A 72,089-nucleotide genomic window follows, 5' to 3' on the forward strand; every position below is an offset into this window, starting at 1 on the left:
CCATGGTGACAAGGGCATTGAACTCAGATCCAAGTCCTCCTAAGATGTACAGAATCAGATCCTCATCAGAAATCAGTGATCCTATGAACACAAGTTCGTTGGCTGTGGATTTCATCTTCTTGAAGAAATATGTGCAGAAAGAACTCCCTTTTGTTGTGGTTTACAATGATCGACGAAGTTCAAAAAGACGAGCACGCAAAGAAGACGAGAAAAGTCTGAACTAGATCGGACCAAAGCTCGACCGTTGTAGAGTAGGAAACAACTTATCCAAGAATCATCTCTGATAAGGATGAGCGAATCCACGCTAAGATCAACTGGTCTTGCTGGCACCAGTGATCATAGGCTGGATTGGTTTGTGACAGGCCATCAATTATCACGGTAGAGGTCGGAGGAGGTGAAGCAATATATTTTTGAAGGCGATGGCCATGGAGGAGAGGCAAGATCTATGATTTCCACGTCAAGAAATTGGATCGATTCAGTTTAGTGGAGAGGTAGATTGAGTAGCACAATCGATTCATTGTGAGAAGAAGAAGATACGAGAATTTGAGAATTAGGGGAGAGAACATTTGTAATTGGAGGATCGGAGGTGGTAGACATGGTGCTCTGATACTATGAAACTGTTTAAGTTTAGAGAAGAAGAAATAAGATTGAATCTTGAAATGAACTCATTCTATTGATCAACCTGTTTTACAATTACATTCAGCTATATATAGAGAGGATAGCTACTGGAATATAGAGATTTATTTAAGAATATGGCTAAATTGCTACCAGTAACACTTCGACCTAAGTACTTATAGGGTTAAATTTTTAGTATTTGATGTTCAAATAGTAAATCTAAACCGTTAAAAATTCAATCTATATTAAAATTTGCTTGGAGACCAAATTTTATATTTTTTTTATTTTTTTTTTACTATTTATTAAGCTGGTTTGAAAACCGCTGTTTTTCAATACTGCAAAAAATTAATAAAAATAACGGTTTTCAAACCAGCTTAATAAATAGTAAAATTTAGTCTCCAAGCACATTTTAATATAGATTAAACATCTAACGATTTGGATTTGTTGTTTGAACATCAAATACTAAAATTTGACCCCGTAAGCAGTTAGGTCGAAGTGATACCGGTAGCAATTTAGCCATACTCTCTATTTAATTACAATCATATCTTGCTAAATGTATTTGCTGTAACAGAAAGTCCGTAACTAACTAACTAACAATCTCACTAATCAGCCTTGACTGGACACCTCCAGTGGTAGTCTATCACGAGGACTTATTTAGCGAAATAGCAAGTATATGAATCTGAATATGTTCATTTTTTCTAATTCGAGAAATCGCCTGATGGGAATTCCAATTTCTTTCGTCAACTAAATTTTGAATATATTTATGTAGAGTTGTTATATATTATGATAAAACTCAGTTATAGGAAAGCATCTCGTTAAATAATTAATTATTGAGCTTTGTAGATAATCATGTTTTATATTTTATTTGTTTTTGTTCACGATGTAAATTGACTGGGCCATCCGTTGAATGCATGCGCGGGTGTCATTTTATCATTTTATGTTGTGGAATGGTATTATCTTTTCAAGTTTACAGAGCCGGATGCAGAATTTATGTAAGGAAGGAACAAGAATCGGATTAAAATAGTTTATTGTGTTCAAATTTATTAACTAATCAGCACTTCATAAAAAAACAATCAACATAATAAGAAACAATAAAAAAAAATATCATTTTACATGCTAAAAAAAATAAAGTTGGTTCGGATTCGTTAATTTCTACAAAAATTCTATAAAACAACAAAGTTTCTCATTAACAGTACTTTTGGTCTGATATGGTGGATTTTTCAATTCTAGAGGGCAAAACAATTTCTAGAAAAGGGCAAAGTGATACCGGATCTATATTTTTTCACTAAATTTAAAAATCCCGAGAGGCGGCTGCTCTCCGGACTGTGTGTGGGTCTGCCCCAGCAAATTTGTATTGATTTCAAACATAATAGAAAAAAAGTTATAATATGATTCACACTTAACAAATGCCAACCAAATAAAAATTCGAACTTATACAAAATCTATACTTATTATAAAAAATTATAGGGGAATATGATTCACGATTAATCTGTTATGACAAATGTGAATCTTATCATAGATTTGGATCAATATAGGATTCGGTTTTCTTATCATTTTGGATATCAAAATTCGCACATGCACTTCCACATTCCATCATGTTAAATAATAGGCAGCACGAGGCGGACAATACAGATATTTTTTTAGAAAAAATAAAATAAAAAAGAAGAAGCCGACTGATCGTTTTGTAACCTCCGTGAAACAGAGATCTCTTACACGGTTACACCCACATTCACAACCTAGCATAGTGACAAGATTTGCAAATTACATCCAAACTATATCTTAATAATTCGTTTTTGGAGTAATACCGAACCGAAGAGCGAATTATTCGGTTGACCGAATTTTAACCGAATTAAATCCGAATAATTAGCGAATTTTACGAATTATTCGCGAACTTTTCCCATAATAATTTTTTTTTTTTGGTTTTTTTTTCTCTTGCATGACTAAGATTTATGATCCTGATAATTTCAAATCATTCCCGAATTATATCCGAATTATATCCAAATTATTCAAAATGACGAATTTTTGACCTCGCCAAACCGAACCGAATAATTCATTTGTCACTGTGTACTGAGATATACAACTATATATAGATTTCTTCATTTTCTGCATCGTGGTTGTACTTTTAAAAAGAATATTAATAGCTTAAATACAAGCTCCAATCAAAATATAATATGTAGTTTCTCAAAAAATTTCCAGAATAATTTTTTTTTAGTTTTTTTTTCTTCCTTGCATGACTGAGATTTATGATCCTAATAATTTCAAATCATTTCTGAATTATATTCAAATTATTTCCGAACCACAAATTTTTGACCTCGTCTAACCAAACCCGAATAATTCATTTGTCACTGTGTACCGAGATATACAAGTATAGATAGATTTCTTCATTTTCTGCATCGTGGTTGTACTTTCCAAAAGAATATCAATAGCTAGCTCAAAATACAAGCTCCAATCAAAATATAATATGTAGTTTATATCAGTTTTATATGCTGGCATAGTAAATTGTAATATGTAGTTTATTTGTTTCTGTTCAATACACCTTTTACTTGGTTTTAATACAAGTTCCTATCAAAATACAATATATAGTTTATTTTTTATTTTATTTTTAGAACCAAAAGAAGGTACCTACGCAGAAAAAAAACCAACATCGAAATAAGGAATCCAAACTCTATGACCTACGTACAAATAAAAATGTCCTTTACAAATATTTCACCGGTACTCTTTAATCTGTCCCCGTAATTTTTTTTAGTGCACTTTGTTTCCAATTATTTAAGGCCCTAGTGCACTAATTAATATTTAGGAAACCAAACATTAATTATGGCTAAAATATAACAGAATTACCAAAGCTTTTGCTAATTCAATCCACTTCAATTAATTATAGTCCAATATTTAAAAAAAAAAAAAAAAAATAAGATGTTTAACCAACAAAGTCATGCAACAGATGTCCACCAAATTGTCTCAGTTGTTGATGTTGTTGTTGATGTTGTTGTTGCTGTTGCTGGATGCCATCGTGCCTTAGACCAAGCGTTAAGGACACCGAACTCCCGAATCCACCAATATCCATTTCACTGCCTGAATACCCTCCAAAACTAATTAAGTTCCCTCCCATGGCCTCATCTTGCACCCTTGATCTCTTGTCAACATGCCACATCGTATCATGCAAAGTGCAATCTGATGATGGGTTGACATGCTGACGCTCTTCCAATCCTTGGTTGCTGAATTGTCGGGTCCTGCTTGGTACGCTTGTTCTTGAGTCTGGCAAGTTGGTGGAGGCTGAAATATCAGATCCCGGCCCATTCTTTCCTTTTGTTTCGAGCATATGTATTTCTTCAACCATGGGTTTCCAAAGCCTAACACGGGCATTGATGAACCAATTTGAGACCTATGGGAAAAGCAAATCGAAAAAACAGTTATCTTCACGGGATCTAAATTCATGATGACTTGCATGCTCACTGCAATTAACTAGAATAAAGCTCAAATCAGCTTGTCCATCTACTAATCTAAATCAAGTATTTCAAATTACTCTGCAGAGAGATACTTGTATATCCCTATTCAACCATGTCATGGCTTAATTACATGTTCTACAGTCATCTGGCCAGAAATTACCTTATCCTCCAAACAATTTGATCCTATATAAAAAACCTTGTTATGCAACCACAGAAATAAAACTAATCTCAAAAAGAATGTTGGAGTGGCAATTTCGATTTGATTCATGTTCTTTTAATGAACCAATACACTTCGAAAACATTATGTAATTTCCTGAAGCAAGTTAACCTCCAATATTTGGCCTTTAAGGAATGGTGACATTTCATCAGACAAATATAACTCACTTCTCTAACAAAAAGGTAATACAAACAGCCCCATATATGTCTGTGTCTGTGTGTGCATGTAAAAAAGAAAGAAACAGATGTATAACCTGGTTGCGGGTGAGACCAGTCTGATTAGCAAGCATGTGCTTATCAGTGTCAGTCGGATACCTTCAATAAATTAGAGTACACAAAATTACTATTCATTTACCCACATATATATTTACATGCATATATTCATTCATCAGCAGATTGGCCCATGTAAAATGACCACCTATTGTACTAGTTTGTACTTATCTGACACCAAATATTGCTGGCATACTTAAATCGTACTGATTGATTTGAAATGAAATTTATGCTCCATAAATTTGTTGTATACGGAAATTGAGATGATTGCAGCATTACTGCCTTTAATTTTAAAAATTAATAGTCAGATAATAATACTAGCTTCCCAATGAAAATAATAAATATACAAACTATTAGTTTTGTCGTGAATAGGGCCCTCAAAATATGGTAATTACCAAAGGAAGATAGTTAATAAGTTGGTAAATATCATCTTCATGCCGTGGCAAATAATAGAGCTACAAATTTCATTTTTACTAACAATAAAATGAGAAAATGACCCAGTATGCAAATGAAAATTACAAAACTCCTTTTAGCTTTAATTTAGAGCAGAAGACTTACGGATGAAGAAAATGGTCAAAAAGCCACGCTCTAAGCACCGACACAGCTCGCTCAGGTAGTCCCCTCTGTGGCCTCCACACTGGGTGGTTATGATCCATGTAAGGCAACCTCGAATGACCCAGCAATGCACCTCTGCTAGAACTTGGCGATGATGTCGACTCCTCTCCAAGAAGTTGACTAATCTCCTGGAGCTGGCATGAAATGACGTTTTTCAGCCGACGAAAATTCTTTGAGATGGATTTGAGGGCTAGTGTGGTGAAAGGTGTGGCAGCGCTTAGACCAGGGACTGATTCAAAGGAGGATACCACCATTTGCATCTGTTGGTGATATTGCTTGTACCTTCTGCAAACCTGTGTTGATTTGAAGCTATGTCATTTTTGCATTCAGTAAAATTAAAAATAATAAACAATGATTTTGTAGAAGATGAAGTTTGCCACTGTTCATGAAATTAATTTATAAAAGGAAATAGAGCTCAGTTAAAATGGATACAGAAGGATCTCAAATGAGTATAAACTTCATCGAATAGATGTGTGTGATTCGTGATAATAATGATCAACCAAACGAACATTGAAAATCTTTATACATCTTTAAATGCCCCTCAACTCCACTTCCCAAAAAGAATTGATCTCATACTATATTTCATTTCGACTACCACTACAATTTGCATAAATTTATATTCTCAGGCCAATTCATCAAGTATTTACCTCTTGCAAGTCTGTTTGAATTCGCATTCTCATTTATGTTGCTATTAATATTTGCTGCACAGCTATCTGACTGGATAAAAAATTACATCAATTAACTATTTTTTTTCAAATTTTTTTCTCAGCTAGGTTTAAGTCACCAGTCATTACCTGCAGTGTACAATTCTAAAGAACCTAATAAATGTTACCTTCTCAATATATCCCATTCAATATTGGAAGACATTAAGACAGGACATATATATTGGAGACGCAATTGATCAAATCAAGTTTGTTTGATGATAACGCAAGTAAAAACTTGAATTGGAGAGGTACGCAAATTAACAACAGAGTATTTAGGCAATATAGTATGTATATAAAAGTAGATATTCCTCACAAAAAAAATGATAGCACCATATATAAGATATTAGATTTTATACACAGGTACATTTGTGAGCACATAAGTTTTATGTGTGCTTGTTTCACAGCCCCACTGATCTCAATTTGGGTCACGCCCAGATCAGTGTCGCAATATTGAAAAAAAATTTAAGTGATGAAGAAAGTTATTGCCATATTATGGTGATGAGACCTGGAAACATGAGCTCTTAGAATGCTGCAACCTGAGCTACAACGTAACATTTGAAAAATAAACCACTGTTTTCTAATATCTTCTCAATCGGAAACATTAAAATTCATTTTGTGGACAATAAATTTAGTAACAACTATAAAGGACTTAGGTAATAAGTTAGGACTACTGACAGTTATTTATTATTTAGAATCATTCATGAGTTTTTTAAGTTTCATATACAACACTACAGGCAGTGATTTATAAGATTGATCTTCTTATTCTTACTCGTTGCTGTCTAAACATACATCAATAAGTTGAGGCTAAATTTTGGTAGCTTTTAAAGAGGTATGCAGAGAGCATTATCTCTAGGTTTTGCTGCATGTACAAAATAATACATTCTTATCTTTTGTACAGCACACGTGAGATTCCTAAATAGTCAATCGTTGGTAAAAAAATATGTGCACGGTACTCAAATGATACTATATGACTGTTGAACTTCTGATATTGTTTGCTTATAAATGATGCAAAATGTTGATTAGCTTCTTATTGAGAGATGAGACATCATAGCAACCCCCCCCCTATAAATATTACGAAGATACAAATAAAGTTACTATTTTTTGGATGGAATATGGTTATAGTGACAACAAACTTCTTTGATAACCATGGCAACCATTCAAGTCATTAAATTTTCTAATCATAACTGTTCCACAAGTCAGTATCGTTCAGACAGATGTTGGAGTCATCATACACTGCCCAGGTTATTAAAGAAGGAATTGACCATGTAGGTATTGAAGAAGGAATCCCAGGCAAGGAAGTGGAATTTTTTTTTTTTTTCTGGTTTATATTTTTTGTAGAGGAGAAGGCTATGAAAATCATTTTCCAGTTGAGGGTCCAGAATACAGTCAGCTACTCAGCTGCACAAAGTCTGGAAGTGTCGGAGAATATATTTGTTTAAAGTGATTATATTTGAAGTATGGCTCTCTCGTGACTTTAAATGATCCAAAATTATGAACACCATTCAGCTCACAACTCACTCATGTATCTTATGCAGCACTCCTCACTATTGAAGAATTTAACTTGTTCTCATTATTTTTATGATATCAATTATTTTCAAAGGCAAGCAACTTAACCACTACATAACTTTGACAAATAATGTTGAAATTAATTAATTAATTTAATACAATTAAGCGGTCTTTTTTTCAATTACTTGAATAAATTAAAATTAGCCACTACATACTTCATGATATGATTTTGTCTGTACAGACTGCTTATTACTTAATTGCTTGAAAAATAAAGCTGGTATTTTTCTATGAATTTATTTGATAATTTAATAAAATTAAGCAGGCTTACTAAATCAGATAGATTTTAATTTCATGACTCCTACATATTCATGTTATAAATTAATTGAATCAGTACATCCATGTTAGAATTTAAAAAATATAATAATAAATCACACCTTTGGCCACCTTTGGCATTGTTGAGAGAAAATGGAACCATAATATTAAACTTACCATGCAGCTTTCTCGTTTATGTGGAGAAACAAAGAAGATTTATTTATCCCACCTCAATTGTTTTGTTCAAGATTTAAGCCGAGTTGAGCTCATTAATTGGATATATTGCGCTCCTATATATAGTAATCTAAGGTCCTACAGTTTTCGTATTAATTATACATTAAGCCAAAGGGAGGCCCCTCCCAAGTCCCAACTATCAAGTTGTTGATACTGAGAGTGAATTAAAAAATCATTGCTAGATACCTAGTAAATACTGGACAATCTGTCTGATATTTTTCAAATGAAATGGCTCAATCTGAGAAAGATATATTAGAATCGATTGAGCAATTTCGAAACATAAAAGAGAAAAAAAGAATTGTCTTTTTGGCTCCTGAATTTCCATTATCGTTATAATCGAAATTATGAATATTACATGACAATGTGAGGAGACATACAAGAACCTAACAGAATCAAGGAACTGATGCAATGGTGAGTTCCACTATACTAATTAAGGATAAATATGGATGCATTTATTTTACAAAAGTAGAGGATTTTATTTTCTATTGACACACAAAAATTACAAAGCCAAGAGAACTAATTAAGCAAACAAATTTCTATTGACCACAGTGCTAATTATGTATTGAAATGGAGATGAATTATTTAATTTACTTCACAACAAACAAAACAAAACAAAAAAAGATGACGACTTGCAATGCGAATGTATTAAAACGAAGATGACTTATTTACTTCACGAAAAGAAAAAACAAAAAAACAAAAAAGATAATGACTTATTCAACATTTTAACAAAATAACTCTTTAGCCACATGAAAATGAATACTGCCATGAAACCGGAAAACAATTGCAACCACTTGTGCAAAAGTTTGCAAGCTTAATGTGGTCTGTATGAGCTTATGTAGTGACATTAAGTACACCATAGAATTTAATTTCACACTTAATAAAAACATTAGAGCCTTTCTTGCATTAAAAATATTAAAGTCTCTGTAAGATATATGTGATTACCACCAAACAACATAAGACATAAATACATAAAATTAAAAGCCATAGCATATCCAAGCAAGTTGCCAACAAAAAATACTAACCTCATCTTGCATGTATAACAGCTTCGCTTTCTTCTGCTGGAACTCAGGCCTGTGCGCGTTGACCCCACTTTGGTCGAAACCACGACTCAGTTCAGTTGAACTACTGAGAGAAGAAGACGACACCCCTTCTCCTTTGTTACCCTCATTTGACCCACCAAACACACAGTCACCCAATTCGTCACACACTCCTCTTCCTCCTTTCACAGCCCCACAGAGTTCTTCAAGCAGCAGCTGTGCAGGTTTAAGAAACCGAGAACCCTTCAAAATAGCCGCATAGCCGGTAAACGGGCCAAGCGGTCCTGGCCCGGGACCTACAGTACAGTAGCTACTATTAGGTGCCAGGGTTAGAGATGGAACCTGGCTTTGGTTTGGTAAAAGAAGCATCTGTGCCAGCTCATGGCCATGGTAGAGCTGGGAAGAGGAATTGTAAGGTAACAATTCTGGATTTGATTGGAAATTGGATGTTGGATCGGTTTTACATAGAGCGGTATGGAGATCGCCCGACCCAGAAGGGAAGCCAAACATAGGCGGAGGCGGCTGATGCGGGTCTAAGTCAAAACGGAGCTTATCGCGACGAGTCTGTTGTGCCACGTGGCAGTCTGTGCCGAAGGTAGAATTCATCAGGTATGATATGGAGAGTGAAGAAGGAGAAGGAGAAGGAGCATGTATGTCAGCTGGTGTGTTTTCTTTTGTGTTCAGTTTTCAGATATATGTACGAGATTATTAGTGGAGAGGAAGGAGGAGGGAAGAGAGGAAACAAAGAGAGAGAGGTTGGAGACTGGAGAGACAGAGAATCGATCGATATAAAATCACCAAAAAGAAAAGCTGGAAACCTTTTACTTTTACTGTCAAGCCTAGTTACTTCATGCCAGTTGCCACACACAACACACAACCGTGACAACCCCACCACTTGAAAAAATAATGCGCAGCAAATTAACGCTTACTCCAGGTTTACCACTTTTGAGTTACTCCTGATAAAGCTGACTTGTCGGACCCATGACTGAAACAAAAGAAATGGCTTCATATGCTTTACGATTTATTTAATTTTTTTTAAGTGGAATGGTGGTCGACTGGTCGTTTTGTGCAACCGCTTGGGACATAATTTAAAGCAGTGGGGTTGGGAAGACTCAGCACCACACGCCCAATGTCTCTTTCAGGTCTTAAGCTCTCCTCCATAATTCCTTCAATAGAATTCTCATTTGTAGTGTTAATTTGATCCACTGCACTACTAAACAAAATTTATGAAGTATCAGTTATCAATATATGCATCTGATCTCTTTATTCTAATTTTTAATTTAAGATTTGATTAATAAAATTTAGGTACTATTAGTTTTTTTTTTTTTTGAAAACTTAGTAGTAGCTATCAAGATTCGTGAGGAAGAATCAAACTCTCCACCTTTAAGTATAACAACTCTAAAATATTTTTCTAGCCAATTGTGTTACCTCCCCTTTTCTCCAGTACTATTAGTACAATTAATCAGATAGCAGCCAATGAGCCAATGGTGAAAAATGCGGAAGAATTCGGTGAATGCAATGATATGTTATGGGCTTTCATGCTAGCGCTTTTCACAATAATTCTTGTCGTGATTTCTAAATGGTCCTTTTTATAATCATTAGTATTGCATGCTTATCTTATCTTAGTTACATTTAAGGGCATGTTCAGATTTTACTGTTTACGTGGGAAAAAAAAAATTTCACTCAGGACCTGTTCGGCCGACAAATGGAAATGAGCACGGGCACGGAAATTGAACTGAAAAACACTGTTCCTGTGGAAAAAAAAAAATTCAATTGAACTGAATTTTTTTTTTCCCACGTGAACAGTGATTCGGCCGAACAAGCCCTCAGATTGGATTTTTTTTCCCACGTGAACAGTAAAATTTAGTTCAAAAATTTTGCAATTCCATTCTTATTCCTATTCTCGTCCGTCTGCCGAACACGCCCTAAAAGAGTGTCTGCATGGACAAATATTAATCTTGATATTCTGATATACTTTTAGGCTTTTCATGTTTTTTTTACTAAATATACATCCTACGCATCATTATATATATATATATATATTGAATATTAAAATATCATACATTATATGAGAGTAGCAATATTATCTGTTATCAATTAAGGAAAACTATCAAGGACAATGTTATCGGAATCATTAGTTCTCGAGTTTATAACTGCATACTTAGTATTGACAAAAACTTTTATTAATGACGGAATTAATGAGAATTGCAATACTTACATTCAATATACATTTAACACGCAAGATTTAAATTATGACATTTCTTATGGTCTAATTTGTTGTGTTTACATTAATTGTGAGTTTGGTACAGTGACATGAGTTCTCATCCCTCTTCTGAATAAATGCACGATTCTCGACGATAGCATCATGCCAACTATTGGAATATTGACTTTAATATAAAAAATGTTGTGTGTATATATATATATCTAATTTTAATTTGGGATCGACTAACAGTCCCCCTACTTCAGTCCCCTGTCTGTCCCCCGCACTAAAAGACAAAAAAAATAGTTAAAACGTGTTAACTACCACCAAAGAGCAAGATTAATGCTATCTTATTAATAGTCAAAACGTATAGTATTCATACCTACGAATTTATAGTATTCATACTTATTATCATAACTATTTGTCATATGTAAACACAAGCTGGAGGGGACCAGTAACAACCAGGGGGACCGCTGACGTCTTGTGACAGCCTGGATTGGGGACCGCAATCGTCTGAAAGCGACATTTGCCAAGATTGGGGACCACTACAGCGAAACTATATATCATTCATATCTAAATATAGAAGTATTCATATCTAAACAAATGAAGTATTCATACATGTTTGAAATAATTTATACAATTCAAAATTCAAAGTCAGATTCATCTCTCACCCCCACCTCTTCCAAGAAGTATTCATACTGACGATTACGAAGTATTCATACATGTTCAAAATAATTTATACAATTCAAAATTCATTATCAAATTCATCCCTCACCCACATCTTCCAAGAAGTATTTATATCTAACATGAAGTATGCATATATAACAAATGAAATATTCATATTTAACTAATGAAGTACTCAATATATAACAAATGAAATATTCATATATATAACTATTCATATCTAACTAATAAAGTATTTACACATGACACTAACAATATTCACATCTGACACTAATAATATTCACACTTGCCCAGATTGGGACCAAGAAATATTCTCAACATACTAGTATGCATATCTAAAATAATGAAGTATTCATATCTAACTAAAGAATTATTCATACTGACGATTACGAAGTATTCATACATGTTCGAAATAATTTATACAATTCAAAATTCAAAGTCAGATTCATCTCTCTCATCCCACCTCTTCCAAGAAGTATTCATATGTAACATGAAGTACGCATATCTAACAACTGAAGTATTCATATCTAACTAATGAAGTATTCATATGTTGCATTGTGACAACCTTCGCTGGGCTAGCATGGACCCTCTCCAATGGTGCACCACGCTCTCCCCGCCGAATCTTGACGGTGCACCATGCTCTCCTCGTCAGATCTCGACGGTGCACCACGCTCTCCTCGCCGGATCTCGACGGTGCACCACGCTCTCCTCGCCACGTGAGAAGATTGAAGATTGAAGAGGGTAGATTTTGACCACGTGAGGGAACAAAAAAGGAAAGTTGTTAGGGGGACAGATAGGGGACAGATTCAAGGGGGACAACATCTTTACTCTTTTAATTTATATACATGTTAGAGTATTGATTCCATTCATTTTGCCGATTGCGGTACAAGTCAAGCGACGTTCCTAAGATTTCTACATCAAAACTAAGAAGTTCAGATTTTTAGGCAACGTTAGAAATGTGTCATCCACTTTAGAATATTTTAGATCATAATTAACAGTTAATTAATAAAATTATAATATGAATTAAGTCTTATTATGATGCATTAAAATATGAGTCTGAAATATATGTTCCCTCTATGATCTGATCATATAAGATCTATACAAATGAATAGGTGCAAACGAACTTGTGTATTAGTCTATATATAATTATATATACATATGTTAGTATTTAATTTTTTGGCTGTTTAGTTCATTATCCGAAATTTAATAGAAAAAGAAAAAGAGATAGAAATATAGAAGAACAGTGTTTTCAATTTTATTGGACTAGACTGAAAATCTGATCTGTCTGAATTCGCACCACTTTGGAAACCTAGAATGAAAAGTATAAAAACAAGAGGGGACTGTCAGTTGGCACCAGCACTCCGACTTGCAGTCGTTTGTCAACCTATTTGTGTGGCTACCGATAGAGACGTGATTGCGGTTACTGTTGCATGGATCCAACATATCAAGTGAAAAAGGTTACTGCTAGAGCTTAAAGTTTCTGCAGCGCGTCTAGTAGTAGACTTTATATTTATCTTGGAATTAATTTTATACATATATTCTGATTTTCGGATAGTGAACAAATAATGAATTGAATCGAATTGTTGCACATAGAATATATCTGAAATCTATGTAATAAACTTAAGGTGTCAATCAAAATTGTTTTAGAAATTAATTCCAAGAATATAATGAAGTCTTAGTATTTTCTATAAACTTTTATGTGCGAAAAATTAAGGCGTCAATAAAAAATATATAAACTCAAGGTGTCAATATTTTCTATAAACTTCAGGTACTAATAGATTGCTACCCATTAGCACTAATAGTACCTGATTAATTTTTCAACAACTAATAGTACTACTGTACTAGTAGTACTAAACTTCAGGCACTAATAAATTGCTATCTATTAGTACTAATAGTACCTGATTAATTTTTGAACAACTAATAGTACTAATAGCACTTGAAATTTTTCTAGTAGTAGACTTTATTTATTTTGGAATTAATTTTATACATAGATTTTGATTTTCGGATAGTGAACAAATCATGAATTGAATCGAATTGTTGCAAATATAATCTATCCGAAATCTACATAATAAACTTAAGGTGTCAATCAAAATTGTTTTAGAAATTAATTCCAAGAATATAATGAAGTCTTAGTATTTTCTATAAACTTTTATTTGCGAAAAATTAAGGCGTCAATCAAAAATATATAAACTTGAGGTGTCAATATTTTCTATAAACTTCAGGTACCAATAGATTGCTATCTATTAGTACTAATAGTACCTGATTAATTTTTCAACAACTAATAGTACTAATAGTGCCTGAAATTTTTCATAGATTTTCTATAAACTTTTATGTGTGAAAAATTTCGCACATAAAAGTTTTAGAGCAACAAACTACACCTTTGCATTATATTTTTATTCCATCCAAGTTTCATAATTTTATACTGACGACCAATCAAGTGCACGGCCCAAAAGAAATGAGTGAGTTTCTCTTATTTTCATAATTTCATGTAGAAAACCATCAATATATAAACAGTAGCACAATCATTTTAGAGGAATTGCACCACTGCCTGTCTACCAGAATTAATTGCAAAATTTGAACATTGCACCAGCACAGCATGCAGGACAAATATACGGCCACGAACTGCATAAAAAATTACTGTGGGAGAGAAATGAGAATGCAACAAAGGGGGTAAAAAACAGGGGCCAGCGAACAAAACGCAGAGAATAAAGCTTTATCCGGAAAAGAGAAAGTTGTTTAAAAGCAGGGAAAAAAAAAAGGCAGAAAAGATTGCGATTATCTTTCTTCGCAGTAAAAAGATCTTTATAAAATTAAAGATATTATTCTCTTATTGTGTTTCTTTCTCCCCAACTCTTATTGGGAGGCGAATTTTCACTGTGGATCAAGTGATATTTTACTGTTCCAAACTTTCTATGATTAACTTATTTTTTAGGAAAATATAAAATCAATTTGAGGAAACAGATTGATTGGTTATTTATTTTCAAAAATAACAACGGTTAAACTATAAGTTTCCTGGTTATGTAAACCAGTTCTCATGGTTCCATAAATAACTTTCTTATTTATATAACTTGTTGGCCAGCTTTTAGTAGGGGTGTAAATGGATATGGATAATCCGCTCCGTATTGAGATATTATTCGAATCAGGATTCGAAATTGCTTCTAACAGGCTCGAACTTTATTGCTCCGGATAGAAGTTGTTATATAATTATCCCATATTTATTTTAGTTTTGGTTGTGGGATAAATGATAATACGATCCGGTTTCCAATTCAATCACTTTTTCACTAGTGACGGTGATTTTCTTTCATTTTTACCTTCATTTATCTACTATCCATTATTTTTCATTCAAGACTTTAGCCCGTGAATATAATATATTTTTAGTTTTTGTTAAATTAATTTTAGTCATTATTTTTCAAATCAACAAGAAGTTACTCTTTTGTATTTTAAAGTGTATAACTCAATTATCCGATAATTATTTGTTTCGTATCCATATTCGAATATGTATTCATAGATTATTTGCTCCGTATGCGTATCCGTGTAAGACGGATTTGGTTTTAAATTTTGATATCCATTTACTATCTGTATTTGTATCCGCTTATTGAAAGGCGGATACGGATATGATATTAGCATTATCCGCTCCGTTTACACCCCTAGCTATTAGCCACCAACTTTTTTTTAAAAAAAAAAAAGCTAAAGTTTCGATTCAATGTAGAGTGGATCAAATGGATGTTTCGGTCATCCTTAATCAAAGCAGCACATGGTTTGAAACACAAAAAATAGAGGCATGAGGGACTGAAAATTTGATTTGATCCCTCCTGTTTCCTTGGTCGAATTTTTGGTTCGGATGAAACCTGAATAAGGGGCTAGACCGAGTATTTGGTTCGGTCAAGGAAGGGTGCACAAATCATGTGTAATCAGTGGTTTGGCAATGTAGATGGAGCGAGACTCAACCAAACTTTCAGTCACCACAGACCTGGACAAAAACTTTGAATTTTTTTTATAAACCATAATTAAAAAAAAGAAAAAATTTTATGAAACCAACATGATAATTTTTTTTTTATTTTGGGGATTGAAATGACAATTCGGTCCGAGGTATTTTCACAATTTTTTAACGTATTTTTTTTTCGAAATCTGTGAAAATAGCTGGGACTGAAATGACAATTCGGTTTAAAAAAAAAATGACCAAAATAACATCTCGATTCTTATATTTTTTTAATCAAATTGGTTTGATAAAATCTATTTTTTATTCATGGTTTCTAAAAAAATCCCAAAACTTTAGTTCGATTCTTATTATTTCTTGAAAAAAAAAATAAGAAGCAATTAGTTTCATTAAAATCGAATTTTTATTTTCTAAAAATAAAAAAATGTCCAATAAGCGCCGTGAAAGCTCATTCGTTTGATCACCCCCACGTTGCACGAGGAATCGTACGACCTACTATGTAGGGATAATTATAAATCCGAGGCTAATCGAAATCCGTTAATGTAGCTGTTGGTAAGATTATAATAACCAGGTTGTTAGACAATATATATTAGATTTCCTTTGCTTTTTTTATTGGAGTAGCTGTACGGACAATAACACCAAAAGCACATCTGAATATTTTTCACCTTCTCTCCATTTAAGTACAGTTCGGCGTTAAAAAAGTTGTTAAGACAAAGACAATGGGGTTCAAGTGTTCAACACAAACATAACCGTTTTATTTTTTTATAATTTTTTCCTTCGTCCAAGGTAGGGCCGCAAACGAATCGAACAAAATCAAACTTACCCCAGTTTGAGTTTGATTTGAATTAATTTCGAACTAAGTTTGCTTTGAATTAATTTCAAATCGAATTTTTTACGAACTCAATTTCGAATTTTTTACAAACTTTTTTACGACAAAAATGAGTGATCGTAGTCGCCGAAAGCGAGAGATGAAAGTCGTCTAGGGCTTTAGAACTGAGAGTGGGGGTTACGACTTACGAGTTATGACTTATGACTACGGCTTTATGTTTTAACCTTTAAGTCATCGACGAACACAAGTCATAAGCGGAAATTAATGGTTCACGTTACTTTGAGATTCGAACGAATCAGATCCAGTTTGAATTTGGTTTGAATTGATTTCAGACTATTTTGAATTGTATCAAACTCGAATTGAATCCAATCACGAACTACAAATTTTTTGTGCAATCCTACTCCAAGGCCTTTTTTTTTAGTTTATGTTGACCATTTCGTTTTTCTTCTATTTTTTAGGAAATAAGTCTTACTGTCCTTGTGTCCTTCGTATTTTAAGAAATCTATCTGTGTTTATTATTTTTTCTTTTCTGCAGAATTCTAAAATTTCATCATTTATTCCTTAATTTTTAACAGTCATTGTGTATCCCTATTTAATATTAAAAAAAAAAGAAATATTCTGGTACCCCGAGCCACCAAATCCGAGCCTGTCCCCAAACTGGTTTAACTGGGTTTAACCGTCCGCTAATAACAGTAATTTATTAATTTACCATTAATTAACGCATCGCTATTTTAACGCATCGATATTTTAATTTGATTGTTTTAAACGTTAGCTTTGCATGCTTTTGTACTGTGTTTTAATTTCGTGGATAGTTTGTTAGGAGCAGTTGTAATCACCAATCCCCGAGCTAGTCTCCCAGCTTGTTAACGGTCATCTAATCATTTGCTAACTACTTAAGTACTTTAACTAGATAAACTAGTTTAAGTACTTTAAAGTACTTTAAAGTACTTTAAAGTACAAGTTATAATGATTAGCTCGGATATTGGTTTTAATTTTAATGATAAGCACAAATTTTAATGATGGAAATTCATTGCTTTTGATATTTAATAACTAAAAAAAGAGTCTCCATTTTGAAGCTCCATTTTGTTTCTGTTTTGCTTCGTTTCTTCTCTCTCTATTTTTTTCCTCTTCGCGCTTTCCATCGTTGATCGATGTTTCGAACCTTACACCATAGTAAGTTTGAGCATTTTTTACTGAATACTTTTATTCCTCACTTTTGTTTGTTAATTGATGTTTAAATTATGAAGTGAATAGATTTATATGGTTTGTACGTTAGCTTTGAATGCTTCTAATTTGTTATAGTTAATGGCTTAAAAAGGGGGAGCATTAGTTAGCTTTTAATGGTATTTATCTTAGCTTTCAATGCTTCTAATTTGTTATAGTGAATGGTCTAAATACAGGGATTATGAGTTAGTTTTCAATGTTTCTAAATTGTTATAGTTAATTGTTTACACAAGGTGGATAATGAGTTAGATTTACATTGTTTATGTGATAAATTTTTTTTAATATGTGCTCAAAGCATTCAAAGTAATAGTTTCATTGTTATTTAATAGAGGTTTGCTTGATTACAAATTGTCATTGTTGTGAAAAGTTGTAATTTTGACAACTTAAAATAATTATTGAGTCCGGTAAGAATGATTGTTTTAAAGTAGTAGTTTTATTGTTATTTAATAGAGATTTGTATGCTTAGAAGTTGTCATTGTTGGAAAAAGTTGTAATTTTGAAAACTTAAAATAATTGATGAGTCTAGTGAAAATGATTGTTCCGAAGTACTAGTTTTATTGTTATTTAATAAAGGTTTGCATGCTTAGAAATTCAAAGCTGCAATCATTCTAGAATGCATGGAAAAAATTTATGCTGTGGATGCGCTCGGGAATTGGAACAAATTTAGAACTATTAATTTGTGCTCGGGGACGCGTTCGGGTATTGGTTGAAATTTAGAACTGTCAACATTCTAGAATTTTTAAAAAAAAATTGCGCCCGGGGACGAATTCGGGGATTCGTCTTTTTTAAAAAAAATTAAAATTTAACTCATTTACAATGAAAGTTAAACACTATAACATTGTTGATTAAACGCTTTCGTTTACATGTTTAAATTATACAATTGTTTCGCTGCAATTGGTGCTACTTTTGTTAACTTTTTGAAAATAGTATTTTTCGTTTCATGCTGCGAAAGGCTATACAATAAAGAAATATTCATACTGTTATTGCGCTGTATGAAGTAAAACATGCTCGGTTTGTCACCGACATTCTAGAAGGCTGGGGAAGGCACACGGATATTTTATTTGGGGTACAATTATCAGCTTCCTAAAAAAATTAGTTATTATATGAATTTCGTATAAATATGCGTATAAATCAGTACAAAAATCTACTTTTGCAAGCCTTAACACAAAAAATTAAATTATAACACACGTGCCTGTTAGTATATAATAATCTATAAGTCAATAATACGATAATTGTATCACATATATTTTGTTTATGAATTAGATGATTAATAAAATGTCATTTTCTTCCTTGAGTATTATTGCATTTATGAATCATTTTGAGTTAATGACTAAAGTTGTTAAACTTCATAATATAGATAATAAATACTCTTAAAAGTCTCTAACGGAGTTAATTAGCAGGAACACTAATTAACCGCTAAAATATTAGTTTGTGGATTAAAAGATGGTTAAGTTTTACAAACCATAGACAAGATATGTCATTTTAATCACATAGATACATGTTACAAGAACATGGTATTTGACAAATCCTAAATGAAACGTTAAATGGAATTGTGTTCGTGTCATTAACGTTTTCATTTCAGTGTTAATTTCTAAAGTATGAGATATTCATTTTTCCTACATAAGAAGTGTATATTTGTGAGTGTTGTCTAACGTTGTGCGTAAAAGGTTGTTATAATGGTGGCATTTCAGTTTGCATGACTTATGCGGAGGAAGAGATATTCACCATGAATACTATTGTCTCTTGTATTACTATACGAGTAATAGTATCACTAGGAGCAGTTTAGAAAAGAAAATTATATATAATCCACGTATAATCTTGCGAGTTGTTGAATAGTGTTTTTGCAAAAGTCGTGGTATTTCTGTTTTTGCACATTGTTGTGAATCAGTTTCTTCTGCAGGTCATCAACATTGTTTTTACGCCTCTCGTGAATAGCATTTTTGCGAATACCGCGGGTTCAGTATTTCTAGCAAAAGAAATATATGCTCTCTAATTGTTTCTGGTGGATAATCTATAGATGCATCAGACGTCTGGTGCTTCGAGATGAGTCAAACTTCAATCCAATTGGAATTTGGAAACAAAGTATAAATGTTATATTAATTTATTTAATTATTAAATAGATTTAGTTTTAGAAATCAATTAAGAAGTAGATCTTTAAAAGATTAAAAAGGTTTTGTCAAGGAAAGACTGAAAAAGAAACTTTCAGTGGTCTTTTTCGACAAATCTCTTTTAATTCTCGGTTTGAGTCAGAAGTAAAATTTTTGTTTTACGGTATTTCAGCAGCTTAAGCCTAATCAAAGAATCTGAGCACGAAAACCCAACAGTGCCGACACTTATTTTAATATTATCTAACCATTTATTATGCAATACTTCTATATGATGATATTGATACGTACAAGCACGTAGAATTGAAGGTATAAACATCTAATGATATAGCTATAAACTTCACGTAATTTGAACACCTTACTTTGAAAATTTGAAGCTTAAGTACCAAATAGTTTATTTATAAGAGAGATGTTTTGATCCTCCGAGCAATTATACTTGAGCTCCCCCTGAATAGTTTAACAGAAAAAAATCTTCCAATATTATCTAACTTTTATTTTTAGCGCTAATATCTAAATATTTAAAGTTATATTTATAGAGTAGAACTAGGGTGCTCTTAAGCTTACCAAAGTTTTGGTGAGCTTAACTCTAAAACTCATCAAATCAATTTCAAATGACGAATCCGAACCGTTGAAACCCGTCTACCTTACGTGTGATGCATCTACATGTGAAATTTTTAAACATTCAAATTAATTTAGTATAAAGTAAAGCGGTCAAAAACGTTCAAAAAATGAATGCACTAAAATTAATTTATTAACCTTCTAATTTTGACCGGTTGACTTTATACTAAATTAATTCGAATGTTTAAAAATTTCACATGTAGATGCATCACACGTAAGGTAGGAGGGTTTCAACGGTTCGGATTTGTCATTTGAAATCGATTTGATGAGTTTTAGAGTTAAGTTCACCAAAACTTTGGTAAGCAGAGCACCGTAGTTCTACTCATATTTATAATCTTTTTAAATATTACTTGCAAGTATGTAAACATCTATCTGAAAGCATTTCTAAATAATTTTAACTCTTAACTACTTTTATTTTCGAGTCAAAAAAGGAGTACCATAACTACTTTTGTCTTGAGCTCAAGTGTTATTATTTTGGTATGCATTTTTAAGAGCTCGAGTACCATAACATATATATAAAAGCACCTAATAAGGAATGTATAAAAAAAGTAGAGTAAAGCTAGGGTGTGATGTTCTCATCAAGAGAGTTTGGTGAGTACAACTTCAAAAATATATCGGATCGATGTCAAATGCCGAATCCAAACCGTTGAAATCCATGTACTTCATGAGTGATGCATATACATGCAAAATTTTAAAAGTTTCGAGTTTATTTGCTACAAGGTCAAGCGGTCAAAGAAATAATAAAAATTGAATATAGAAAATAACTTATAAATTAACTTATAAAATGTTCATTTCGTTGACCGCTTGACCGTGTAGCAAATATACTCAAAACTTTCAAAATTTTGCATGTATATGCATCACTCATGAAGTACATGGATTTCAACGGTTTGAATTCGGCATATGGAGTCGATCCGATGAACTTTTGGAGTTGTGCTCACCAAATCCTCTTAGTGAGCACATCACAGCCTTGCCTTACTCAAAAAAGTAACACTGTTTTCAACCCACTATAATTTGTAAGTTTGACACCACTGGTATCTGCTAAATGGAATTTGAATATTAGACTTTCACATTTTTCATTCAAAATACAGTTAACACTAGGGTATGTTTGATTGTAAAATAAGAATAACTCTTTTGACATTTGTTTTATTAAAATAGTTAAATTTAACTTTTTGTAAGAATAGGCTATTATAATAAGACAAAATAATTAAATTTACTGTTCTAGCTATTCAACTCCATTCAAACATGCTATTCCGAATAACTTTGTTTTAGAAATAGCCTATTCTTACTCCAACTAAATATACCCTGTAGATTTTAACAATTGACGGAGCTAAATACTCATTTATAACTTGGAGAAAAAAATTATTATACCTATCAAAACTTTTAAAATAACAAATTTTCTCGTAAAAACAGCTTAATATTCAATATATCCATAGAAATTTAATTTTTTTTCATTTATCCCATAAATGTGTTACGCAATTATTTTCAAAATTAAATCAACAAATATACTCCCTTTTCAAATGGAGAACTCCAATCTAATTGATGGTTCAAAAACTGAAGCAAGCTAAATACAATACAATTCTAAAATGTAACTAATAATTTGAAAAGTGACCTAATTATTTCATTGTTTTAAAAACAAATAAATAAATGAAATAGAAGTTCTCTCCAATTGCGCTGGCTTAATACCAATTAGATACAGAGAGTTGAAAAAGAAAACTGATTGCCAAAAAAAAAAATGTAGCATCCGAAAGACAAACTGTATGGTTAACTGAAATCACCCGAAAATTACTAAAACGCTAATCTCTAGTTGGGTTAGTAGTTAGTATCAGAAAGACAAACTTCATGGTTTCCATGAATATTGTATGAGTACGTTTAGATGAAATAAAGAATAGAACTAATCTCAAGTTTGAAAATAGTAGCTAACACAACTTTTAGTCGGCTTAGTAGAATAATGAGCTAACTCATATAAAATAAATAAAGAATAGTGAGTTAACCGGCGTGATGTTGTCAAGTACACTACTTATATCTGATTATAGGAAAAAAAATGTACAAATATATCATCCAAACAAGAGATGCATATTTGGAGTGGCTAAGTTTTGAGCTCAAAATTAATAAAAAAAATGATATGACATATGAGTGATAAATTTAATTTAATTCTTCCTTTTGATGTGAAGGATCTCAAATGGACCACCCTTAATCCCAATGCATGGCATAGAGATTCATATGGAGGATGGAACTAGTGAAGATGACTTGCAACCACAATATGTGTGATTTCATGTTTTTTAGGAGTCTTTTTTAGATTACCTCCTAATTTTGCTTGTCAGTTGGTGGTTTTATATGTTGGAGTGCAGTTTGGTTTTCTTTATATGCTTTTGTTTTTAGTTAGTTACAGAGTAGAGCTTATTCCTGTAAGAGTGTAATTTATGTTTTTTTTTTGTACCATAGATGGTATCAGTCTGGACGCTTTTGTATGGTTTTCTATAATGGAAAATCGGTGAGTTTCCACTTCTTTCAAAAATAAAAAATAAAAAATCGTTAAATTATTACTTAGAACTAATTTTTATCGGGGTAAATGAATTTTAGTTAGAAATTCGACGTTGAGTAAGCAATTTATAATCAACTAGAACATCAAGTTTCAATATTGTTTCTCTCACTTGAAGAACATCTCCAGTTAAAATAGAAAAGGAGGGTAATGACTAATGACCTCCATTTTTCTATTTTTGTTTTCCTCCGAAATTGTACGGAGCCTGTGGATTTGGAGATGAGCATGGGAATTATCCAGAAATAAACAGTGCAGCATGGTGAAATTTTCGAGTAGACAGGTGGAGTGGGGGGGAATTATCTACAAATAAACAGTGCAGCAAGGTGAAATTTACTAGTAGACAGGGTAATGATACACGTGTAGACTCCCCAGTGGCCAGAGGGTGATGTATTTCTGGTAATTCCCATTGGATAAATAATCTCCGTGCTCGTGGGGTAATGTGTCCGTACGCAGGAGGAGCAGGAGCAGAGGTCAGAAAGCGCATCGGGTTTGGGTGTCGTCAGAAGGGTCCCCGGGATTACCGGGGAGAGGGTAAAGAGATGGTCAATCTTCTCTTCTATTATTTCGGAGCATTTCAATATTCTACAATTTTTATAGTTGGAACTTGCTTGGAAACAATAATCCAATAAAAAATAAGTTTATAATCCAGAATAACGTAAACAATAATCTATACTTTTAAAATTCAACAAGGAAAATATATACTATATATTTTTTACGTTGCATTTCCTAACTTTGTTTTCAAAATCCAAATAGTTGATATGAATATAACAACATAATTTTCGTATTAAAATATGCTTGTAGAACAAATTATTTATATATGTAGTTTTTTTCGGAAATTTGTTAGTATTTCTATGGATAGGTATCAAATCACAGTTTTTGATCATACCCATCAAAACAAATAGTAAACAATTTCGTGAAAATATAAAATTTGACTGCCAAGCACACTATGGCACCAATATCATGTTAATAAGTTGGAATGACTGTTTGGACTTTTAAAATAAAGATAAATGAGGTGAGACATGACGAAATATTTTAACCCTTGTATTTTAATATATATATCATGTAATTTAATACAAATTTCACCGTTTACCAATAGCATATAATATTCAATTATGCTATTTAAAGATATTTTATGGACAATAAATAATATTTTATTTACGTAAAGATCAGTAAAAAAAACTAATCTATATCCAATACAAATTGTTTGTATTTTTTCTCTATTTCTAAAAATAATCCATTAAATGTCTTTATTAGCTCAAGTAGGTGAGTTAAAAACAAATGGTTCAGAGTGTTAATGAAATATATTCATTCATTTGTCCTTCTTTTTTTCGTATTTGGTAAAATGATGGCATGGGTAGGAACTTTTTCTACGAGCCCATGGATAAGTAAGTAATTTTTTTATTAGCTCATCGAATACGGGTAAAAATAAAAGCTATTCCGTAGTCATTGAACTTTCCAGTAATCAATAAATACAAAATCTTATGCGAAAATATTTCATATTTTAATGGCGCTACGTAAATGATGCATTTGAGTATATACATTATTTTATTTGATGTATTTTTAATTATGGGTATTTTTTGGAAAAAAATTCAGTTTGTTCGACAATTATTTATTATTCGTGTGTTACGTATTAACAGTAATGAACAGAGTAGAGTAGATAAGGCTACTGCGGAGCGAATAAATTTGAGTGCAGGGAAGACCAACTTTAAATAACAACGCGTAAAAAACACCACAAATAAGAGCTTACGGATATTTCGTACTTTAAATCCAAGACACAAAAATTTATTTCTTGCATATAAAGATAATCCAAGACCTACCTTAGTAATAATCAGTGTAATAAAATACGATCCATGCGGCCACATATGCGTATTTAGTTGTATTATGTATAGAAATCTGTATGCGGTTAATATATACAGTTTTTGCATATGCGGTCACATATTCAACCATATATTATTACCACATATTCGACTGCATTTTATTACTGCATATTTGGTCCCATATTACCGCATACTTGTTTATATGATACCGCATATTACCGCTTATTATCACATATTGTCATATATTATCGCATATTTATTTAGAGGAGGGATCCACTTACATCATTTTTCAGTGACATCGGATTACACTCTGTATTTTCAAAGTCTAAACAGTCAATCCAATATGTAGTAATGTAAAATTTCAAAGTTCAAAAATTCAAAAAAATGTAAACTTTGATCTGCAAGCACATTTTAATATATCTATTATGTTAAACGGTTTGGATCGACTATTTTAACTTTGAAAACTTTGAAAATGGAGTGTAATGCGGTGTCATCAAAAAATGTATAATTGAATCCCTCATCATTTGTTTATATGTATACTAATTCTCAATTTAAAATTTCCAGATATAAGACTGCATAAATTTCTGCATATGCAGTCTGCGGTGGTTTTCCACATACCGCATAGAAACCGTATTTAATAACATTAATAATAATAGGGTCTCTTTATCGATATAGTTTTTTTAAAAGTTACACCAACTATGTGAATATTTTTTTCTCAAAACAATATCATATATATTTATACATTTCAATCATAATACCATATTTTATTTTTATATTACTGCAGTCAGAAATTACAACAAATTTCAAGATGCTAACGTGACACTTGTCAGATATTGATACCAAATCAAACAAAGTACCAATTCTGACAAACAAAACAAATGCTTAAAAATTTCGACCAAACATGTAGATAACGCTCAACTAATTCTCTAAAGTTTAAACTGTCAATGCTTCAAAATTTCATTTCATTTAATATATGTATCACCTGTCACGCACTTTTTAATTTGAGAATAAAGTCTTGCTGCCGTGCATTAATTTCATTTTTCTCTTAACGATTCAAAAACTTTTACGCAAAGAAAATGAGAGGTTAAGAGACAAACTTGACAACGTATTGTATGTTTGGTTGAACCGTTGCAGTAAGAATATGCTATTCTTATAACAGGGATATTCGGAATAACTTGTTCTTTGCTTAGATGTGGTTGAATAGCTAAAATAGTAAATTCAACTCTTTTGTCTTATTAGAGTAGGTGCGTTTGGATCGTGCAAAGATTAGTACAAGAATAGCGATTTTTGGGTTAGTGATTGAAGAATAGCACTAACTTTGGCTATTCCGGATTGGTAGAAATGTTGTTTGGATTGTATGTTAGGAATAGCAAAGGCCAGCGGGTGCTGAATCGCTAACCCAACGTTTTCACGGAATAGCGGAATAGCTATTCCTACGCTGTTCTTAATTTTAGTTTCATATTTGGATGACTCTGCTCTGAGAGTAGCTCTATTCTCTGAGCATCCAAACGCACCTTATAATAAATTTGCATATTCTAATAAGACAAATGACAAAAGAACTATTTTTGTTTTGCAACAAAACATACCTCTAGATAGCAGGGGTACTTAGGGGTTAACTGTCTTTTATTAGATTTTGAAAATTTATGGAGATATGTAGGTTCGGACCAACTTGCTTATGGTGTTATTCGTTCCCCTCTAAAATTTTAATTCATAATTCATATTAAAATTAGAATAAATTTGTTGAATCTTGATAGGTAATTATAATTAGAAGTCAGAGAAAATTATAAGTTACATAGTTGTTCTTTTTTCTAGTATCCGATTACTTGATGTGCTTGAATCTAACTAGCTATTTAAATCCAATTCACATAAAATTATATGTATTCTGTCGAAAATTCTAAATTTATTCCTAACAGAGGACACATACTGTATGTCAGTATATTTTGCACTATACTATATTTATTATCGTACGAGAAAACAATATGCGTCCTATTATAACACGACACATCACGTACAGTAACCCGTTCTAGCAGGGCATGGTGCCTTTGCGAATTGTGACCAATACACATATATATAACATGACGAGTAGAACTGGGGTGTTCTTATTTTCATCAAGTTTCTTGATGAACTCAAGTCTAAAACTTATCAAATCGGCTTTAAATGATGAATTCGAACAGTTGAAACTCGCCTCCCTTACGAGTGATGCGTCTACATGTGAAAATTTTAAACATTTGAATTAATATAGTATAAAGTCAATCGGTCAAAATTAGAAGGTTAATAAATTAATTTTAATATATACATTTTTTTAAGGTCTTTTGACCGCTTGATTTTATACTAAATTAATTTCAATGTTTCAAATTTTCACAAAAAGACGCATAGACGAGTTTCAACTGTTCGAATTCATCATTTGAAGCTGATTTAATGGATTTTAGACTTGAGTTGACCAAAATACTTGGTAAACTTAAGAACATCCTAGTTCTACTCATAACATGACACATACTACAAATCCCACTTCATTCTAACTGTATAAAATTGACATTTCAAAAGAGGTGAAATTATGGAAAAATTTCCAAAATAAGAAAACAAACTCGGGTTTATTAATGAAGTATAAGACAGAATTGTTACCTGTTCTGATTTAACGAACAAGGATTAAAATAACATAAAATTGTTGATTTTCGATACAAACAATTTTGCACCCCTACCGACCAGCTCCTAGAAGAGATTGAATTTCAAGTTTCAACCATCTTTATTTAATGGTCTGTTCAGCTGTGTTACTGTTTCCGTGGAAAAAAAAAATTCAGTTTAACTAAATTTTTTTTTTTCACGGGATCAACAGTACTTTTCAATTCAATTTCTGTGCCCATACTCATTCTCAATTGGAGGCCGAACAGGCCCTAACTGCATTATGTTTTTTTCATTTTCTTTTTCTTTCTTATGCAGAGGGATTAAATTTTCTCTATAGAAATTATTAAATTTAGATGTACGAAAATAGAAATAATACCTCGTTTCTAATATATATAGAAGGATTGGGTTTCAGACCGATCTAAATATTATAGATCAGACTCAATGGTTCAGATTGAAATATTATGTTTTTCTAAGATCATCTAAGAACCAGAGCTTGTTTGTCCTCAAATCAGACAGTTCAGATCCAAACTCAAAAAAGAAAAAGAATTTGGATCAAAATCATTAAGTTCGATCCAAAATATATGAATCGAACTCAATGAACCCAATCTCTTTATATTTATTAGAAACGAGATTCTTTCTACTGTCGTATGTTTAAATTTAATAATTACTACATGTAAGAAAATCCCCGAAGAAGCAGAGATAGGGCTGCAAAGGAATCAGACCGAATCAAACTTACTTCGGTTTGAGTTTGAATTTGAATAAGATTCGAACCAAACTGGTTTGATTTGTTTCAGAACGAACTAATTTCGAATCAAATTAACTGCGAACTATAAATTTTTGAAATCGAAGTCAATCGAATTATGAACTACAATTTTTTTTGACAACCCTAGTTATATTAGTAGTCTATGCATTAGTTTTTGTTCTCGCAGAACAAAATTTATATGGTTACCTTTTACCTTTCACGAATTCACACTGTTGGATTATGGGCTTAGTTCAAGATTTCCTTACCTTTTACGCTGCTGGATTGATTAAAATCATGGCGTGAAACTAGTCAAATTAAAACTTATTTCATTGTTAATTTGTTACGCTACTGAAACATTTTTCCTATTATAAGTTACTATTATAGAGTTTGGCTAATATAACATTAATATCATTTTAGCCTATATAACACAAACTCTAAAACCTATCAAATCGATTTCGAATGACTAATACAAACCGTTCAAACCGATTTACATTATGAGTGATGCGTTTACATACAATTTTTCTATATTTTCGAGTTATTTTAGTATCAAATCAAGCGGTAAAAATATTGAAAAATGAATGTATTAAAATTAACTTAAAAACTCACACATTTGACCGCTTGACTTAATATTAAATAAATTCGAAAAGTTATAAATTTTACATGTAAAGGCACAACTAATGAAGTAAATCGGGTTGAATGGTTTGAATTGACCGTTTGAAGTCGGTTTGATAGGTTTTAGAGTTGGTGTTAAATAGGTTGAAACGACACTGATGTTATACTAGCCAAATTTTGAGATCTGATATAAGTTTGGTTCATGCATTATTAAAAATCAATGGTTGAATTCACTAGTTGTATTATTTGATATTCGAACCTAAATAATTCGCAAATTAATTATGAACAAATTATATTCAATTTGAATTCGATTTGAATAATAATCGAACCAATTATTTGTTTCAAATCGAACTCAAATCAAATCAAACTTTTTGTGCAGCAATAGGCTGATAGGACAGCCTTCTTTTATAATTATTATATCTAATATATTACTGAAAAACTGTAAGTTTATGCAATTATAGAAAAATATAAACTTGTTATTTATAAAAGTTGAGTGAGCAGTGTTAGTGTGCTGCCTCCGGATCTTTTGCTTCTCCAAGTGCTCTTTCCGACTACCAATGAGCCCTACCACCAGACCACAACCACTTTACTCTGACTCCTCTGTACGGTCTGCAATATCTCTCCTCATTTTCCCCCAATTTCTTTTTACTACAGTGTTCTACAGTATTTGAGCAGATTATTTCTCTCTCTGCCATCCCTTGTACAAATTTGGTTAACTAGAATCTTGTTCGTCTGGCCAATAATGCAGCTCTACTAGTAATCAATTATACTTGATATTATTATAGTGAATAGATAATGAGTTCGTCTATTATTACATTTTACCATGGCATAAAGGAATGAATATATATAAAGCCCACAATTCACATACGACATATTGTTGTACACAAACATTGGCCGTAGACAATCGTAAAAGACCTGGAGGATGATTAAGGCACACAAACTTCGGGTCGTAAGCCTCGTAATCTGGTCCGTCTGATTTAAATTCAAAAGATATCCCGCTATACGATCTGACGTCTCCCTTCCTGCAAACAAACTGTACTAGTAATCATATCCATTCATTACCAAAAAAATGGTAATCCTACATCTCACACGATTCTCTTCTCGTTTGTTTCTTTCTTCTCTCTCTTCTCTTCTCTTTTTTTTCACAGCTGGAATAATGAGCTTTTAATATCTGGCTGTATGAAGGAATAGTGGAGCTGGCACTGGAATTAGTGCGCCTGGCCTGAGTAGGCAAGGTGTGGGACCCGCAAAAGTTGTGAATGGACAACCAGGTTAGCGAATGGGGAAATTGTACTTGCTCGTGTGGAGCATTTTGCGATGCGACGAGAGGAAGGCGGAGAAAAGATTTTTTGTAGCCGTCAAATCAAGGATTGGACGGACAAGATCTTATGCGTAATCTAATTTGTTCGCCGTGACGGGGTTCCAATCATAAAATGTTAATTTCTCAGATATCTGTCGTTGTCATATTTAATAAATACAACTGCTTACCAAGTCTAGTGTGATAAACTTTTTCCTGTAGTATGTTTGGAATGTAGCCATTAGTTTAGTCTGCCTTCTGATCAGTTCTTTTGGTCTCTAGTTAAACTTTTAACTGGAACGACTGACCAACTTCTTTTTAATAATAGAACTGTCAGTTGAATAATCCTAAACTAAGCTGCACGGTCTGTATATCGATTGGGATGATTTATGCAGAATGCAGATATTGCCATATTGGTTTCGTTCAGTAATCAAGTGTGATGACAAGATAGTGATATACTACTGATTACCTTTATTGAATTAATTTAAGAATAAATCTTATAGGATATGAGAGATATACCTTGATAGTTATTTGAGGAGGGTTGAAATATCATTTTTCTCTGTTTTCAAAGTTCGAGCAGTCAATTCGAACCGTTAGATGCGATATGTATATTAAGATGTGCTTGGAGACCAAATTTTATATTTTTTGGAATTTTTTTACTATTTATTAAGCCACTTTAAAAATCACTGATTCAATGGTCCAGAAAATGCAAAATCAGCGATTTTCAAAGAGGCTTAATAAATAGTAAAAAAATTTCAAAATATATAAAATTTGGTCTCCAAGCACATCTTAATATATAGATCGTATCTAATGGTTCGGATTGACTATTCGGACTTTGAAAACAGAGAAAAAGGATAGGATGCATTTGGGTGCACAAAAATTTGGATGCATTTCAACCCTCCTCTAGTTATTTTATATGGGTGGCAACGAGCTGGCTCGGTCCTAGCTCAGCTTGTTAATTTTTGACCGAGCTACAATCGAGTAAGTTGGACCTAGAACATTTGAACTAAAACCTCAGCTTGAACTCATGACAAGCCAGTCTGAGCTAGCTCGCTTGCTAGAGGCTAGAGCTGATTGAATCTTGGTTTAAGAAGAAAATGAATTCTTCAAACTTTTTAGATCGAGCTAAACTGAGCTGGACTGAGCTAGACAGTATAAAATATACACAAGCAAGCTGAACCGAGCTAGTGACGAGCTGGCTTGTTAACAGCTTGGTCCAATAACAAGCAAGCTGTTAGCGAACGAGTCACGATCAAAACATGAGCTACGAGCTTTTTTTGCCACCCTAGTTATGAAAAGTATCTTTTGCATGGTTTGATTAGATCAATTTTAGTTTGCATGAGAAATGTCCTTCTCTTAACTCTAGCATTAGTTCTAGATCAGTAGGTGTCAAGAAGTTCAGATTTTATCAAATTTTGCAATATGATTCTCATTTTATTTCATAGAGAAATCAATAAAGAGAACTTATTTGATATATAAAGTAAGTTAGCAAGATTTCATATAATGTGAATCTAATAAAATGTGATTTTAAGGAGAATCTTATTTCTATATTTTTTTTTTATGAGCATATTTTTCTAATCAACACCTTTTTCTTTATTAACTTTTTTCTATTAATGAAGACACAAGAGAGAAAATGAGGGTAACAAGTAAAAACAGGTACTCAGAAATAAAAGTCTCTCTCAGCGTTCAGTATTACAATAGTTGAGCTAAAAATAACACCACCAAAAAATTAATGGCAACTGTTTTGGATGTATGGGGTAAAATTATATACCATGATCCATTACTGAAAAATATTCAAAAGTTTGTTCAAAATAAATTCTGAAATACAATAATTTACCAACATTTTTAAAAGTTTTGTCTTGTTTGCTAATTAAACCAGAAATAATAGGCTTAGGTTGGTTTTATTTGGTGCAAACAAAGCCAAAGGGCTTGCACTACTGCACCAGAATGATTTCAAGTCGTCTCGGTCTCTGGGGTCAACTTGACTCAAATTAGCATGTAATATTCGGACCGTTTATTTTAAATTTTGAACTTAAAGGACGGATCTTTCAAAAAAGTATTTGTGCAATGATCAAATAAACAAAAAATACTGCTTATAGGACTCCAATTTCCAAGGAAATATAGATTCCTTCACAGTCATAGTGGAATTTTTTTATAAATAATAATTAAAAAAAATATTTTTATGAAATCAACAAGATTATTATTTTTTTTTACAAAAATCATAAGAACTGAAATGTTATTTCAGTCTGCTATTTTTTTTCGGAACTGAAATGACATTTTAGTCTCTAATAATTTCACAGCTTTCTAGACCAGCGGTCATAGAAAATCCGCAAATGTTTCCAGATTGAAATGCCATTTCATTATCGGGCAGGACTGAAATGCCAATTTGGTGCCGTGTTATTTTTTTTTTTTGGTCGAGACAGAGAGGTGTATGTTTTGTTTGAAGACTAGTGTATTTTGTATGTGTTTTGTTATTTAGCTTATTTAGTATAGTTGTTTTACCATTTAGTGTACTTAAAAAACCCTCTGTCTCCGCACTCAAGAAAACGACTCAACGGCAGAAACAAAAATAATTATGCAGAAAATAGTTATGCAAAATGCAGTTTTTGGCCAAAACTGGAATAGTTCTTGGCTGAAACAGAGGCGCAGAAACAAAAATAGTTATGCAAAAAGCAATTATTGGCCGAAACAGAAGCATAGAAACTAAAATAGGAATAGTTCCGGGACAAAAGAGGCATAGAGACAAAAATAAAAATTACATGGGACTAAAATGCCAATTCTTTCCTGGGTAAAAAGAACAATGGACTGAAATGCCATCTCAGTCCAAGCTATTACACCGACGACTACACTATTTTTTTTTAAAAAACTATGAAATCATTAGAGACTGAAATGCCATTTTAATTCCGAAAAAAAATAGCGGACTTAAATTACATTTAAGTTCTTATAGTTCTTGTAAAAAAAAGAAGTAATCATGTTAGTTTGATAAAAATACTTTTTTAATTATGGTTTATAAAAAAAATTCGTCACAGTGGGTATACTAGAAAAAATAAATGGAGGAAATGTTGTTTGATTTGTTAATTTAAAAAATTAAGGAAATGAACTTATTTCACTTCATATTATTTTCTCTGAATTTCTGACAAAAAAAAAAAAGAAACAAAAATACCAAAAAAATTGTTCTCATTTATTTTGGGATTTCTTCCTTTTTGCAGACATCAAACAACAAGTCCAATATATTGCTGCTAGCAAGTCATATTTTTAACGAGTACTGTAAGTGGCAGCTGTTGGAGGTTGAGTCTACAATCTACATTGCGTTCGTGTTTATAGTGCAAGTGGGGTTTGAAGCATTATAAAAGAAAGATTAGCAGGCGCTGTTGGCTTTTTATTTAGCAATAAAATCCCCACAGACTGCACAAGCGCATCCAATTATTGAGATATGACTTAGGTGTTCCACTTTCACCCACTCAAACACACAAATGGACAAAAGGTGTACCATTTCAGAATTGCAGATACCAATGCTAATTTTTATTATTTTTATTTGCTATTTTATTTTATTAATTAGTTAGTTAGAGATGTAGAATTGAAATCCGCTAAAATTTCTCATTTGCGAACACTATTTTTGAAATCTCCGAAATCCCGAATCTAGCTGTTCAATTTTTTCTATGCACGCATCTCGAAATGACTGATTTTTCTATGCGCACATCTCGAAATAGTTTGACAGTTGAATTCAGAAAAACAGAGATTTCAGAAATACTGTTGACGAATGAGAATTTCAACGGATTCGTTTCCTAGACATATATAATTTACCTGGCCCAAGGTAGTCAATTGTGAAAATTGTTACTCATTAAAGATGTACCATTTCAGAATTGCAGATACCAATGCTAATTTTTATTATTTTTATTTGCTATTTTATTTTATTAATTAGTTAGTTAGAGATGTAGAATTGAAATCCGCTAAAATTTCTCATTTGTGAACACTATTTTTGAAATCTCTGAAATCCCAAATCTAGCTGTTCAATTTTTTCTATGCATGCATCTCGAAACAACTGGTTTTTCTGTGCACACATTTCGAAACAGTTCAACAGTTGAATTCAGAAAAACAGAGATTTCAGAAACACTGTTCACGAATGAGAATTTCAACGGATTCGTTTCCTAGACATATATAATTTACCTGGCCCAAGGTAGTCAATTGTGAAAATTGCTACTCATTAAAGGTGTGCCATTTCAGAATTGCAGATACCAATGCTATTTTTTCTTATTATTTGCTATTTTATCTTTTTTTATTTTATTTCAAAAAACTAAAAAATTTTAACTACAGCAAGCAGAAAGTTATATAATTGCAACAACGATTGCAAACTATTAATGTTTGATTATTACAACAAATTCAGAAAAAGTGTTTCAATTTGGCTATTTATTAATGTACCTGGCCCAAGGTAGTCAATTGTGAAAATTGCTACTCATTAAATGTACCCTTGAATAGGTAACCTCATTTTTAGCCTTTAAACTGCTAGCCATGTCACCCCATTGGAAGCATGCCTCCTCTAAAACCTATCCCTTCTGTACATTGACACGCTACATATGTAAAAATTTAAAATTGTAAATAGAAATAATAAATACTTTTTATACCACTATAGTCCCAAGTCAAGGGATTCAACTCCTCTCTCCAATACTGTACACCATGGGCCTCACTTTACGGTTTGAGATTACATCTTATCGCTTTGAGATTCGTGCCAAGTTAAAAGTAACGGTCCAAATTCATTAATTGTAAAAGATTCTCTTATGTAATATTGAAGAGGATGTGAATTTCAGATGAAGCGCAAGAGGGTACTAGATTTAGATGGACTCAGTCTCAAGATTCGATGCAAAATCTTCCCTTGAAAGAATAAACTATACTAGTAGTCTATTAGATTACCAGCTAGCTAGATCGTTAGAGAACTTATTTAAAGGTAAAATCACTGATCCGAATCCCGCTTAACATGGGTGACTACTTTGTGGTCTTCTCCTTCAATAAAATTACATGAAGTAGAACCAGGGTGTTCTTAAGTTTACCAAGTTTCTTGGTGAACTCAAGTCTAAAATCCGTCAAATCGGTTTCAAATGATAAATTCGAACCGTTGAAACCCGCCTACATTACGAGTGATGCGTTTACATGTGAGAATTTTAAACATTTAATATTAATTTAGTATAAAGTCAATCTGTTAAAATTAGAAGGTTAATAAATTAATTTTAATGCATTCATTTTTTGAATGTTTTCTGACCTGCTTGAATTTATACTAAATTAATTCAAATGTTTAAAATTTTCACATGTAGATGCATCACTCGTAAGGTAGACAGGTTTCAACAGTTCGGATTCATCATTTAAAGTCAATTTGACGGATTTTAGACTTGAGTTCACCAAAGATCTTGGTGAACTTAAGAACACCCTAGTTCTACTGAGATTATAGGAAGATGGGAGCCCCAAATCCTCTCGATTCAATTTAAATCTGCCTTAAATTGGACATATTTCACCAGAAGGAAGCCAATGGGCCGTTTCTGACAGCCCACCACCGAATCCGAATAAGCCCAAACGAAAATAGACCCGACACATTTGACTTTGGGCCAGAATGTTTTTGATATAACCTTCATGACTTCATATATAAGAACTTTCTAAAATTGAGATAAAAGCTTATATAAATCTGTAGAAATTATAAAATAGGAAGTTGATCGCAAGAGTCCTATTGAAATAATACTTTGAACAAATTAATATATTATGATGCTAATTTTCTTTTTTCATATTAATTGTTAGGTTTTTAGATCTGCAAATCATGTAATATACCAGTTGATATATATATATATATATATATTTTTTTTTTTTTTTGAGGAGGGATCCAATTACACCCTATTTTGGTAACACCGGATTACACTCTATATTTTCAAAGTCCAAACAGCCGATTCAAACCGTTCAACATGATGGGTATGTTAAAATGTGCTTGCAGATCAAATTTTATATTTTTTTGAATTTTTTTAACTATTTATTAAGATGGGTACAAAAATTCAATGGCCTGAATATAGCGATCTTGTTAAATACTTAATAAATTGTAAAAAAAATTCTAAAAAATGTAAAATTTGATCTGCAAGCACATTTTAATATACCCATTATGTTGAACGGTCTAGATCGACTATTTAAACTTTGAAAACTTTAAAAATTGAGAGTGTAATTCGGTGTCACAAAAAAAAAGTGTAATTGGATCCCTCCTCTTTTTTTTTTTAGCACTTTAAAGATATTTTTATATATTCACACTTTAATATACAATGGAATATGTTCACAACAACAAAAAAATCAGAATAACTATTCAGATATTATCATTTTCTAAAATACAAAAGTTTAGATAAGGTTTTATATTAGATTATTCGTGTATCGCATTTACTTTGATTAAAACAGAAAATAATTATCCATCAAGAATTTTGAAAACCGTAACATGGATTGTTCGCCAAATAATTTTTTTTATCTTACCTAAATCTTACATAACTTTTTTTCTTCTAAATAATACTAAAATTTAATTTTCGAATTTCAAAACTTTTACCCTTCGTTATAACAATTATTAAAAATTTTTTTTGAAAGAAAGATAAAGGTGAAGCCATCAAATTTTAGGAAATAAATCTGCTGCGGTCTGAATTGGAGGAACAATACCGGGAAATCTCTGCCTTTTCAAATCCAGCCGTTCAACTTTTTCTGTGCACGCATCTCCAAACAGTTAGCAGGAATTTTAAGGTATTGTTCACATATGAAGAATTATAGCAGATTCAGATCCCAAATTATATACCTTTGTTGATATAACAAAGAATTTCTCTTATTCAGATTTTGAACCCATGACCTCTCCTTTACTAGTAGATCAAAAATTAGTTCTTAACAATTATTTAAAAACTTGATTGTTAACATATCCTTCCTTTACAAATACACATTATTTTACGACTAGTCGCATCTCAAGCCTTATTGTAGGAGATATACATTATTTGAATAGTGCTAAATTTACTGTTCTAATTAACAAATTAATCTGTCAAAAAGATAAAAAAAGAACGACGTATTACATAAAAAAAAAAAATCATATCAGTTACATGAATTCAACTAAAATATAAGTAATATATTTAGCGGCTTTCAAAACCGTAACATTGACCCTCAAAGTTAGCGGTTCAATGTTCAAACAAACTACACTCGAATAATTAAATGGGACTAACCGACAAAGACTTTTTCAAGTCAAACAAATTACATATTAAATATGTGGAACAATACTTGGGAAATTTCATATTTGAGAAGTAGCTTTACAATTACACGTGCCATTTTATCTTTCTTCTCTATTTTAAAATGAGGAGGGTTCAAATGCACTTAAATTTTTGTGCACCTAAATGTATCCAATTTTTTTTCTCTGTTTTCAAAGTTGGAATAGTTAATCTGAACCGTTAGATGTGATCTATATATTAAGATGTGCTTGGAGACCAAGTTTTACATTTTTTGGATTTTTTTTACTATTTATTAAGCCACTTTGAAAATTGCTGATCCAATGGTCCAGAAAATGTAAAATCACCGATTTTCAAAGTGGCTTAATAAATAGTAAAAAAATTCCACAAAATATAAAATTTGGTCTCCAAGCACATCTTAATATATAGATCGCATCTAACGGTTCGGATTGACTATTCGGTCTTTGAAAATGGAGAAAAAAGATTTGAAAGATAGGGTGCATTTTGGTGCACAAAAATTTGGGTGCATTTGAACCGTCCTCTTTTAAAATAAAATCAGTATCTTTAGTTGCTAAAATTGCATGATATAATTATATTATTTAATTTAGATAAATTGCAATATAATTTAGTTTTGTTATTTTAATATTGTTATATCATGTAGCGTTATATCATTATGACAACAAAATAATTTTGATTTAGAACATTTTTTTTCATTTTAAATGAAGTGGACTCCTTTCAAACAAACTAAATTATATTGCTAAAATAAATGTTCAAACAAATTACACTTAAATAAATGGGACTAAGACTTTTTCAAATTCAAACAAATTACCTATTAAATATGTGGAACATTACTTGGGATATTTGAGAAGTAGCTTTACAATTACACGTGTCATTTTATCTTTCTTCTCTATTTTAAAATAAAATTATTATCTTTAGTTGCTAAAATTGCATGATATAATTATATTATTTAATTTAGATACATTGCAATATAATTTAGAGTTGCTATTTTAATATTGTTATATCATGTAGGATTATGACAACAAAATAATTTTGATTTAGAACATTTTTTTTCATTTTAAATGAAGTGGACTCCTTTATAAATGTTCAAACAAACTACACTTGAATAAATGGGACTAAGACGTTTTCAAATTCAAACAAATTACATATTAAATATGTGGAACAATACTTGGGAAATTTCATATTTGAGAAGTAGCTTTACAATTGCACGTGTCATTTCATCTTTCTTCTCTATTTTAAAATAAAATTAGTATCTTTAGTTGCTAAAATTGCATGATATAATTATATTATTTAATTTAGATAAATTGCAATATAATTTAGTGTTGTTATTTTAATATTGTTATATCATGTAGCGTTATATCATTATGACAACAAAATAATTTTGATTTACAACATTTTTTTCATTTTAAATGAAGTGGACTCCTTTATAAAAGCATAGGTTCTATTGTATTTTACATATATTTATTTTTAAAGTTCAAATAGTCGATCCGTATTTCTTAATATGATTTCTATATTAAAATGAGTTTGGAGATTAAATTTTACAATTTTTGTAAATTTTTTACTATTTTATGAAATAGGTACAAAATTAATATTTTTTCTGAACATTCTAGACCATGAAAAATCAACATTTTTGTATTTATCTAAAGAAATAATAGGGTTAAAATGCACTATTGGTTTATGTTCCAATCATACTCCACATTTTTAGATTTTCAAAGTCTGAACAATTAATTCGAACATCAAATTTTATATTTTTGGAATTTTTTTAAATAGGTACAAAATCATTGTTTTCATATACTTACGGATAATAAAAAACACTGATTTCTAAAAATGTTCCCAAAATGTCTCCAATCACATTTTAATATGAAAAATCATATTGAGCGGTTCAGATCTACTATTCAGATTTTGAAAACAAATATAAGGATGTGGAGCATAAAACCAATAATGCATTTTAACCATACTCATTAAAAAAAATTATAAAATATTTTAAAAAAATATAAAATTTAATCTTCAAGTACATAACATTTTAAGTACATTTTAATACAAATATCACGTTGAATAATTTATATCGATTATTTGAATTTTAAAAAAGTCACGGAAAAGTGTGAAGTACAAAAGTGCCCATTCTTTATAAAGCAAATTAGCTCAATTCTATATGTACTAGTTAAGTACCCGTGCTTTGCAATGGAGAATGAAATGAATAAAATAATTTTCGAAGAGTGACATAGAATGAATAACATGAATTTTTAAGAACTAAGAATGAATAAAATATTTTTTTGTAGAACGGCATAGCTACTGGTACAAAACCACCGGTACCAGCACCATTCATACAAAAATGCTCCTAATTCAACTTAATACAATCAGCATATAGCAACCAAAATAACAACACAAAATAAATCCCCCAAGTAACAATACTACTAACTGCAACATAGTAACTTAAGTATCAACATACAAACGTAAAATTCACAGAAGACCCTATAGTTATCAGCATATAGCACCACATGGTCTACTGTTGCTGCTCATCCTCTGGGCCTATGCTAGTTGTAAGGGAAGGACCACCTCTACGGCTCTACCCCCTGTTTTAAGAAAGGCATCAAGAGGAACTGGAAGGCATGAGACATCATATGGTAAGCTTAAAAACCCCAGTTCAAAATTCTGACTTCCTTCTATTCCTCCCATCTAAAACCATATTTAGAAATAATAATCAACTAAAATTAAAAAATAATAATCAACTAAGTCAAATTAAAAAATACAACAAAAGATTGGGTCAAATTAGTTCTTATATGAGAAAAATTGAGTCAAATTAAAAAATACAACAAAAGATTGGGTCAATTTAAAAAATGCAGCAAAACAGTACCTTAGATTCAAGTTAGGCAACCTCATTGCGCAATCGATCACTGACCCCCGTAGATTACATTGATCAACCCTCTCCTTCGCATTTTTCATTTCTCTTTGTTTTTCCCATCTGAGAGAGTCGCGGAGAGAGAGGAAGAGAGTCTCAGAGCTGTCATCGTTCCCCTTGGCCGCGAAATGAAAACCCTAGAGGAGCCGCCGTTGTCCTTCTCTCTGCTCTCTCTCTCGCGGCGTATTGAAAAAGGAGATGCCTGGATCGGTGCTTCAAAAAAAAGGAAAAGAGACGCGTATTCGCGTTGGGAAGAAGCGAATACAGAGAAAACGTGTTTTTCTATTTGTTTAAGTGAAATAATTTCTATGCGGTTTTTCATGTAGCGAGTATGTTTCGAACTACATCTAGACTTCTACACGTTTGACAACATAAAACAGATGCATAAAATCAGAATTTATGATCAATGGCTGAGATTGAAAAATGATTTTGATCAATGGCTGAGATCTTTTGAATGGATGACTCAGATCCTCTCTGGACAAATAGATGTTTGGATGCCAAAAAATCCAACGTGATACTAGTAGTGAGGATATAGAGAGATCATATGATTTAAGTTTTAACAAAAGAGTACCATGAAAATTTTGATCCAGATACGTTACTATATGAAATAGTTCCGATCCAATTTAAAATATAAAAATTTGAATCGAGTCTGAATTAAATCAAAAGAGCATCCTTTGAATTAACGCATCTCAACTGTCTAATTTTTTAATTTTTAATTGAGCCAATTCAGCCACATATTATAATTTATGGGTGCTTTAATATTAGTGTGGATTTAGTCTGCACAGATCTTAAAGCGGATCGAATGGTCGTGATTCATTAACTCCAAAGATTTTTTTTTGAGTTAATGCAGAGGATATGAATTCATTTGAATCGGTGTACTATCCCAATCAAATATGGTCGCCTGTGCTAGTCAATGGATAAAAGGACTTGGTTTCTATCAGTCTAGAAAAATGATAAGAGTATATTCGTTTACATAACCCGCCATAATTAAATTATCTAGTAATGAACTTCTGTAGTTCTGTGCTTCTTGACAATAAAAAGAAAAGAAAAGAAAAGAAAAGCCTGATCTCTGCTTCTAGATCAATAATTCTATCTCAATTCATTTTCAAATTCGCTACAACTCCGGTATGCAGAGAACTACAACTCTACAAGTCTACAACTACTGCTAGTCAAACTCAGAACTCATTTACAAACACCATAATTCCACTTCAATCAATGATATTAGAAAAGGTTATATGGTTAGTTTTTTTTTGCTTTGCACTAAATTAAATTACCCCAATTAATCCAATCAGTCAGCCAAACTGTATAGCCAAACTGTATGTTCACCGGACACCAATCGAAAAGGAAATCTGATCAGTCGGCACCCGCAATCTATCGTGCCACATTTTTGACTCGAGAAAAACCTTCGACACCTTCCCGGAAACCCACTCCATGTTAGGCCTTGCTTCCGGATCCTGATCGACACATTTTAATGCAATTTGAATTAACTTCTCGGCAGCCTCCACCGGGAAAGAATCATTCAATCTTCTATCAACCCACCTCCTTATCTTCCCTTTCTTCTCCTCCTCTTCCCCTCTTACCACCTTCTTTGCTTTGTCAATTACTGACACCTGCTTCATTTCTTTAGTACCTATCAAGAATGATATCCGATGCATTGTAACTAATTGGTTTCCTGCTATGTTTTTGGAGTGCAAAGAATATATATTTATATAAAGAAATATACCTTTGTCCAATCGGTACTTGACTGGTTCTTCACCAGAGATCAGCTCAAGCAACAACACTCCCAAAGCATACACGTCAGACTGGTGAGATACACCGGTTATGCAGCTCACCACTTCTGGGGCAGTATAACCTCTTCTGAATTCTTCAATAGAGGTGGGCCCCACATCACCTGACAGGTCAGCAGCACCGTACAGAGAGATTAAAGCACGGATAGAAGGTTGCTCTGTTACCAGAATGGCTGAGCTGGAGAGGCGGCTGTGAAAGGAGGCCGGGGAATGGAGGTGGATGTACTCTAACCCGGTTGCCATGTCAGAGGCAACTTGTGCGCGGGAAAGCCAGGTGCTTAGGGGTGTGTAAGAAGGATTGTGCGGATTACGCAAACATGAAGAGAGCGAGGATGAAGATGGTGTGAACGAGTATACGAGGTAGATGTAATGGTGGGAAGGGGATGGGAGAGAGGCGCCTAGGAGAGGTACAAGATTCGCACTGTGGCTCTGGATCAAAAGCGAGAGCAAATGGGAGAGAGATTTCGGGTCGGAGAGGTGGAAAGGGAGCTGGTACACAGTGGTTTCGCGCTTGCGAAGGGAGCACTTCCAGCACGGCGTAGGGGAGGAGAGAGGCTTAGAGAGGAAGTGGTTGGTGGCGACAGAGAGTTCCTGGAATGGATAGAGTATGGCGGGAATGGGGAGGGAGGAGCGCACAGCCGAGAGCTGGGAGGAGGATTTGGTGGTGCTAGAGGAGGAGGAGGCCAGCGGGACAGAGGAGGAGGAGGAGGAGGTGGAAGAAGAAACCTGCGGCCGCGTCGTCGGAGATGGTCGAAGCTGGGATGGAGGGGTGGCGGCGATGGCTTTCTTGCTCTTGCACATGTGAGAAAAGAGGAGGCTTTTGGGAAACCATGGAGAGGGGTAGGACCGTAGGGGGGCCTTGAAAAGGAGAAACCGTGTGAATTCGGAGAAATCGAGTCGGGATCTCGACAAGACAGAGAAAGTAGGGGATAAGTTGGCTAACGCTCGAAAGCGAGATGAGAGGAAAAGTACAGCCAACTGGAAAAGTATAGATATTTCTGGAGTCGTTCTTGTGAAAAAAATACTCTTTGGCTGCTATCTGATACGCGGGCCCCATAATTCTCTGTTTGGGAATTGGGAAGGAAGTTCAAGTTTCACATATTAGCAATTTAGGAATTTTTTTGATAAATCATAATTAAGAAAATCATTTTTACTAAACCAGCATGATTGCTTTTTTTTTGTTGAAAAACCACAAAGACCGAATAGAGCTCTCGGTCTAGCCCCTTTTTTTCAGTTTTTCTGACTTTTGACGTGTGGCCGATGGTGTAACATATTTTCCCTCCAGACCGAAATGGCTATTCGGCCTGGGTATTTTTTTTCCTCCAGACTGAAATGGCCATTCGGTCTGGAGTTTTTTTTTTAATGAAATAAAATGACTTTCTTCATTATGGTAAAAATGATTTTCTTAATTATGGTTTATCAAAAAAATTCCATCATAACCGTATAACATATCAAAATTATTGTTTTAAACTTTTTTACGGATTTAAAAAAAGTTCTAAAATAATAACAAATATATAAATATTTGCACATCAAATATGATTGTTTTTCAGATTTTAATATTTATGACCACTTTTAAATTTTTTAATAGCAATAATTATAAAATTCAAATGTCAAAATAAAATTGTTAGATTCAATCTATGTTATTTTTTTATTTGCAAATAAAATTTTATCACTTTTTAGTTTTTATAGGAATTCATAAATTTAAAGATCAACGTTCGTTCAGAAAGTCTAAATATAATAGTTTTCATGTATTCATAAGGAAATGTTATAGATCATAATTATCAGTTTTGTTCTGACATTTGAATTTTACACATAAGTTATTAATCTTTTAAAAATAGAAATTTAATAACTGCTTAAAAATTAAATAAATGCTAATGTAATAAATATACAAATAATAAAATTGATATTATTTATGTATAGACCGGTTATTCGGATATAATGGAGAATGAAATTCTACCGTTAATATATCGGTAAAAGTAAAAATTTTAATGATAATATATCGAGACCTAGAGCTACTTTCGGTCTTGCCTTTTTCAGATCTTCTGTGGCGCCGTTCACAGAAAAATTGAAAAAAGAGTTGAGACCAAGAGCTCTATTCGGTCTGGAGAAAAACAAAATGGGTAGACCGAATGTAGCTTTCGGTCTTTGTGGTTTTTCAAAAAAAAAAAAGCAATCATACTGGTTTAGTAAAAATGATTTTCTTAATTATGGTTTATCAAAAAAATTCGCAATTTAGAACAGCCTGAGACCTTTAAGTTTAATAAATCACTTGGGAGTCCCTGTCAAGTTTTCAAAAAAAAAAAGCAATTTAGAACAGCCTTTTCACATTAATTTTTCACAACAATTTGGGAAAGAAGATGCTCTTATCAACAATCCTGTTACTAAATCATAAGCTGTTAATTTGATATCGGACGGTCTCACTTGAACAATATAATAGCAAAAATAATTTTATCGGCCTCGTACTTTTATTCGTTCCATTTCTTACTCAAACAAATTCCGTCAAAATTTGATTCAGTTCTTTTCTCTTTCACATTTATTTTCTTCTCAAGTCATGTTTATGTGATGCGTCTGTTACATCACTCTCCCTCTTTCATTTTCATCATTTCTTTCTTGCTTTTATGCAGGGGCGTCTGGGCGACCTAGAGTAACAGGTAAAGCATCAAAAATTATAAGTCAGAGTATTGAAAAATATAAGTAAAAGTATTTTTTTTTTTTTATCGAGTATCCAATTAGTTAATGGATTTAAATATGATAAGTTATTTAAACTTGATTTGATATTTTTTGCCCTCTGATGAAAATCCTAAGTCTGCCTCTGCTTCTATCATCTCTCTCTTTTACACTTGTTTTTATCTCTTTAATATGTTTCTTGTACATTTTTATGTGCTTTTTATCTGAACAATACACGAAGATCGACTGATATATATTTTTGTATCCGTAATAGATACTTCAATTTTGTGTAAATACATTTATACAAGTTGCTCAAGGCATAACAACATCAGGGCTAGGGCTGTAAACGAGTTGGCTCGGGCCGAGTTGGGCCTGAGCTTGTCTCATTTAATTTGGCCCGAGTCTGAACCAAGCGAGCTGGACCTAGGTCACCTGAACCAAAATCCCTGGCTCAGCTTGTGACAAGTCAGCCCGAGCTAGCTCGCGAACTGACGAGCTGGCTCGCTGGGCTTTATTGGGCTGCTATTATACAAATTCAAAAATAAAAAAAAAGAAATCCCATTCAAAAAATTTAAGAAATTGTCCAGCAGGCACATCTCAAGCAACTAAAGCCCATATCCTTTCTTCCCAAACCAAAAATATATCAATTTTGCATAATTGCGCCTTTGAAAATGGGACTAGACTTAAAATTATACGGGACTAAATCCTAAATTCACTATAGCTTAACAAGCCGAGCTGGTCCAGTCCGAGCTGACTCCTGACTCAGTTCGTTTATTTTGGCCCGAGCCTGAGTCGAGCTAGCTCGTTAACAGCTCGATCCACTACTGAGCGAGCTGTTAGCGAGCGTGCTAGAGGCGAGCCACGAGCGAGCTTTTTTGACAGTCCTAAATTTATGTATCATGTTTCGTACAAATATTTTTATACTTTGGTCCCTTAAAATAAAATAATAGGATCCGGTTCCTCTTTCGTTTGGACTATCTTTAGACTTTGGGCTCCCAGCAAATGTGGTTCTTATTAATGCCCTGATTAAGTAATCTCCAGTTGATGTTTTATTGTTATTGGACAAAGAGCATGTGATGTTGACTGCACAGTTGACATAGTAATATACTTTTTTGAAGATTCCGGATAGGCGTGTCAATGCTAACTTTTTAGCCGTTTATCCGATCCGTATTGAATTTAATAAGGCGGCTATAGGTATATAAGTATGAATACATTTTTTTTTTCACTAATTAATTAAATGAGTAAGAACATAGGTAATGACTATTTCGTACCCGTTATTATATAGGATAATTATAAAAATCTAAATATATATTCAATTTAATTTCCAATCCGCTTAATATGTATTTGTGTTTTTGAATTTTTTTTCATTTATAAAAAATAATTTAGTTGAAATTGATTGCATATTTTTTTTATTTTTTTTTATTAAAAATTCAATTATGCATGTGTGAAATGAATGAGTTTTTGATGTTTAATTTGTAAAATATAATAAAACTAATTATTATATTAGAATTATCTGTTATTCACCCGTTATTGTTTCTTTATCCGATAATATTAACGGATAAGAATAGAGTAGAATAAAGTTATTTTTTAATGAGTATGGACAGAATATGAATAAAGTCAATTTTAATAAGTATGAATATGAAAATATTTCCACCCGATTCGTACAATACCCATTGACACCCCTAATTCCACCTTACATATTTAACAAATTTTGTATGCTTTATTATTATTATATTTTTTTTTGAAAACCTTCGTAGTGGCTGGTATACTTTATTGGTTACTGTACTCATTGCGGAACAAAAAGATAATAATTAATTAACGAAAAGAAATAATATGCCAAACAAGGATCAATTTTATAAACCATAAATAGAAAAACAATTTTTAGGGAACCATCATGATTGTTTTTTTTTTTTGAAAAATCACAAAGACCGAGTGGAGCATTCGGTCTCCACTTTTTTTTTTCTCCAGACCGAATGCTCCACTTGGTCTCACCATTTTTTTCAATTTTTCACAGATTCGGCCACATAAGATCCGAATAATCCTTTTATGTATATGTATAGAGAGTGACTTGAAATTTTAAAATCCAAAAAGTCGATCCGAACCGTTCATCTTGTTTTTCATATTAATATGTGCTTGGAGACCAAATTTTACATTTTTCTGAATTTTTTTACTATTTATTAAGCCACTTTGAAAATTGTTGATCCAACGGTGGCTGCTAATTTTACTGTTTTGTTAAGCCACCGTTGGATCAACAATTTTCAAAGTGACTTAATATATAGTAAAAAATTTCAGAAAAATGTAAAATTTGGTCTCCAAGCACATATTAATATGGAAAACAAGATGAACGGTTCGGATCGACTTTTTGGATTTTGAAATTTCAAGTCACTCTCTATACATATACATAAAACATATGCCACACCGTTTGCCAGTTGAAAAAAGTTGAAAAAAGAGTGAGACCGAGTGGAGCATTCGGTCTGGAGAAAAAAAAAAAGTGGAGCCCGAATGCTCTACTCGGTCTTTGTGGTTTTTCAAAAAAAAAAAACAATCATGCTGGTTCTCTAAAAATTATTTTTCTATTTATGATTTATAAAAAAATTCCGCGGGTACCATTTTACAATCATATATATAATATATCTTACAGTGTAGTGGATCCCAGATAGATTGATGTAGTGGGACAGCACGGAACTCAACAAAAATTTCGGTTTTCTTAATTATGCTTTCATACGAGCTTGAAAATAAAATGTGCTTTTAGATAAATAAAACCGTTTTTTTTAAGTACCACCCCAATAAATCGGAATTAAATAAATACCACCAGATTTCATAAATTTAAGATTCCGCTACGTTCACAAAATGAATTTGTGCACCGATCCGTTCCCGACTGACCCGTTCACAAAACCATTCTGCGAACCGACCCGTTCCATGACCCGTTCGCAAAACTATTTTGCAGACCGATTTATTAAATTTAAGATTCTGCCACCGAATAATTCATTTTGTAAACGTGGAATATAAGAGTTAGAATTGGTCTACTTCCGATTTATTAAATTTAAGATTCTGCCACCGACCCGTTCACAAAACCATTCTGCAAAATAGACCAATTCTAAACTCTTATACTTCCAATTCACGTGACCCGTTCCATCACGTGAAATAGACCAATTCTAACTCTTATATTTAATAAATCGGAAGTATATAAATGTGATGCACGAATCGATATGATGCATTGTCACACATTGCAAAGTTGTAATATTTAATGTAATACACTTAAATATGTCATTTCATTTTAATTATAAAGAAAACAGAAGTATTTTAAAGGACATTGTTGATTTTTCTTATTTAGAAATATGATAAATTAGATATGGCAAATCTTTTATATGTATGTTTTTTTTTTAGGAACCTGCCCCTAGGCTTTATATGTATGTTAATATAATACACAAAAGAAATGCTTTTTATTGTAATATATTATATGAGGAGGGTTCAAATGCCTCAATTTTTAAAAACTTTAATAACTCAAAATTTAAATCTTAAAATTCAAAATAAAACCGTTGGATATGAACTACATCATTTTATTTATGCATGTGTAAAAAATTATGGCATTTCAACTTTGTTTTGGTTGTCATCTCGAACTTGTAAAAATGTATATTAATGTGAATAATTTTTAGACGTTGATTTCTTTAATTTATTGATTCACATAAAAGCAAAATCAAATTGTGATATTTTTTGATGAGCACATAGAGAAAATAACATAGATCACATCTAATGGTTTTATTTTGACGTTTAAGTTTTAAACATTGAGTTATTTAAGTTTTTAAAAATGGAGGCATGATGGAGGCACAAAAAATGAAGGCATTTGAAAAACAGCGATTTTCAATAAATCTAAAAAAATAGTAAAAAATTTCCAAAAAATGTAAAATTTGGTCTCCAAGCACATATTAATATGGAGAACAAGATGAACGGTTCGGATCGACCGTTAGAATTTTGAAAAGTCAAATATTGAGCCGTAGCACGGGAGACCTCTTAGCTACCCATAGCACCGTAGCCAAGTCCATATGATAATATCCATTAGCTATTCGGAATTATTCATTTTATATCTGAATCATTTTTGAACTTAATGAATATTAGCATATTACAAACAAATGCCTTCATGTACTCAAATTATTCCTGCTTCAGTGAACAAGTTATTTATTTATTTATTTATTTATTTCCCCATTAAATTAATTACTCAATGCTTCTGATTATTCATAAAAATAAACAAAGTGTATAAGCTACTTTATTTATTCTGTTATAGACAAACAATAATGAGATTTATTTTTTATTTTTTGAGAAAGCAAACAATAATGAGATTAGAAATTAACATTTGATATTATCCCTATATAATTTACAGTTTACAAAAAGAATTATTTCTGGAGGAGAACTAGGGTGTTCCTAAGTTCACCGAGCCCCTTTGTGAACTGAGCTCTAAAATCTATCGGATTGGCTTCAAATGCCGAATTCAAACCGTTGAAATCCTTCTACCTCACGAGTGATGCATCTATATGCCAAAAATTTAAAATTTAAAAATTAATTTTGTATAGAGTCAAGTGGTCAAAATGTGTTTAAAAAATGAATGCATTGAAATTAATTTATAAACCTTCTAATTTTGACCACTTGACTTTATACCAAATTAATTCGAAACTTTAAAATTTTCACATCTATACCCATCATTTATAAGGTAGAAAGATTTCAACAGTTTGAATTTATAGTTTGAAACAAATTCAATAAATTTTAGAATTAAATTCACAAAGAACCTTAGTGAACTTAGGAACACCCTAATTCTACTCCTATTTCCGAACATTGATGAAATTTGTATGCTATATTGGAACTACGAACTTCAAATTTTATTGTATTATTTCCGAACCACAATATTTTTAATACGTGTGAAAGTGCTTTGATATTAACAAATTCAATAAAAGAATGTGTTATTCCTTGTAGGATGCAGTAACAACTTTTATATTCTTCCTTTATTTTGTAGGCTATTCCTTGCATTAATTTTTAAACATGGAAATGTAGTCACTTTTATTTGTTCCAACAAGTCATTTTGCCCCACTGATGAAATAACATATTTTATATTTTATTCGGAGCATTATGATTGAATACACTACACTAGTAATATATTTTATCCAAAGAATGCTTATTCTACCTTTCGTGAGCATGCTTATCTCAACTAGGTTCATGAAACTCGGATTTTATCCAAAGAATTTTGATGACATTTTTTTTTCTATCATAAAATTTTTTGGACATAAATTAGTAAGTTATAGGTTTAATCCGGTCTGGTGGTTATAGATTGGTTCGGTCCGAATTTGTTTTAATTAATTGTTTAAAAAAGATGAATTACTTTAAAAAAAAAACAAAACCGTTGATCCGGGTTTGAGGCGGGTTTGGTCCGGATTAGTTTGGGTTAGTCCGAGTTAGTACGGTCCGGTCCGGTCCAATTTGGTCCGATCTGGGCAGATTTAGGACGATCCGGGTTAAAACTGTCTACAGATTTTGAACCGATCGAATAGCCACGGTTCTAGTAGAGAAAACCAACTCAAATCCGGACTAGACCCGTCCTGTAACCCTTCTTGACCGGACAGTACCTATCTTCCCGGTCCAAACCTGTGGGTTTCACGGTCCGGATCTGAACCGACCGGGTAATATCAAAACTACTACAACTAGAGGCCCATCAAACTTCAATCTCACTGGAATCTGTAGGCAACCATATGTGGTACCGATTCTTTCAAATCTTACCTGGACAGAGCGTATAAAGGCGCTCACAGGGGAGCGCATAGCCTACGAAGTACAAACAGTCCACAGGGGGGATCTGAGTTCTGGTAAAATCCAAAACAACATGAATAACCTCATCTTATTCTTTCGAGATACTGAATTGAAAAAACTTTAATTTTTGTATGATAATGTTTGTCGAAAGTAAAATAAATACGAAAGTTAAAGACAAATTATAACAAGAGATCTCAGATTCTAACCGACCTAAAATTGATTATTCTTTTTTCTTAGTCGTGGGCTACAATTAAAGTTTTCTCTAAGCATTATTGGGCCTAATGAATGGGCCTATCTTCTTAAAGTTTCACAGGCCCAACAGGCCTAATGACACACGGGCATTTTTTTTTACACTATTAATCATATAATTTATTTGACAATTGGAGGAAGAGGGTAGATATGAAAGACTCCTGAAATTTCTGGTCATGCTTCTTGTTGCGTTGATAACACGTTCCTCATTTTAATTTATTCGGTAGAATTTGTACTAGAGAAGGTCGTAAGTGATGTGTTGCTAGATATAAATTAGGAATGACTAATTATTTTTCTGTTTTAAGGTCATAAGAACTTGTGTTTTATGAGCAGGTAATTGTCATGTTTTATTATGAAGGAATTATTTTATGAATTTGTTCTACTTGCTACTTGTTTCTTATAATAAGTTACAATTAGTCTTTCCAATAAGATCTTACAATTTGACTTTCTCTCTCTGCTTTTTTTTTTTTTGTATTTAAAATTGGATTAGTTGAATCAGATTTTTACGTTTTGTCGTAAACCTAATTGGTTACTTCCGATTACACAAATTAGTAGTTTGCAAGTTTCACTTGTAAGTCACTCTTGTAAGTTGTAACAATACTTTCGATTACATATAATATGAATAAAATTTTCGGCTAAACCAATTAGGTTGACAAACCCTATATCCTAATAAACCTTTTGTTTATTCTGTTTTGCATATTGCATGTTGGTGAGTTTCTTGTGTTATCTGGATGCTCCGAGGTGAATAGTTTATCAGACAAGCCGAAATACTCAGCAATGACATTAAACTGTAATTTGGATTTGTCATCAAATTTAGTTACTTGTTAAAGTACATTTGGATGTCTTATATACTATCTTTTTTTTAGGGTAAGGTGGCAATGCCATATTATGATTTTCATTCATGAAAAAAATAAATTTACATCTCCTTAAATCTAAGGATTACAGCTCTTGTGAATATACTAAAACCTATTTACAATCCTGATATAGCTACTCAAATACTAATAAAACAACGCCCTGACATTGAATCGCCCTGGCGCTACATTCAGTGTTACATTTTTTGTTATATTTTATATATGATCCGAAAACAAACAAAGTCCAAGCACATAATACTAGGAATTCGTATACTCTACATTAACTAAAAAAGGAATCTTTTGAGTTAATGTATCTGGACCGTTCGATCAGCTTCGAAATTGGTGCGAATTAAATCCGCACTAATATTAAAGATTCTCCTATGTTTTACGCGGAGACCGGATTGGCTCCGTTTACGATCGGACAGCTGATATTTATTAACTCAAAAGATGCTCTTTTGAGTTAATGCAGACGATGCGGACTCTGAAACCAGAAGGCTTCTTTGTACAACTCATACAAATCACAGTTTTGCACCTGAATAGCGTTACATCTCTAGGAAGAGGGATTGAGATATGTATTGGTTAAACTTATATCTGGCACTAAATTTTTTGAACCAATTTAACATTACAAAATTTGGAAAAAACAACGGTGCATATACAATGGCGCGCAAGAAAGGGTAACTGGTCAACGGCTTGAATAGTAATGAAAAACTTTTGTGAGACAGTTATTTCGGCACACCATTTTCTTTGGTTACTTCTCCAATTCCCATTAAGCTAGCTCTCTGGCATCCAATACACCATGAGCTGTACTCAAAGATCATAAAGAGGCGTGCGCGTGCACACACACACACATATAGAGGAGGGATCGGATGATACCCTTTTTTGATGACATCGAATAACATTGTGCATTTTCAAAGTTTTCAAAGCTCAAACAGTTGATCCAAACCATTCAACTTGATGGATATGTTAAAATGTGCTTGCAGATCAAATTTTATATTTTTATGAATTTGTTTACTATTTATTAAGTATTTAACAATATCGCTATATTCAGACCGTTGAATTTTTGTACCCATCTTAATAAATACTAAAAAAATTCAGAAAAATGTAAAATTTGATCTGCAAGCACATTTTAACATATCCATCAAGTTGAACGGTTTGGATCGACTGTTTGAATTTTGAAAATGCACGGTGTCATCTAATATCACCAAAAAACGGTGTCATCCGATCCCTCCTCATATATATATATATATGTATATATATATTTCTCTTGAAATTTATCTTGAAAGTTATCCAAAGGAGAGGGAGCTAGGAAGAGGCAAATAGACAAATGGTTATGGTGCCATCATAGGGGTGATATGCATACGTGCAGAGAGTTGACATGTATCTTTGTCCTTCATTTAATTCCTCTAACTATACCATTTTGTCTTTGGTCCTTTGATGGATCAGATTTTGTGATGCAAAGATAAACACTAGTGGCCGGTGGGTTGGCTAAGTTTCAAGGGAGGAATTATTTTATTCATGTCCAATTTATATTTTTTTATTAAAATAATTTTGAAATCCCAATTGATTAAATTCTGCCATATATAGCAAATAACTATCTTGACCGACATAATAGTACGTGCCACAAAGTATAATGCTAATATTTAGCAAAAATATTGAGCCCAGGGACTGAAAAAAGAAAAGAAAAAAAGATGTATACCAATGAATTGTGAAACAGTAAAAATTTATTTCGAAGGACGCATCCACAATCTACTTAATTTGTTAGATCCGTTTGTATTTACGTAAATAATTTTCTTCCTTTTCGTTTACCCTAATGTATTTATTCTGACAATCACTATCATTTTCACCTTATTAATTACAGGCATCCATGTTTATGCTGTTGTCCAGTAACAATATACGCGATATATTCGTGTTTTATTTGTGTTTTATTCGTTTTTTTGACATTTTCGAACTGAACTCTGAATAAAACGAGAATCACAAATTGTTCACGAGAAACACATGAAAAAAAAACGCCAATTTTTTTTAATTTTTTTTGTGCTTCCTTATTGTACTGAATCACTTCCGAATTATACTTGAATCACAAATTTTTGATCTCGCAGAACTGAACCCGAATTATTTGTTTGGTCAAGACTGCCACAAAGGGTGGAAGTCAGCAGGCTGCCACACACGATCTTTTGTAGTTTGACATTTTTGTCTTTTCTGGTCAAGGCACTCAATGTCCCAGTTTCTTGTTCCTCCTGTATATATACTGGCATACAGAACTGATTGACCATCTGTATTCAGGAACTGATCCTCTGAGGGCAGAAAATTCCTGCTCCCAGAGTCACTGCAGAGTGGGTCCCCATTAAAACCTAAACCCAAAACTATTTTAACCCTAAACCCTTTAACAGTAACCGGGCTCACCCCGCAGTGACTCTGGGGGCGGGAATTTTCTGCACCCCAGGGGACAGGAGATCTGATTCCCTGTATTCATCGGAAAGCTTTCGAGCCGTTTGATACCGAATTTCATTATGAGTCAGGGATTTGATTGAAATAGTTTCATTCATGCATGAAACTTCTAATTTGAAAATCAAAGATCTTACAGGTCAACAAAATAGTTTTATAATTAAGCAAGCATTTGTGAAACTTTTAATTTGATTGTGTTCACTTGTTTTTTGTCTAGATTTGTATAATACGTATAGCATTGATTTTGTCACCCTCCGCGCCACCATCTCCTTCTCATGACCTCTTCTCCTCTCTCCTGTCTTTCTTCTTCGTCTAAACTCTCTTCTTTTCTTATAACTAAAGTTCTAAATAACGATTATCGCATCATCGTGTAAAGGCTAAAAAAACACTATCGCGAATAGTGTAGCCACAGCGAAAGCTATCTTACATAGCATTTCTTGTTTAAAAAATTATGTTTAATATTTCTATTAATTATCAACATTATCTAAAGTCTCATAGAGTGATAAGTAACACAAAATTGATTAAGGAATTAGAATATTCATATTGAACCAATACAAAATTCAAATTGCTATTCAAAATATCTCTATCATAAATTATCTATTTTTTACCATTCAAAATAATATAAGTATCATGGCATAAACTATATCTTTTTTTGTTCGAAAAAACCTAAGCATTATAGCATAAAACTATCTATCTTTTTCTATTTAAAAGCATAAACAATCTGGACCTCGAAAAAATTGATCCTTAAAAAAGTCCCAATTTGAGCCTTAAATAAAACCATATGTAGTATAACGTGCGCTATATGTGATGACCTGGATTGAAGTAAGCTATACTAATTTTTGGGATAATGATAAGAAATTTGGTAAATGGGAAATAAGAAAGATTTTGGGATTAAAATTGCATAAAAGCATAAGAGAGTCTGCTAGGGTTTTTTAGAGATTACAACTTCGATGATAAACAATGAAAACAACTGAGAACATATATATCCAGTCATAGCTGGCATCTAATTTGCAAATAAAAGAAAAAAAGAAAATCAACTGCTGAAACAAAAGACACTAACGATAAGGTTCCTTGAATTGGACACCCCTCCAGTTTAGAACCTCATGGACACATCCCTCTCAAGTCTTCTTGTTCTCTAGTCCTGGGATAATGGAGATCACGCAACGATAACGCGAGTGGTCCCCTCCAACATAACTACCCTTTTCCTGCTTCTTTGCGTGAGTGACTCTGATTAGGTGGGTTCCAATCATCAGTGGCTCAACATTCTCATTTTCAGCTTCACTCGCTAACAATCCAATATTCTCTTCAATATAATTGACTCTGGCCCGTTAAGCCCACTTCCTCTTTCTATCTTCTTTCTTTTCTCATCTAGTTTGGGCACTTCAAACTTAGCCTCAACGGCTACTTCTTCTTCTATCCCTTCCAACGCTGACGCTATAGCACGTAGCATGTAGTGCAAATAGCGGACCGCTATTATCGCTATATATATAGCGGTCGTAGCTGAAATAGTGCACTTTTATCTCATAATTTAGCGTTTAAGATTCAAAAACACTATAGTACTACTATTGCGTTGCCATAGCGCACTATTTAGAACACTGCTTTTAACACAAACACGTTTTTCTCCAGAGTTCCAATAGCAAGATTTGTTACCAGCTATGGCATGGTTCGACTCCCTCTTTCTCTTTCTCTTTCTCTCAAATCCCCTCCCTTCATCCAAAACTACTATTGCCGATGTCCTACGGAGTCGTGGGATTTGTATATTGTAGAGGATTACCCTCATTTTACGGTTTGAGATTTTTGTGTCAGATAGCTGCAGAAGCATCGCCTTGTGCATGTATTGGGTCATATTGCATCAATCAATGTAATCCGGTACGGTTAAGCGGTACTCGTTACGGAGGGGTTGGCAATTTCTCCATTATATACAGACGAATTATGTTGTAGTTTAGGATTTTGGTTAATATTAAAATATATGTGAAGTGTGCTTGCATTTTTTTTATTTTTTTTATCCCTTTTATCTTGTATAGATATTTTTATTTTTGATTTACTAAAATTAATAGGCAAAGTCTACAATCTAAAATAAAATCTCTGATAATTTTTTTTAGGAAAGTAGACTTCCCCTACTTCGAATAATTTCATTAAAATCAAGAAAAAAATTAATGTACAAGCATCATGGTAAAGAATGTACAGGAGATCATTAGAAACTTAATTTATTATCTAATATTTGATGAGGAGGACTCAAATGCTTTTATTTTTGTGTCTCTATCATGCGTTCAGTTTGAAAATTAAAATAACTTAAAATTTAAAATTGAAATATTAAAATAAAATTATTAGATATGATCTATATTATTTTTTATTTTTTTTATACAAGCATAAAAGGTTACGATACTTAGATTTTGTTTTATAAATATCAAAGGCGAGGTTGGCTAAGATCAAAGTGGTAGTTCCTGAGCTTTGGTGCTACCAATTCATTTTTCAATTTTCAAAGTTCAAAACGTCGATCCGAACCGTTCAAGTTGTTATCCATATTAAATTGTGCTTGAAGACCAAATTTTACATTTTTCTGAATTTTTTTACTATTTATTAAGCCACTTTGAAAATCCCTGATCCAATGGTGGCTTAACAAAACAGTAAAATCAGAAGCCACCGTTGGATCAGCTGTTTTCAAAGTGGCTTAATAAATAGTAAAAAAATTTAGAAAAATATAAAATTTGGTCTCCAAGCACAATTTAATATGGAGAACAACTTGTACGGTTCAGATCGACGTTTTGAACTTTAAAAATTAAAAAACGAATTGGTAGCACCAAAGCTCAGGAACTACCACTTTGATCTTAGCCAACCTCCATCAAAGGCTTGTAAAAATATACCGATGTAGATAAATTATGGATGTTAATATTTTAACTTATTGATTTATATAAAATTTAAATCGAAAAGTTAGTAATTTTTATGTACTAGTAGAGAAAATAATAAAGATAATATCTAATAGTTTTATTTGACATATAATTTGAAAATAATTATTATTAGAAAATCAAAAAAGATAAGTAGGATGGAGTCACATAAAATATAGAGATACTTGAACCTCGTATTTGATGACAACCTCATGACCTTATTTAAACTCGCCTCAAATAATAATTCTTTGTTTGTTTTTCAATATATCATATGGCTAAAGATTAAAAAAAAGCAAAGAAAAATTAACATGCCTTAATTAATGTTTTGATCAGCATACATAGATGACCGTATCGCTGTAATGGTTCTCATTTTAAATTAATTATATGACTATATCTATTTGTTCAATGTAAAAGAAGCCACTTCAATAAATTGCTCATTTGGTATTCTGTTGAGTGCCATTAACCACAGATTAAAATCAAAACCAGTAATTAATTGCTTGGTAAACTCAACGATACAGTCGGCGCCATTTAAAGTACACAGAAATCTAGAAAATTTATTCCATTTGCAGAGCGAAAGAATGGATCTTTTGTGGCCAGCATATGTGTAATATATCTGCAGCAACTTACTGCATATATATTGGTTAAGATCAAAGTGGTATGATCAAGATCTTGGTACTACCATGGCTTTTGTAATTTTCAAAATTAAAATAGTTAATCTGAAGTGCTCAACATGTTATTCATATTAAAATGGCTTGATATGTCCGAATTTGATATTTTTGAATTTTTCGTTTTACAATTTTTCATAAAGTTTTAGAAATCACTGTTTTTTATAATAATAAAAAAAAAATCTGCATTAAGATTCTACCCTCATGTGTAGGATATGCGGGGGCGGTCTGATGCTTGGTTGAAGTCATTCATTATGCATTAAGATTCGTAAACACTTCATCTCCACGAATTACACAATTGTTAGCATGAATCTTGATGCGAATCAGATGACTCTAATCTATCATCAGATCAAATTTGATCTGATTCAGCCCGTCTCGGCGCTGCCGATTCCCACGCACATACACTACACAGTTATAGTTATCATGTACATGATGATACAACTAACCTAAACTTCGGAAAACCAAATACTTATATTTCAATAATGATCCCGTTCCATTAGTGCGATTAATCAGGCAATGCATGCACCTATGCAAGATAATAACTTGTTTTTAAGGCTAAAAGTCTTGACTAGCCACATAAAAATGACACGGATAGGCACAAAATAAGATCATTTCAACAGCTATGGATGAACTAATACACTTCTGTATTAAGTAACGGAAGTACATATATATCATTTCCACTTGTAATTTAGTATATCAATAGTACAGTTAGCCACCGATTAAAATCAAAGATTAGGATGAAACACAAAATAACTAACGACAATTTCATTTTAGTGGACTTCTCCAGTTCAGTTACACTGGAGAGAAAATAAAATAATAAAAGATGGAACCCAAACCAAGGAAACTAGGAAAGCCAAAATCTCAAATTATGCTGAAAACCATTACATTCGGTAACGCCCACCTATTCTGCATGCAAAGCGTGTCTCCCTTCCACTTCATCAACTTTCCTCTCTCTCTAAATATCCCCAATATATTTAGTGGCACCCCCAATTTCCTCTTGTGCACACTTACCCTGATCCTTTCATAGTCCTCACCGCACCGCCTCCCCTCCCCAATCAAACCTGAAACCAAACAAGGAAACAGAAATAAAAAAATAAAAAAAAACGAAGCACAAAACCCAAGAAAATATAAAATAAATAGAAACCAATATTCCAATCCAATCTAATGAGAGAGCTCACATTCAAGGAGAGACAAGTAGGGTTAATTGAGAGCTTGGCTAATGCATGGAGTGGGTTGCGTGGCTCTGTGGTCGTGCCACTGTTGCAGCTTGCGGTGTACCTTTGCGCCGCTATGTCTGTGATGTTGTTTGTGGAACGAGTCTATATGGCAATTGTGATCGTCTGTGTGAAGGTTTTGAGGAAGAAGAGGTATACCAAGTACAAACTAAAGCTTGACACAGTGAGGAAGGAAATTGAAGACCGTGGGACCCACCCCAGGGTTTTGGTGCAAATCCCCATGTTCAACGAGAGAGAGGTAAGTCTATTATTAATTTGGTTTCTAATATTTCTGATTTCATTCAAAAGTAATTAAGGAGCTTAATTATTAACTTGTTTGATTCCTATTTGAAGTTTTAACTTTTAATTAAACCAAACATCAATTAATCCAAAATTGGGTTTAAATTTTTATGCACAATTTATACAGAGACAAATACTTCTCTAGCTCCTATTCATGATGATACTGAGGTAATTTATCATACGACAGATTAATTAATTAATAATTTTTTCAGTTTGCAACTTCTGCTTTTATATCTTTCCTGAATCAGTAGTTTTAATTTGCTTTTATATCAAAATAATTTGTCGTGTCCGTTGACAATGGTTTAGTGGAAAATAGGCGTAGCCTGGCCGGCCTTCGCCTCCCCCACGGTTGTGCAATTCTCTTACTTATATTTGAACTAAAGTTATCCCTTTCGAGTTTCGACATCGTTAATTATGCAAAGCTTAAACAATGAAAAACTGGGAAGTGCTATTACCACCATAATTTTTGTTACCAACATAAAATTTCTAATAGTATTCAATATATTGGACACATTTGCCTCTCATTGAGTTTCTCTAACAATGGTTCCATTCCTTTTAAGAATAAAATTTCTTTTATAGTAAAAATTGTTTCTTGTAATTTCCTTGAAAGCAAATTGTATTGAAGATTCAATCTTGTAATTACAAGAGCAGAGACTGTGAGAATGATTCAAACTTTTGTTTTAAAGAATTATTAACAGATACTTGACTATTTTAGCAAAAAAAAATCAGAGAATTATTATCTGAGTAATTGCTGATGCTAAGAAAATAAGCAAAAAAAAAATATCTCTTATATATGGTCAAAGTATATTTTCAAGAATGCAAACAGCAAATTAGGAAATTTGAATAATTAAGAATCAGGCATTAGGAGATTTACTAACAAAGAAGAAAAATGAAAGCATGTATAGAAGATAATTGAAGGACAAATTTGGCCACAAAATTAAAATTTTGAAATGTATTGTGATAGTAACAAGTTTTTTGTGTGAATATCAATCCCTTGTATATGTTTAAATATGAAAAACCAGTAATATAATTCTCACTTCAAGAAGTTTGGATTCTTTCTTCAATCTCAAATTAAGCTTTTCTTCTCAGAGTATCACCATGAAGAAATATACATAATATATTTTGCCTATAATATTTAGTAGTCTTAATTATTAGTATAATTTCATGTTCTACACTCCATTTAGTTAAACATTGCAGTTGTGTTTTCTTTCCAACATTTCTGCTTCTGCTTTTACTTTGTTGACATGAAATAGTTAAAGTGATTAAGGGAAGTGAAACGGAATAATCTCCAAATGTTGACCCGTTTGCAAAATGTTAGCCGTTTCGTTACCGACAAATTAAATTGAGCTGGCATCCATATCATTATTAATTTCTCTTTAACACGTTGTGCGTAAGGTTGATTTCAGTAGGACAGATGTCAACCCCAACACTGAAAGGAGAGGTCAAATGTAATTAGTCCATTTTAATAAAAACAAATAGATTTATCTTCAACTAGTAGTGCAATTGATAGATCATTTGATGTTAAACCACAAATTTGTCTGAAGAATTGAGTTCTCTTGAAATTTGAAGGTAGAAGATACATTTTGGTTCTTTTACAGAGGAAAACTATAAAGCACTTCGCAGCTCTTGGTCATAACCGATGAGCCTTTAATTAGTATCTGTTTCGGAGAATTTCTGAGGTCTTAAGTCTGTTAATAGACCATGTTTCATAGTTATTAACCTTAAGCATGCCTTCAATTGTACATACACCTCAGTTCAGAATTAAGATAGTTATTCATAAATGTATTTCTCTTACTATTGCTTTGAGTAAACATATATAACTGGTAAAAAGGAAACGCAAATTTCTGCCAGATTTTGACACACATATAAAATTGTCCCTTGCGCCAGCAAACGACAATTTACTTTAAGCTGGAAATTCCCTGGTGCTTTCTTTGTTCCTAACTTGTTATGCTTAACATAGCAAGATATATATTCCTCCACCATCCTTTCTTTTAAAAGAAAACAGATTTGTCATAGTTTGATAACTTGAAGTTAGGTTGATTTATTTTACTGAGGTAATGCTTTAATTGATTAATTCATGGTGTCCAAAAAATTTGGTTGAATTAATAGACATTAAAATGTACTTAGATTGAGACAACTGAACTATTTAAAATACCTTATTTGGATATAATTAATTATTATCACTATTTCACAAACTCTTAGTTTCTATTTCTGATGAAAGGAGATTTTGAATAGTTTCTTTCTTATTTTGGTATTTTCTTAAAGTTAGGTTGATTTCTCTTTACTAATTCAAGCTATCTGAAACTTTTAGTTAGCCACTATTAAAGTGTTCTTAGATTGAGACAATTGAACAACTCAGTATACCTGATTTTGTATATTTAATGCCTACCACAACTACACAAGTCCTTGGTTTCCAGTTTTGGTGGAAAGGTCTTTTGAATAACTTTATTTGTCGTAGTTTTGTATTTTCTCGAATCGTACAGAAGATACACAAGAGTTAACATCCGAATACAAAAGATATGTTATCAACACACATATATGGTTAGTTGACTATGGCTACACGACGCACTTGTTTGGGAGGTAGTGTATATCTTGCAACGGAGATAACTTAATTTGTCTCTGTTCGCAGAATTGTGAGTCCACTACTCGAGTAAACAAAAATTGGAACTTTGTGCTGTACTTAATTACAAAGTAAACAAGGAGTTACTGGTATTCGAATTGGTTAAAGTACTTTATCAATCATGAAATTATTCCGTTAACGTGCCCCTGCTATTGAATGAAAAACTTGACTTTCTTAAAAAATAAAGTCAATTAAGATTCTTGATAATTTAATTGCTCTGTTTTTTTTTTCTTTACTTCTTTGTGGGTTGTGAGTGCTGAAGATGGTGCATGGTACAAGGCTTGTTATTTTGTGAAGAATCTGTAGGGGACTCTTTTTGTTTAAAATTTAAGCTATGGGTGTCCTCTTACTGCATCTAGGGTTATATTAGCTAATTTCTGACAAAAATTTATTGAACATTAACTAATTCCTGGGTTAGTTAGATTAGAGTCAGTGATGTAGATTGGTCTAAGACATACACTTTCTTTTATGAAGTAAAAAGAAATAGGGAAAAATGGTTCTAATAAATTAATTATGAAGGTAGAAATTATGCACATTTCTAGTGATGCACTTCTTTACAATATAATTATGTTTTATTCTATACCACATTGGGACAGTATATATGTAGAAAATAAAGTGAAAAGGAATAGGGAAAAGAGCTTCTAATATCAAATCCAGAAGCCTTCACAGAAAAATAAAAAAATAAAAAAATAAAAGAAGTAATACTAGAGTCATTAGAGTTATTCACTTATTCATGAATCTTTTCTTTATATTTCGACTTCATGTCCAATGTCAGATGCAAAGTCAGTACACATTGTATACATCCTCCATATGACTGGAATTTCATTAACATATTTCAACTGGGGTGCCTATTTTGGATTAAGCTGGAGCAATTCCAACTTGTCTAACTCTTATACTTTTACATTTTATATGTTAAAAACCTTCTTTGCAGCTGCTTATGTTCTAACTATTTTCTTTTTGTAGGTTTACCGTTTATCAATTGGAGCAGCGTGTGGGCTTTCCTGGCCTTTCGATAAGATTGTAATCCAAATCCTCGATGATTCCACAGATCATATCATTAGGGTAAGAAAGAATTTAAACCATTTTTTCAAACAAAAGGGAATTTGTTGTATACTGATATACTCTGATTAGTGTTATCACACCTCCTAGTACATATTAGATGGACTGTACTATTTGATGTTCTGGATTCCATTTCTGCAAAAACTTTAAAAGAAATTACCACATTGACTTTTACTTACTGGTGAAGTAGAAATATCAGGCATACGCACACACAAAACCAATAGAAAAAACACGACTCAATTATGCTTGGTGACTTTGTCTTATAATGTAACGAGAGGTAAGAGTTCTACTTCTCATTATAGCTTCAATTATATGCCATCTATTTTTAAATTGTGTCATCCTACTACGATGTATGGGCATTTGATAAATACATATATATAACAATATAATAGCAAATACACACCAAAGTAGCCTTGTAGAAGTAATCTACATCCACGGACAAACAGTTGCGTGCATCAATTATAATTGATCGTTCCTTATTTAACTTATAAATTAACAGGAGCTGGTAGAGTCTGAATGCCAGAGGTGGGCAAGCAAAGGAGTAAATATAAAATATGAGAACAGAAGCAACAGGAATGGCTACAAAGCAGGAGCCATGCGTGAAGGACTAAGGAAGTGTTACGTTAAAGATTGTGAATATGTGGCAATTTTTGACGCGGACTTCCAGCCCGAACCAGACTTCTTGTGGAGAACTATTCCTTTTCTTCTTAGCAATCATGATTTGGCTTTAGTACAAGCTCGGTGGAAATTTGGTGAATTTTCAAACTTTATATACTGATATATTGTCTTGCTGAATATTAACAAATACAAATTTTATACAATTGCAGAAGTTAATACGTTCCACGTACTTTATCTTCCCCGTTCTTATCATTTGAAAATGTACAAGTTTTAATGGAGCCGAAATACAAATCAAATGAATTTTGGGGAATCTGATATTTATCTTGACTTATAGAATGCTATTACTTTTGATTAAAGAAAACAATGTTGTTGGACATGTTCAATTAATTTTGAAAGTAGAATTCTACTGAAGTGCAAAATTTTACAGAAAAAAATTACATCATAGTATTTTCACCAGTAAAGAGTCCATGAATTAAATATTTTAATCAATCGGTTTCCTCTTTTGTAGTAAATGCAAATGAGTGCTTGTTGACGCGTCTCCAAGAGATGTCTCTGGACTATCATTTTGGTGTCGAACAAGAAGTTGGATCTTCAACATATTCTTTCTTTGGTTTCAATGGTATGTATCCTCAATTTTAGCACAAATCTTACTTTCTTTGCTAAAATCTAACCATGCATTCTGAATCATGTCGCTAGGAACTGCTGGTGTTTGGAGGATAGAAGCTCTGAAAGATGCTGGTGGATGGAAAGAAAGAACAACAGTTGAAGATATGGACTTGGCTGTCAGAGCTAGCCTCAAGGGTTGGAAGTTTGTTTTTGTTGGAGATTTATTGGTGAGACAACATATTAGTACACAAATTTGTTTAATGTAGAGTTTATTAAATTGTACAAGGGGAATTGCTTTAACACAGAAACCTTCTATTAGGTGAAAAATGAACTGCCAAGTACATTTAAAGCATATCGCTATCAGCAACACCGATGGTCGTGTGGCCCTGCCAATTTGTTCCGAAAAATGTTCAAAGAGATATTACAGTGTGAGGTACGTATAATGTTTTTCATTTCATGATTTTTCTAATAAAATCATAGAATAATCATCTCCTTAACTAAACTAATTCATCATTTTTTGTTATATTTCTATCTACACTAAACCCTTTTGACTTCAATTATCACAGAGGGTGTCGCTCTTAAAGAAATTTCATGTGCTGTATGCTTTCTTCTTTGTGAGGAAAATAATTGCACACTTCGTCACCTTCTTCTTTTATTGCATCATTATTCCGACATGTGTGCTGGTCCCTGAACTACATCTCCCAAAGTACATTGCCATTTATATTCCATCAACTATTAGCATACTCAATGCCATCTGTACTCCAAGGTATGCTTATTTTTAGTTTTATACTATCTACAATTGTTCATTCGTTTTCTGTTCTGTACTCCAAGGCTGCAAACTATTTTCTCCATTGACCAAAAATTCACAACTTGGGTCAATTAGGACTAAATTTATGCGTCGTTAAATTCATTGAGGCATATTGTACTCGTATTTACAATAAAAACATAATATTCAATATAGTTAATAAAATATAAAGCAGGAGCTGAAACAGAATGACAGATACTGGTAAACTGGATGTAATCCTAATTAAGAATACTACTTAACCATAAATTATTTTTATGAAGTCTTACACGTGAACTATATTTTTTTGTTAGAGTTGTGCATGGTATGCGCGAAGGTTAGTAAAAGAAGGGGAATTTCCAAGCATGCTATATAACTTAACTTGCAGAATGTTTCATGTAACTGTGGCTTTCTCTTTGCAATAGGTCCTTCCATTTGCTAATATTTTGGATCCTCTTTGAGAATGTCATGTCTATGCATCGCTCTAAGGCGACCATAATTGGGCTCCTTGAAGCCAATCGTGTCAATGAGTGGGTTGTCACAGAGAAGCTCGGGAACGCGGCTAAAACAAAAGCTCAGTCTAAATGGCTAAAACGACCTCGGTTCCGCCTTGGAGAAAGGTAAAAATGAGCTAACAGCACAAACAAATAATCACTCTTAAATATTTAGCACAGAAAGTTAGGATACATCGACATCCAACTTCAAATGGTTAGGTCACATTATTCCTTAAATAAATTGTTTTAAGATACATTGACTCCTATATATTCTTTGAGTTAGTATGTTACAGATCTAATTAACAAGTTGCTCCATATAACCACAGGATTCACATGTTGGAGATAATCATGGGATGCTACCTGCTATTTTGTGCGATTTATGATGTCGTGTATGGTCGTGATCATTTTTATGTGTACTTATTTTTCCAAGCTGGAGCAGCCTTCATTGTAGGGTTTGGATATGTGGGTACATTTATGCCCAGCTAAAGTGAACTCAGGAAAAAAAAAAGTGACAGTCTCTTTGCTGGAGAATGTATGGATGAAGCTCGAAGAAGGTTCAGCATCTCTAATTTCCTTTTCCTCAAGAATAAATTATATATATAGGGTTTGAGCAGACAAAATAGTTCAGTTCTTTAAATTTAATTTGTTCAATCTTATATTTGTATTAGTAAGTGTAAAAATTATGTGTGCTTTGTGATCAATAAAATAATGCTAGAACACATAAATGGCATTTCAGTGATTCTTATTTCTTCTGTTGTAAATCTATCAAATGTTCCTGTTGATTATTGCATTAGAATTAATAAGTCAAAAACACAGACCATTGCAGATGGTGGCAAAATTATTCTTACCAAGCAAGGAAATTATCTAGTATGTCATAAACAAGAAAATTACTGCGAAAGTATGATATAGCTATTCATCAACCCAACTAGTACCCTTATACAATAAAATTTAGCAATCTTGTATAATTAAAAATTGGATATATCAAGAAAAATAAATTTACTTACAAAATTAGTCAAGCTCATCAATTTTAACCTCAAATTCTTCTCTAGTGGATAGGTTCTTTACCCGAACAGCACCTCTCTCCCACTCTGAATTACCTACCAATATAAGCCTGCTTGCCCCTATCCGTTCTGCATGCTTGAAAACCCTATTAATAAAATTAAAAAATACCAAAACAAATTACATTTTCTTGAATTTATTACAAATATTTGAAAAGATAAACCTTAGAGGATCCAGAAATTGCAAAAAATGCTTGGAACATTTAAACTTACGGAAAAAAAAGGCATCACACTATTTAAGAAGTATATAGATATACCCCGATAATCAGTCAGGCAGTCAAGACTCAAGACTAATTCAATGACAAAGATAAAAGGCTTACAGGTAAAATCATATAACAAATTAGCTATTGCAGTTTGTTCATCCCTCTCATGCACAAAATTTTGTCATCTCAATCAAGTCACTGTAATCTATTATCCGTCAAATAAGCAAATAGTGGAACATTTACTCTATATTTCAGCCAGTTTTAAGCTATAGATTGGCATAAATGCACTTGTAGTTGACAATTAACCATGTTGAAGAGGACACATGTACCATTATTTCAATTTCTTTTTTTTTTTATCATATTTGAACTTAAATGGTGTGGCTTACATGGTAACTTGCTCCTGGTAATCATGAGGCTTCACTGTTAACCATATATAAGTATACTAAAGTCTTGGAGATTAAAATAATGATAAAGAAAACAAGAATCATTTTTCAAAGCTTCCTCCAAAAATTATAGAGCATTTTTTGCTTTTGTAAATGCTGAGAAATTGGTCGTCTTAAATTTGTTTTGCAGTTGTAAGGAACATTGTGTTGTTTTCTTTGAAGTTCCTCTTCTTGAAGTCATAATACAAGTATGAACTTCTAACATAACATAGTATATGAGGAACTGAGTTACAATTTCCCATAAAACAAGCTAAATCTAGAGATATATAGTGAGTTATAATTGATACTAACCATTTGAGACGCTTATCCTCTACAAGATCTACACTTCGTCCTTTTTTTCTGAGAGAAGAAGCAATACTTGATGCAGTGCCATCTAACACTTCATCTAATGGGAACACTATGTCATCTACCTTATGTGATAGGTCAGGCAATAGCGCCTTCTCCTTTAGCAACTGCCATACAAACACATATAATACCAACTGTGAACACAAGTCGAACTGATACAATTTAATAAATTTTATTAAAGGGGCTACTTTGCTCAAATGAAGCAATTGTTGTACCAATTAGTTTGCTTCTCTCTGCTGGGTGATGAATGCTGGTAAATAGCCATTACAAATAACAATATCAATATGGATCAACCTATATTGTTTTTACTATTGAAAATTTGGCTAAACTTCATGCCAACGCATCAATTAATCGGTATCTTAGGCATAAGACGAAATAAGGACATATCAGAAACAAAAAAACTTAGCAATTCACGTAGCAGAACCACGACTTAGGAAATATTATTGGCGTATTTAGGGTAGTATTATAGGTTTTAGGCCATATGACTAGGGATTTGGGGTCAAGGACGTAGAGCTTAGGACTTTGGCCTTACGATCTACAGTGTAGGCATAATATAGTTAGTATATTATTAGTATTATTACTATTATTAGTGGTACCATTATTACTATTAGTAGTACTACTACTATGATTATTTTATTACTATTTACTTCACCTTGTGACCATGATTGAGTTTCATTTCTAGCCTACCCCAACTTGTTTGGGACTAAAGACTTGGTTGTTGTTGTTGTAGTGATCTAACTAAACATAATCTGGATCAACACCTATCACAATAACATAATCCCGCCTTTACCTATTAATCACCGCCCCCTCACAACAAACAACACATGCAGAATGAAAGAGAGAGGCTATGGTACTATGCATAGCTTGGATTGATCATGGATCAATATCTTCATTTTCAAAGTCCATATAGTCAATCTAAACCGTTCAACATGATCATCATATAAAAATGTACTTGTAGATCAGATTTTACATATTTTACAAACTTTTTTACTATTATTTTAGATATGTAGAAAAGAAAATCACATGATCTAAAAATTGTAGACCATTCAAAAGTACTGATTTTCTACTTATCTAAAAAATAGTAAAGAAATTCTAAAAAATGCAAAATTTAGTTTGCAAATACGTTTTCATATGGAGATCATGTTGGACGGTTCAGATCGACTAATTGAACTTTGAAAACAAAGATATTGATCCATAGTACAGACCAATCCGTGCTATGAATAGTACCATACCCTCACTCAATAAACAAATAGAAGAGTCGCTCATCTAAAATTCTTACTTCAACTATAACAGCATCACCAAAACCAAAACCGCATGCTGGAATGTCATCACTGCCAAATGTGGAAAGTAGTCTGTCATATCTGCCACCACCACAGATCGCACGCAACTTACCCTGCCTATCAAATGCCTGCCAAATACAATTTCAAAAGAAGTTATAAAAGAGGTATAGAGCTATAACAAGAACATTACTGTCAGATCTCAATAGCCCATGGTAGTGCCTTTTCAGTAATTGTATTCAGGTAATGATAAATACTGGTAAGTTGTGGAAGCACAAATCCTGCTGCATAATGCATCATTACCACTAAGAGATATCTCATTGAGCTTTCATTTAAGTTTAATTCCGACTCTTGGTTAATTAGGGTATAAACTGAGGCTCAATACAAACAGATTTGAACAATCTTAAAAGTCAAAATTCATAGGAGATTCTTTCAATGCATCTATGGATAATATAACACTGAATGGATTCACCGGAGCCAACCGTGAAAATAAAAATAAAAATAAATAATAAGATTAGCTGGCCATAATTTCTTGTTTAAATAAAAAAGAGAAAGAGAAGAAACAAAAGGTAAAACAAAACAATCCAAGGCCTAATTTAATTGAAGCTCCTTGATACAAAAAGAATGAAAAGCAAGAAACAAAGCCAAAAAGCTTGAGTTATAACTGCTACATATCAGGGTTGACTCGACTTACCACTTGCTGACTCACCTGTCGGGTTTATTGACCCACTGGTGGTCAGGTCAACCAAAATATTGTTCTAAATAAATATTTTGGACCAACGCTAACTTAACCTTGGTATTTCATATACAACATCATAAATATAAAATATGCACATGTTAGGCTGTCATAAGCTTCTAATCCTAAATTTAAAGTCTCAATGAATACAACGTTATTGCATTTGGTCTTCAATTTTGGTGCTCAGTAGACTTAGTTTATGGCACTTGAAGGCCAGTGTTGTCTTAATTGGTGTGAAGCATTGCACTGTTAAGTACATGGATATTTAAAAAAAAAAAATAGAGTTGTTTAAACCTCAAAAACAATTCCTGTGTAGTAGGCAAGGCCACGAACAACAGATGCATCAAAACAAATCCAGTCAGCATAACCATAGCTCTCGGCAAGAGAAAATAGTTTTTTCAACTCAGAAACAGCTTCTCCCTCAGAACCCAACACCTCTATAAATACAAAAGATATCTCAAATTATATACCAAATAGAAAGTTGCAACTTCAACAGAAAGAAAGGAAAAGAATATTATAAAAGGAAAGTTGAGCAAGACCTTCAAGCTTCGATAATGACTTGAGGGAAAGCACTTCAATTATTCCATTAACTGCTTTGATTGAAACACCTAATGAAACCAACTCCTTTTCCATCTCTTCTCTTGTAATTTTGCCAAGCTGATACGCATAAAAAATGGTAAGTACATGAACCAAACAACATGAACAGATAATATATAATATTTTAATATGGAATAGACAGAAGCTTACCTTGTCAACAATTACACAGACTTGGGTAAAAAGATTTTCTGGAATAGCATACATCTGTAGCACTGCTTGTAAAACCTGTACAAAAAGATAATTAAAGCCTAAGAACAGATAACACCTGTCTAAATAAATCTGGATAACATGGACATGAATCATAAGATCAATGAAAAGATATTGAGGAAATAACCTTTCGGCTAGATACCCTAATCCCCACATCTGACGATTTTATCCCAAGCCTCTCAAATAATAACACAACTGCTTGGATGAGCTCTGCCTCAGCCTGTATGGAAAATTGTACAGAATATTCAAACTAACGAAGTCAAGGATCACATAAATCACTACTGGACAAGTCAAATGCAGCTGGAAATACTTTTGCTTACCTCAGCCTTAACCGTCAACTTTTGACTGAATTTAAAAAATGTTATATATGTGAAACTCCGAACTTCTGGCTGTGCAGCCAGCATTTACCAGGAAAATGACAATTATAACTCAAAAGTAACACTTGATCAATAAACTCATTAGTATTATAAAGAGTCATTAGTTAAAAATTAGTTATTCGTACCCGAACTTTAGAAACCCCAAAAATATCCATGTTCCATTGGTAATGCTCTCTCCTCCTCCCCCTTGTCATTCTTTCATACCGCCAGCACTGCCCTATCGTAAACCACTTCAGAGGAAGGGACACAGATTTTCTAACAAAATAAATTTCAGATAAAAGGGTAAATATTGGTGTTTATAAATTTCAAAAGGAACCCACGAAAAGAAGAAGTGTGACTGTACCCTTGCTTTATCACTAGCCGTGCCAGTGAAGGGGTTATCTCGGGACGAAGCACAACACGTCTTCCCCCTTTATCCTCAAAATTGTACAGCTACGATAAAAATGCCACTTTGTTAACCTTGTCAGACAAAATACCAACTTTTTGTTCAGACATAATTGAATAGACCAGTTAGGAGACACAATTCTGTCTACTTTGGTATCAAAAGCACTGATTTGAAATTTTAATAAGGTTAAAATGCAGTCTGCGGTGCATTTTCTATTTATGTGTTGGTCCTTAAAAGTTCAAATTTCTATTCTTTGGTCCTCATCATCATAATTTTCATTCAAAAAAGAGATGAAAATTATAATTTTTAGTCAACAATGTTGTTGAAATAAATGATTTTAAGGTCTTCCAATAGAATGCTGGTTACGTTTCATTACATCATTTGCCTGACAGATGAACCATTTTGACAGAACAACAATCGCAGCGACCACAAAATACAGTATAATGATTTTAGTAGGGCATAAGTATGAATCTTCAAGGCACAGATATGAACTCTAACTAAGTGATAATTTAGAGAATTTGTGTACTTTAGTACTCTGAAGGCTAAGCTTCAACTTCACATACAAATATAAGAAATGAAGGAAGAAAGTACCTGCTGAGTTATCTCTTCACCAGCTTTTCTTATAAAGAGTGCTTCTGATTCAAGCACTGGGAAATCAACCTCCTCAAAGGACAGAATCCGAGAAACCTTAGCTTAGGAGAATAACCAACAACAAAACCACAGAGGCATAAGAACAAACACCTTGGGTGCAACCCCAACTATCTAAAAAATAGCAATGTTACATCACAGAAATACCTCTCTGAAGTTTTGAAAGAGCCAACTGCGTAGTCTCATGTCATCAGGTGGGAAGTCCCTAGTGCCACGTGGCGGATTGACATCAATCAGTGACGAACCCTTTCCCACAGACCCATCAGCCTCCTCTACAAAAAGAAATAAGCTTTATTATAGTTCCTGAAATTGAAATCATCAATGAGAAGTAGAAGAATGAGATGAGGAGTATGGGTTGAGAGTGGTACCATGAGTAAGAGTAGGTGAGGACGAACTGGAAAGGACGCGGAGAGAGGAGGGACAGCAATGGAGAGATAGAGCATAAGAGAGGAATGGAGAAGAAGAGGAATTTAAACCGA

The 72,089-nt window shown here is 32.6% G+C and overlaps 4 protein-coding genes across 6 annotated transcripts in view; 1 reads left to right on the forward strand and 3 right to left on the reverse strand.

The window, feature by feature from the left end:
* Positions 1-3,265: 3,265 nt before the first annotated feature.
* Positions 3,266-9,798, reverse strand: LOC144543976 (BEL1-like homeodomain protein 9). Of its 2 annotated transcripts, XM_078292420.1 has the most exons (4): positions 8,938-9,795; positions 5,103-5,452; positions 4,529-4,589; positions 3,266-3,994 (listed from the first exon to the last, which is right to left on the reverse strand). In XM_078292420.1, exons 1-4 carry the CDS (start codon positions 9,556-9,558, stop codon positions 3,530-3,532), a joined length of 1,497 nt encoding a protein of 498 aa, XP_078148546.1. In that variant the 5' UTR covers positions 9,559-9,795; the 3' UTR covers positions 3,266-3,529. The 2 variants fall into 2 exon arrangements, with proteins under 2 accessions (XP_078148546.1, XP_078148547.1); XM_078292421.1 differs by lacking the exon at positions 4,529-4,589 and having other exon boundaries at positions 8,938-9,798.
* Positions 9,799-41,497: 31,699 nt separating this feature from the next.
* Positions 41,498-42,989, reverse strand: LOC144543799 (lysM domain receptor-like kinase 3). The gene is made up of 2 exons (XM_078292205.1): positions 42,030-42,989; positions 41,498-41,936 (listed from the first exon to the last, which is right to left on the reverse strand). Exons 1-2 carry the CDS (start codon positions 42,892-42,894, stop codon positions 41,629-41,631), a joined length of 1,173 nt encoding a protein of 390 aa, XP_078148331.1. The 5' UTR covers positions 42,895-42,989; the 3' UTR covers positions 41,498-41,628.
* Positions 42,990-58,526: 15,537 nt separating this feature from the next.
* Positions 58,527-66,058, forward strand: LOC144576074 (glucomannan 4-beta-mannosyltransferase 1-like). Its single transcript, XM_078326324.1, has 9 exons — positions 58,527-59,115; positions 62,740-62,838; positions 63,335-63,587; positions 63,962-64,072; positions 64,150-64,286; positions 64,379-64,492; positions 64,626-64,825; positions 65,266-65,460; positions 65,661-66,058. The coding sequence occupies exons 1-9, from the start codon at positions 58,807-58,809 to the stop codon at positions 65,818-65,820; spliced, it is 1,578 nt and encodes a 525-aa protein (XP_078182450.1). The 5' UTR covers positions 58,527-58,806; the 3' UTR covers positions 65,821-66,058.
* The window catches only part of LOC144576073 (histidine--tRNA ligase, chloroplastic/mitochondrial-like), a 7,162-nt gene continuing 150 nt past the window's right edge, over positions 65,078-72,089 (reverse strand). The window contains exons 1-13 of one of the 2 annotated variants that reach the window (XM_078326323.1): positions 71,979-72,089; positions 71,758-71,882; positions 71,554-71,649; positions 70,921-71,009; positions 70,703-70,832; positions 70,328-70,420; positions 70,144-70,218; positions 69,936-70,053; positions 69,691-69,833; positions 68,663-68,791; positions 67,330-67,490; positions 66,339-66,481; positions 65,078-65,471 (exon numbers count right to left, since the gene is read on the reverse strand). The exon at positions 71,979-72,089 is cut by the window's right edge and continues 150 nt beyond it. In XM_078326323.1, the coding sequence (XP_078182449.1) occupies positions 66,343-66,481; positions 67,330-67,490; positions 68,663-68,791; positions 69,691-69,833; positions 69,936-70,053; positions 70,144-70,218; positions 70,328-70,420; positions 70,703-70,832; positions 70,921-71,009; positions 71,554-71,649; positions 71,758-71,882; positions 71,979-72,089 (1,409 nt within the window). In that variant the 3' untranslated portion in view covers positions 65,078-65,471; positions 66,339-66,342. Of the gene's footprint in view, positions 65,472-66,154; positions 66,482-67,329; positions 67,491-68,662; positions 68,792-69,690; positions 69,834-69,935; positions 70,054-70,143; positions 70,219-70,327; positions 70,421-70,702; positions 70,833-70,920; positions 71,010-71,553; positions 71,650-71,757; positions 71,883-71,978 lie in introns of those variants that run through there. The other variant, XM_078326321.1, reaches the window with a different exon arrangement.

This window comes from Carex rostrata, chromosome 25 (genome assembly GCF_964058835.1).
Source record: "Carex rostrata chromosome 25, lpCarRost1.2, whole genome shotgun sequence".
NCBI lineage: Eukaryota > Viridiplantae > Streptophyta > Magnoliopsida > Poales > Cyperaceae > Carex > Carex rostrata.

Bases quoted from the DNA above. Each gene is read 5' to 3' on its own strand.
- LOC144543976 (XM_078292420.1), bottom strand. From the start codon at position 9,558: ATGAATTCTACCTTCGGCACAGACTGCCACGTGGCACAACAGACTCGT. The intron at 5,453-8,937 runs GTTAGTATTTTT...AAATCAACACAG, and splicing joins TGTTATACATGCAAGATGAG to GTTTGCAGAAGGTACAAGCA. The intron at 3,995-4,528 runs GTTATACATCTG...CTTTTCCCATAG, and splicing joins CTGGTCTCACCCGCAACCAG to GTCTCAAATTGGTTCATCAA.
- LOC144543799 (XM_078292205.1), bottom strand. From the start codon at position 42,894: ATGTGCAAGAGCAAGAAAGCCATCGCCGCCACCCCTCCATCCCAGCTT. The intron at 41,937-42,029 runs GTATATTTCTTT...CATTCTTGATAG, and splicing joins CAAGTACCGATTGGACAAAG to GTACTAAAGAAATGAAGCAG.
- LOC144576074 (XM_078326324.1), top strand. From the start codon at position 58,807: ATGAGAGAGCTCACATTCAAGGAGAGACAAGTAGGGTTAATTGAGAGC. The intron at 62,839-63,334 runs GTAAGAAAGAAT...ATAAATTAACAG, and splicing joins CCACAGATCATATCATTAGG to GAGCTGGTAGAGTCTGAATG. The intron at 64,493-64,625 runs GTACGTATAATG...CAATTATCACAG, and splicing joins AAGAGATATTACAGTGTGAG to AGGGTGTCGCTCTTAAAGAA.